Here is a 60,976-nt window from a genome sequence, read left to right as displayed (position 1 = left end):
ACAGGTTCTGAAAAGTTCCCGGCTCAAAATATTCAAATTTACATAAATAAAATTAAAAATAAATACAGAGCGGTATAACCTCAGAAGAGATTTTAGGCCGAGCTTCTCTTCTATTTTGTGTCGTGCTCCTCTAATTTTACATGTTTTCCGCTGACTCAGAACATCTGAAAGGCATATGAGTTTTAACTAAGAAGCTTTTCATAGCAGAAATATACTCGAAGTGTTTCCATGCTTCCACGACACCACGGCCTCAGTATCCAGTTTTTAAAAAGTACCCAGTACATAAAAGTACACGGCTAAAAAAATTAGCGGACTCAAAAAGTCAGAAGTTCTAAGAGTGTAGCCGTTTCTTAAAAAGTACAAGGTTCTGAAAAATTTGCTCCACCCTAATGTGGATAGAATATAAGGGGTGTCTTTATTCAATTTTTATATACAAAGTTTTAAACACCCAAAATAATTAAAAATAACATGCAGTACAATTGTTTACTTCTGAAGCTTGTCTGTATCTAAAAGAGGCTGAGGTCGCTTTTTGTAACCAGATAACAGTTGTTTTAACTTAATTATTGCTAAACCAGGATTCAGACCTTTCGGGCAGGTTCTAGTACAATTCAAAATTGTGTGACAACGATAAATGCTAAATGGATCTCGAATTTGATTCAAACGTTCTTCAGTATTGTTATCACGCGAATCTATAACCCAACGATAGACTTGCATTAGGACAGCTGGTCCTAAATATCTATCGCCATTCCACCAATACGATGGGCAAGCTGATGTGCAACAAGCACAAAGAATACATTCATATAAACCATCCAATTTCAAACGATCATCAACATGTTGTAAATACTGTGCTGTTTCCTTAGACTTCTTATTCGGATTCTTACGATGCAACCACGGCTCGATGGACTTGTATTGTTCATAGAAGTGACCCAAATCTGATACCAGATCACGTACAACATACATATGCGGAAGTGGATATATTTTAAGCTTTCTTGAAAGATTTGTATCTATTTTACATATGCAAGCCAAAGTATTAACACCGTCAATATTCATAGCACACGAACCACAGATTCCCTCTCGGCAAGAGCGTCGAAAAGTCAGTGTTTGATCCAATTCATTTTTGATTTTAAACAATGCATCCAACACCATTACACCGCATTGGTTTAGGTCTATTTGGTAATTCTGCACTCGTGGTGTTTCTCCGGGCTGCCAACGATAAACCTGCACTGTCTTCATAAGTGGGGCTTTTTTAGCTGGTGGTGCTGTTGCCACTGCTATTTCTTTGGACGTAGGTGGTTTGGTTTCTTTACATTTTGTTTCCTTTTCTACTGCTGGTTGTTTATATGTGACCTTTGCTTTGGATTCAGTTTTTTTCGGCTCCTCTTTTTTTGACTCTGCTTCCTTCGGTGGTTCTTTAGATGAGTCTTTTGCCAAGTAACGCGCACAAATTCTCTTTGTAAGCTTAAGTTGATTTTTTTCTAGTAATTGAAGCATTTCGCTGAGGAAGCCAGCAACCTTTTTTAAACAATATTTATGTTTTACAAAACAAAAAATATTAGTAGAAAAGAGAAGACGGCATAGTCAGGGCCCACCTAATCAACACAAATTTTTTTTTATTTTGTTAAGATCTTTTAAGAGTATTTCTTGTAATAGATTTTTCTCACAAAGACTCTGATTCAAGAGTCAGGTTGAAAGTGTTTGTGAAAATTCACACGAAAGTAGTTTGATTTGAACGGCGAGTCACGATGTACATGCATGTGGATCCCATAATGAGCCCCATAATGAGGTGATACGTTACAACAGAAAGTATCTCTGAGTAATCTAGTAAATCGGTTTGATGTGGTATAAGTATGCTCCCCCACTACACCGAAGTTTATGGGTTCAACTCCTGGGCAAAGTCCATCATAAATTTAGAAAAATGGGTTTTTAATAATAAACAAGTAAGGGCGGGACTATTTTCGGCTGTGTCAAAGACTTCATACCTTTAATGAATGGGGCTGAACAATAATCTTATCCCGTTCGTAATCTCCTAATAATAGGATGTATAAGATAGGAAATATATAGTGAACAGATGTATATACCTAAACGATTTTTAAGATAAATATAAAATAAAAATGGCAAAAAACCCCCTTATCTGAACGATCGGTTGTATGGGATATATATTATATATAGCTCCTATCGAAATGATTTTAGCAGAAAATTTTCTATGATATATAAGAATATATATCATCAAGTTTCACGTTTTTATATTGGAAACTAAGGGAGAAATGGCCAAAAATCTTTCTATCTGAACGATCGGTTGTATGCGATATATACTATATATAGCTTCGATCAAAGTGATTTTTTCAGAAAATCTTTTATGATATATTAAAATATATACCAACGAGTTTCACGTTTATACTTTCTAAATTAAGGGAGAAATGGCCAAAAATCTTTCTATCTGAACGATCGGTTGTATGGGATATAACTATATATAGCTCCGATCAAAGTGATTTTTTCAGGATATCTTCTAGGATATATTAGAATATATATCACCGAGTTTCACGTTTATACTTTCTAAATTGCGGCAGGAATGACCAAAATCGTCTTATCTGAACGATCGGTTGTATGGGACTTATATGTTATAGTGGTCCGATCCTACCGGATCTGACAAATGTCTAATATAACACAAAAATACATTCTTGTGCCAAATTTCATGAGATATCTCAAAATTTGAAGGACTAGTTTGCGTTCAAGCAGACAGACGGACGGACGGACAGACGGACATGGCTCTATCAACTCAGTTCGTAGCCCTGATCAATTCGGTATACTTAATGATGAGTCTATCTTCTATATTTCTCAACGTTATAAACATCGGACCAAAGTTAATATACCATTTCATGTTCATGAAAGGTATAACAAGTTTTTCTAATAGGGGTCGCCTCTCGGTAGTGATTTGGCAAACACTACGAGTATATTGTGCCATCGAAAGCTTTTCAGTGAAAATTCATCAGCGAGTTGGCATAAAGCATGCAGGTCCGTTCTGCCAGAGTGTAGGGAAAAATTATAAGGAGCACGACGCAAATTGGAAGAGAAGCTCGGACTTAATCTCCTTGGAGGTAAGTCGCGCCAAGTATTTATTACTTATTTTATAATATCGGTTTACTGAAGGAGAACAGGGTTACTTTAAGAAATAAAGAAGCACATTTTATCTAAGTGCAAGGGTACGAGTTACAGTCACAAATCAAAAATCGTTAAAATCGATTCATGAAAACCACTCTTATAACAACCAAAAATCGGTGGTATCTTAGCCGCCCACAACACCGAAGGTTTTAGGTTCACAGCCCGTAAAAAGCAACATTAAAGCTTTTAGAAAAAATAGAGAGATGACAACGTGTGTTGAGCGTAACTGAAACCTCTTTTAAGAGCGTTGAGCTCATCTCTGTTGTGCCAATGGATACAAGGTACGGTGAGTTTGTTTTGGCTTACTTAGACCCCTAGCGACAGTTGCAAAAAAAATATTGCGGTCACTTTCTTGACATTTAGCTTTTGGTATTTTCAAAACTTTTTGTCGTAGCTTACCTTATTGGGGTTTAAATAAGTAACTTTCCAAATATAAATCATGAATATACTGAGTTGATGCTAAAGGGTGCCTAATTATAAGGTAAGACATGATGCAATTACAAGGTGACTGAAGTTGGGAGCTTCTATTTCTAATCCGCCATCTTGAATTCCCACTCTGAAACTCAGCTTGCTTCTTTGCGAAACAACTTTTTCATTCAGAAGAAATAATTTATCAAAAACCATACATATCAATTTTCCTGGAAAAATATGCAACGGCATTACTTTTTTCTCCAATTCTATTTTGTGCTGACTTTTATATCATTCAAACTTGTGACAATTCTCAAAAAATAATTGTTTATTCAACAAAATTATTGAAATTTACCAATTTTTTGGCGTCAAACGATGGTAAGATGTTTTATAATTTTAATAATAGCGATATAAGTATATTGTTTTCAATATGTTTTTACAACTTTATTTACATGTTGGTGACGGCAATGCTTCAGACCAGACATCGTGCAAACAGGCGGGCACATATGTATGTAAACCCCATGATGTAATAATAAAGCATGATTCAAACCCGTAGTAATGGGTTTGTTCTACAATGATGACAGAGTTTTGACACTCCCAAGTTTAAAACCTGGACGAGTTGCTTTTACGAAGTAAGAAAAAAGGGGAATAATTCAGTCCCCTCAGCGAAAATATTAGTAGAAAAGTACCTTTAGTAGTATATTAGTAGTGATAATAAATTTGTAAATGCCAACAGGTTTTGGGGGAAATAATTCATTTTCTACTAAATATTTCGAGAATTGATATGGAGTTATGTTGGTTTGGTCATTCATTCAGAATTTGTTTTCTCAAATTTTGTTTATAAAACTCCCTATATGAGCATAAGTTCACTGCATTTTTACATAAGAGCGAGTTAAGGAAAATCATTCTGAGATAAGGCGTTCTTGAACCTTATTCTGATATAGAGCGTTTATATGGCATTTTTGTGATAAATCCTGCAAAGGGAAATTTTTGAATAGTATTTTAAGATAGGACTATTTGGCAGCAATGAACTGACAAAGAAATTAAAGAAAATGGCTTATTGACCTAGAACTTTATATTCCGGCCTTGGCTTTGGCAGAAGAGTTCAGATTTTGTGCGGTCCTGCTACATAGGGAGTATTTACCTTTTTATTCTGAAAATTTGGAAAGCTCTTTTCCGTTTAAGTGTTCATGCAAATATTCCGGATAAACCGTTAGCTTAGAATATTCGGGACACGTTCGTTTGATACTACCTCACGAAGTCCGAATAAATGCAGACGAATGTTCCGAACATAAGGAATGAATAAGTTAACATGCTCAATGAGTAAATTTCGTTATGCAGCTCAGTACTTATCGGGTATTTGTTAACTTATTGCTTCCTATTTCCACTACTAATGGTTTTCGAACAAATGCAAGAAACAACACAGTTAACGGATGTCAACTCGATTTGGGAGCAAAATGGCTGCAATTGTCAAAAAATTTGTCAGCCGAGCAAACTCCTTGTGATTGAATCATGATAATAAAGGTTATGTTAACAACATAACCTCACTTTTTCGGCAGCTCTAAATGCCAGTACTTACGTGTATTTCAAAAGTAATAAATTTGGATTGCTTAATTTTTCGTACAAGTTCTTCAAATAAATTAGTTTTCTGCAATATTTTGTCTATATTCTGTTAGGGAATACAAAGTTACGTTAATCTTTTTGGCTAAACAATTCTAGTAACAGCTTATATAGTTATAATATTTCTAAACGTATAGTAAAATCTACTACGATCGTAGTAGAACTCAAAGACAGTTCTGTACGATAGACAACCCTCAAAATTATGCATGCCGAACTTGTCAGAATAAGGGAAAACGTCAACATGATGAGAACACCTGAATACTTATTTCATCATGTATAAACCCAAACACAACGTGCCACCCATTCCTATCACCCCCACAGAGGTTGAAGAAGCCTTCAAAAAGGCCAAGCCCTCTAAATCAATAGGCCCAGACGATATAGCCATGTCAATACCAAAACAACTTTGCGCTGAGAGAGTAAGCTTCCTGACAGACGTTTCAATGCTTTTTTTGAAGTCTTTTGTCATCCCCAGCAGTGGAAAATGGCTAGTGTCATGCTATGCGACAGCGCGACTCTCTTAACCCTTTCGGTATGGAACTCTACGCGCGGTGGCATATTTCGTTTAATGCAAAGCAAGAGTTGTTTGGGCTACAAATAAAATTTCTATGGTATCAAAGGGGACGTGCGATAAGAGGCTGACTCGGGGGTGGTGGTAAATCATTGTATCATCTGGGATATGTAGTACATATGTGTACCAACCGTCCTACAAAACATACTAAGCCATATTTCCTCCTACAAGAATATAACGAAAATTTAAATTTTTGGTCCAAAGCGCGTCTTTTGACACCCCTCCCGATATTTAGTCTCAGCTGAGCAGATCTCACAGAGTATATTAATTTTGTTCGCATAACGGTACCCCGTAACGGCATAAACTAATCGAGATAGATATAGACTTCTATATATCAAAATGATCTGAGCGAATAAAGAAATTCATTTGGTCATGTCCGCCCGTCCGTCTGTCCGTAAACACGATAACTTGAGTAAATTTTAAGGTATATTAACGAAATTTCTGGGCACTCATCTCAGATCGCTATTTAAAATTAACTAAATCGGACTATAACCACGCCCACTTTTTCGATATCGAAAATTTCGAAAAACCGAAAAAGTGTGATGATTCATTACCAAAGACGGATAAAGCGGTGAAACTTGGTAGGTTGGTTGACCTTATGACGCAGAATAGAAAATTAGTAAAATTTTGGACAATAGGCTTGGTACCACCCACTTTTAAAAGAAGGTAATTTAAAAGTTTTGCAAGCTATAATTTGGCAGCTGTGTATGTAGTATTCGGTTACACCCGAACTTGGCCTTCCTTACTTGTTTTGCACTAAGAGTGTTCATTACAAAACCTAGGGAAGCCAGCTAACAAAGGTGAGTCATATCGATCGATATTATTCCTTTCGCCAGTTGCAAAGAGGAGAATCCATCCTGCCCCCTCAATTCACTACGAATCCTCCCTTTGCCACCCATTAGCATGGTTTCCGAAAAATGCATAGCACTACCGCGCTAAACGCCATAAACACCCAGATAAATAACGGACTGAACTATGAATAGCCCCATCAACCACACCATGCTATTCCAAGACATAGAAGATCCCCTCCTCCCCCTTGTCTTAAAAGATGGACCGCAAGTTATCTGAATGGTTGGAAAGCGTCGGTTCAATTTAGGGACGAAACTTCAATGTGGTGTCCTATCCCCCCTTCTGTTTAATTTCTTCGTATCAAAACTCCCATTTTCATACGCCGACGGCTGCACGATATCGGCAACAGGATCTGACAGTCCAACAGACGAATTAGTTTTTAAAGTTAACAACTGTCTCCCCAGTTAAGTTTCTTAACCTCGCGCGACCTGGTACTATCACCGCCCAAACCAACGGCCATCCTGTTTACTACTTTGAAGGAACAGAAAACAAAAATGTTGGACGTTCGCGCCGATGGAGTTACGCTACCGACTGTCAGTCACAGAAAGATCTTAAGCGTAATTTCGATTATACGATAATACTGTCACCGAAATTGTATCTCAAGTACAAAGCCACAACAAAATCCTCACGTCGCATGCTGACTAGACTCGGGGAAGAGATAAAGAAACGTTTCTAACCAGTGCAAAGCAATCGTGTGCTATGCGTCACCGGTTTGGTAGTTTGGTCTTAAAACACACACAAAGGTGATGAAAAATGAATTATGAATGGTTCATCAACTTATTAAAAGCTGGACGAGAGTACTGACACAAGCGTGGCGGCGAAGTATCTTACCACCAATCTGACTTAAAATCTGCGCTTTTCAATTGAATGGCTATTATGTCAGGTGTTCGCTTCGTGAAAACATTTACCAACCATGTTGTGGCACCATTCGAGATGATGGTCCGGATATTTTAGGTGTATGACCTGAAATCGTATGCGTTAAAATGATTTCCGCGGTCAGCTCCAAAACGAGTGGCATTCTCCTAGGCTTTGTTTCATTTCTCTGTCGCTTTATGAGACCCGTCATAAGCTCAGTAAGGGGAATTCTAAGTTGAAAGTATTTAGCGGAAAGAAAGATTAGACTTTTACACATGGTCCCAACCTCGTGTCGTCTGTTGGCCTATAAAATATACCCGACCACGGAAGCGCTACTTAGGAGTGACTACCAGATTTTAAGTTAATACATGCGTTATATAAAGTAGTACACGCATTATTATGCTCGTCAAATGCTCTTTACCCGCAGGACGATGTCCCGGTCAATCTATTGGGAAATTGTAGCAGCTAGCTTCATATCATCAACATAAGCGAAAGCTTGGTTAGATGTGTACTATGATGCCCGATGCTCTTGTTAGCTTTGGACCCCTGCCCACAGTTGGCCTATAAGCATATTGATTGGATGATAAGCAAATTACAAAATATTAGTTTCGCCACCATTTTGAATAAAGTGCTAAAAAAGTGCTAGATTTAATAATTTTTCAGAAAACGGCCTCTTCTGTTCTTCATCTTTCTCTCATCATTCATCGGCTTTGTATGGGAGTCTTCAAAATCAGATGTCACTTGTTTGTACGCTATTGGTATCAAATGAAAGGTTTTAATGAGTATTTTAAAAAAGGAGTGATCCTTAGTTCCATAGGTGGGCGCCGTTTCGAGATACGGACATGGCTCAATCAAATTTTTTTTCGATCCTGATGATTTTGATATATGGAAGTCTATATCTATCTCGATTCCTTTATACCTGTACAACCAACCGTTATCCAATCAAAGTTAATATACTCTGTGAGCTCTACTCAACTGAGTATAAAAAGAACAAATGGTAAAAAATGCTTTATACTAGTTGAGTATTTCAGGAAATACTACCAAAAGTTAGGAACCAAATTGTTAGAAAGTAATGCAACGTTGCCTTCGTCATGCCATGCCACGCCATGAGTTTTCTTCAAAATTACGAAAAAGGTAAGAAAATAAATGTTTTCTCACTTTCGCCTAGATATGTTTTCGTGCATCCTGAATAAAACCCATCTTTTGTTGGCTTTTAGTTGGATATGATGCATCGCGGATCGAATGTTTGTTAGCATAACAGTTCCATACAACAATTGGTAATAGCCTTACTTATACTTCGACAAAAACAAGTACTGTAGAAATGACTTCCTTTGAATATTTTGCGACTGTTTCTATATAAAAGTAGTTAGCGTTTTTTTCAAATAAAATAAAGTAAAAATATTGTAGATTGGTTTATGGAAAACCCACTTCTAGTTAGCTCTTAGCTAACGTCTTTTCCTGCTGAGCTATTTCTTGAGGGAGTATACTATGTTTCCAGGAGTAGTATAAAGTAATGACGGGAATCGGTTAGCACCTCGCTTGTTATGTCTAGTAATTACACTTCACAGTGCGTGTGATGCTGGTAATTGGTTAAGGTTTTCACTTCCCATTATCAGTGGAGCATTTAAATATATTTCACAACAATTTGTCGAAAATTTACAATCCAAACTTTTAAATTCGTATATTTTTGAAGATTTTCTTTAACGTGTAGAAATAATCTACTTAAAAGAAACTTAACCTCTATTGTGGCTAAATACACATAAAGCAAATTGATATAACGAAAGTAATAAAACTAAAGGCGATGTAAGTACATATGTTTTTGGAGATACAACCATTATTTGCTCTAAATTCATTGCACAATTTGACGCTTTTTATACTCAGCGTGCTTTGCACACAGAATATATTAACTTTGATTGGATAACGCTTGGTTGTACAAATATAAAGGAATGGAGATAGATATAGACTTCCATATATCAAAATCATCAGTATCGAAAAAAAATTTGATTGAACCATGCCCGTCCGTCCGTCCGTCCGTTAACACGACAACTTGAGTAAATATTGAGATATCTTCATCAAATTTGGTACACGGGCTTATCTGGACCCAGAATAGATTGGGGTTGAAAATGAGCCAAATCGGATGATAACCACGCCCACTTTATATATATACATATAACATTTTGGAAAACACAAAAAAACTGATTATTTAGTAAATAATACACCTAGAATGTTGAAATTTGACATGAGGACTGATATTGAGACTCTTGAAAAAAATTTTTAAAATAGGCGTGGCACCGCCCACTTGTGATAAAATCAATTTTACAAATATTACTAACCATAAATCAAAAATCGCAACACAATTCGGCAGAGAGGTTGCCTTTACTATAAGGAATGCTTTGAAGAAAAATTAACGAAATCGATTAAGGACCACGGCCACTTTAATATAAACGATTTCTAAAAGGGTCGTGGACGAATATTTCATTTCCCAAATGGATTTATAACAATAAATAGGAAAAACTTCAAATATTCAAAAATGGGCGTAGCCCCGCCCCTTTTTTGACTAAGCAATTGTCTATGTTTCGGGAGCCATAACTCGAAGAAAGATTAACATATTGTAATGAAACTGTGTACAAATATTTTCCTTATAGCAGAAAGTATTTCTAGTAAAAATGGACGGGATCGGTTAAAGACCACGGCAACTAAGATATAAAACAAGTTTAACCGTCCTGTGCATAGATGCGTACCCGGGTACCTTTTGCATATTCAAAAACCATTTTTAAATAATATACAAATAGAAACGAGTTAAAATTTTGTGGCATCGTATGGGAATAAGTTTTCTTCAAAAAGGAGAGACAATTTTTTATACTCAGTTGGGCAGAGCTCACAGAGTATATTAAGTTTGATTGGATAACGGTTGGTTGTACATATATAAAGGAATCGAGATAGATATAGACTTCCATATATCAAAATAATCAGGATCGAAAAAAAATTTGATTGAGCCATGTCCGTCCGTCCGTCCGTCCGTACGTTAACACGATAACTTGAGTAAATTTTGAGGTATCTTGATGAAATTTGGTATGTAGGTTCCTGGGTACTCATCTCAGATAGCTATTTAAAATGAACGATATCGGACTATAACCACGTCCACTTTTTCGATATCGAAAATTTCGAAAAACCGAAAAAGTGCGATAATTCATTACAAAAGACAGCTAATGCGATGAAACTAGGTAGATGAGTTGAACTTATGACACAGAATAGAAAATTAGTAAAACTTTGGACAATGGGCGTAGTACCGCCCACTTTTAAAAGAAGGTAATTTAAAACTTTGAAGATATCATGATGAAATTCGGCAGGAACGTTACTCCTATTACTATATGTACGCTTAAAAAAAATTAGCTAAATCGGAGAAGGACCACGCCCACTTTTAAAAAACAAAATTTGTTTTAGTAAAATTTTAACAAAAAATTTAATATCTTTACGGTATATAAGTAAATTATGTCAAAATTCAACTCCAGTAATAATATGGTGCAACAAAATATATACAAAAATAAAAGAAAATTTCAAAGTGGCCGTGGCTCCGCCCTTTTTCATTTAATTTGTCTAGGATACTTTTAACGCCATAAGTGGAACAAAAATTAATCAATCCTTTTGAAATTTGGTAGGGGCATAGATTTTATGACGATAACTGTTTTCTGTGAAAATGGGCGAAACACGGAACACAGAAGTCCGTCTGTCCTTCCGCATGGCCGTTAACATGATAACTTGAGCAAAAATCGACATATCTTTACTAAACTTAGCCCACGTACTTATCTGAACTCGCTTTATCTTGGTATAAAAAATGGCCGAAATCCGACTATAACCACGCCCACTTTATCGATATCGAAAATTACGAAAACTGAAAAAAATGCCATAATTCTATACCAAATACGAAAAAAGGGATGAAACATGGTAAGGCAATTGGATCGTTTTATTAACGCGAAATATAACTTTAGAAAAAACTTTATAAATAGGTTGTGACACCTACCATATTAAGTAGGAGAAAATGAAAAAGTTCTGCAGGGCGAAATAAAAAACCCTTAAAATCTTGGCAGGTATTACATATATAAATAAATTAGCGGTATCCAACAGATGATGTTCTGGGTCACCCTGGTCCACATTTTGGTCGATATCTGGAAAACGCCTTCACACCACTCCCTTTTAAAACTCTCATTAATACCTTTAATTTGATACCCATATCGTACAAACTCAGTCTAGAGTCTCCCCTGGTCCACCTTTATGGCGATATCTCGAAAAGGCGTCCACCTATAGAACTAAGCCCCACGCCCTTTTAAAATACTCATTAACGCCTTTCATTTGATACCCATATCGTACAAACTCTTTTTCATTGTTGTGATAAGAAGTGAGAAACTTATTTTATCTTAACGTAGTCATCGTCACTGGAATATATATCTAACAAAGCAACCATTTCTGAGCTATACGCATCTGTAAGATCTTTTTGTGTTCTTACATACCTCATAGATGATATGACTGGATCAGAAGAGATAGCTAACATGTTGAAAAGGTCTTCGTTTTTTCTAACTCCTGATACTTTGCAGGTGTTCATACATCTATATCTTTTGTAGTCCTTGTTTTTAGATTCATGAGCTTCTTCAGACAATTCTCCTAATGGTAAGCACTGGTACTCTATTAAATCTTTTCCATGTGCTAAAATTTTATGTACCGTTGGTGTAAGTTTCTTCTCAGGATACTTTTGATGCAGCAACTCTGTAATTTTAGATGCATATTCTCCAAATTTGGGTCCATTAACTGGTTCGTGGCAGTTTAAAATATTTAAATTACTCTCAATCTTTTCACAATATCTCTATCAACTCCTGTTATGCGAGCAGTCACTTCATCGTTTTCAAAAAATCTTCTTGAGGAGTTAGCATCATTTGTATTTCCGTATCCATACTTTGGACAGTCATTCTCGTATTGAAATAATATCGGGTGCCACAATATAGTTGATGACGGACGTGGATTTTTCCAATATTCTGAAGCTTCATCTTTTAGTCGTAATGGAACAATAGAAGCCATAAACATATTACTTTCTGTAATTGTTTCATCGTCTACATTTATTCTTTGTTTATAATTATATAAAATTTTGAATTGTTACGATAGACGTCCTTCAATTTTCTTTCTATCATAATGTGTTGTAAACTAATTTTTTCTTCCAGGCCTTCCTTTTCTTTAATGCTTGTTTCACTCGCTAATTCTCTCATAATAGCCTCAACGAAGTCTTGACTTTGTAGATTTAAGCACCGCAAATAGTTTCGAGTTTTCTAGATACATATTAGAATTGGCATCGAGTGTATCTGACTAAATATTAAACTGTGAACTATATTTAAAAATACTATTCACTTTATTTAAGTAAACAGAATACTTAGTTCCTTAATCTCCAAAAGACGAATGATAATGTGCATTGTATGATGGATAGCTTTATATACCTACTCAAATTATTAAAATTAATTTCAGGTATACAATTCGTAACTAAAAAAATTTATGTTGTTAACAAGTTCCAATAACAAAAACGACCTTACGGCCGGCCGTACTGAATTATATATACCTGCTCAGGCGCGTATTTCTGCCCAAGGTTGTTTAACTTTATTTGATATAAAAAGTGAAGTTGCAGCTGGACGCAGGTAGACTTTATTAATTGAGGTAACTGAATATTTCACAAATAACTACTGTTAATTTGACAGAGCAAATATTTTAACATTTTTTTTTTCCATCAAAGTTTTAAAAAGGGCCTAAAAATAGGCATTTCGAAAAACAGGTATATCCGCCAACTTTTACCAAAAAAAAAACAATTTTTTTTTCTTTGTTTCAATCCTAGATTAAATTATCTTTAATTGCTATACAAGAAAACGACAACCGGCCGCCTTATTTACGCACAAAACCATTTTAAATACAACGAAAAAGAAAAAAAATTTCAAATTTTCCCCAATGTTGAAAATTGGTAAACTTTGAGCGGCTCTACCTGGTAAACTATAATTTTCTGTGAAAAATTAGTTATATATTCTTTATCCCTGGAAAATTCTATTAGAAACATGTATTAGATTTAGCGAACGCTTTCATGATTTTTTTGATTTTGCCATGCTTTAACGGCAGAGGCGCCACTGTGCGGCGGTGCCACGTGTTATATAGAAAAGTAATTTATCTGAAATGAAATGTGCAATTGAAGCTCACGCTGAGTATATAATGTTCGGTTACACCCGAACTTAGACACCTTTACTTGTTTCTTTTTGTTTCATATTTTACATCGCGCAACATAAGAAAAACCAACAACTCGCAACACTCAACATATGGCCAATCAGTCCGATCAAATGTTCAAATACGATTACATTTGTACACACACACAAACAACCACATAAACACACACGTATGTTTGGAATTGTGTGTATACAAAAGCAAGCAACGACATAGCCACTTATAAGGACAAAGAAAATTTGTTGAATTTTTCACATAGCACATACTACAAGCAGATAGGCTAATATAGTCGATCATAGAAAAAACATCACAAGATATTAGCGTGTAATTCGCAACTGAAGTTTTATTATATGGTTTTTGTTTTTAAACGTGCCGGTTAGTGAATTACAGCGTAAGATATCAGTCCCGATATTATCATAAAGATTTAGGAAGTTTAAAAAAGTGCCGTGTTCATTCTAGAGTTTCAATTTGTGTATTTTTTTCGTGGTTTACAATGTAAAATTTATAGGCGACCATATGAATTCCACAAATAAAAAGTTCTTTAGACTTTAAGACTAATTATTTAGCCACCTTTCAATTTCAATGACATTAATTGCAAAACTAGAAGAGAATTTGTGTCAGAATTATATTGGAGGCAACATCATTGATAATAGTTCTCTTTAAAAAAGCAAATTAAGGTCAGGTCTACTTTTTCACGTCATTGACAATAATAACCTTTCCATAGCCGAATTAATGATAAAACTACGGTGTCGGTGGTGTTCACCACCAAACATTGGTATGAAAAGGCGCATAAGTCTTAATGGCAAATATTATTTGGAAGTCCTAATAGCATGCAATGTACAATTTAATGAAATCGCCGCAGTGTTCTGTTGTTGTTGTTGTTGATAGCAATAACGACACTCAACATCTACGCTTTCGCTATCACTATCACTTTCACTTTCCCTTTTTCTTTTCTTATGCCTTTCCCCACCTTGTCCTTTTAATTTCATTTTTCCTTTCTTTTTTCAAATTACCCTTTTACTTCGTGATCCATCTTTTCTCCAATATCCTTTCCCATTTGCCTTTCACTTTCAGTCACCTTTTCCAGTTCCATCTAATTTCACATATCCGGCATCTTCTCACCCGTCTTCCCGCTCTGTTTAAGTGTTCAACTATTCCCTTCCAGTACCTCTCCCGTTTTCTGTTTCACGCCTTTCCTCTCCTCTTACGTGTTCTCCCTATATTTTCCCCCACGTCCTCTCTCATTTCTTCTTCTATGATATTTCTTTCTTCCTCTCCTCTCTTACTACACTCTATATCCCTTTTAACCTAACTTCCCCTCCCTTTCTTCGTATTGTTGTTGTTGTTGTTGTAGCGTTAAGGATACTCCCCGAAGGCTTTTGGGAGTGTAATCGAATATTGTCCTTTGCCGGATGAAGATCCGGTACTTTCCGGTATTTTCCGGTACCAAGCGCGACCATCTCGGGAACGATTTGGTATTAACACATGATACCTTCTAGGCCATACCGTCCTCCCACCCCCTAGATCCATGAGCAACTTGGGGTCACCAGAGCCTCGGCTTTTAATGAAGCAGGATTCGCGGAGGTGGACAATAGGGTTGGAGAAGCTATATATTGCGCTGGCAACCCCTTGAATCAATTTGATATTTTCGTCGCCTCTTACGACAGGCATACCTGCCACGGGTATATTCTAAACCCCTCACCTCATATTACGAAACGATATAGATAATTTTTCTCTCAAATCCTTCCTTTCCCTAAATATTTTCCTTTAATGCTCGCTTGCTCTTTACCATTTCCTTCGCCCTTCATTTTTCATTCCCATTTCCTTTTGCCTTACTCTTTTGCTTCCCTTTCCTTTTCAATTTCCCTACGCTTTCGTTATCACATTCACTTTTTTCCTTTCCTGTTGCCTTTCGCCTTTTTGTCCTTTTAATTTAATTTCTCTTTTCCATTGCCCTTTTACTTCCTGATCCATCTCTTTTCTAATATCCCTTCCCATTTGCCTTTCACTTTCAGTCACCTCTTCCAGTTCCATCTAATTTCACTTCTCCGGCATCTTCTCTCCCGTTCTTCCTCTATCTGTTTATATGTTCAATTTGTCCCTTTAAGTACCTCTCCTCCTTTCTGTTTCACGGCTTTCCCTTTCCTCTCCTCTTATATGTCCTCCCCATGTTTTCCACTCTCCTTTTTTCTTCTATGATTTTTTTCTCTTCCTCTCCTCTGTCACTGCCTTTTATACTCCTTTCTGCCCAACTTCCTTTCCCTCTTTTCTTACACTTCCGGCTTTTTGTCTTCCCTCCAACTTTCTCTATGAGAGAGCAAAAAATAAAAATTCAGGCCAGTATAGTCAAGGATGAGTTGGAATGGAGCATGCGACCAGAGTCAGTTTTGATATATTTACATGGGTTGAACAGATCCTTTTTTTTAAGAATGTCCTTTGTAGAAACTAATTGTACCCCCCTGTTTACTGTAGGACACGTCCTCTTTCTTCAGCACAGTGCACTGTCGAATATGTTTTCTTGTTTCGTATGGTCCCTTTGGTCGGACTGGTCCTCTTTTTTACCTAGGGGGGATACTATATTATTCTCAAGGCTGAGTCAGCACAACTTTACTCATTAGTGTCTAGTGATCAATTAAATCCCATTATAGATGAAACAAATCAATAGCCCCACACACTCTTTAAACTTAAGTCGAGTAATTTTTTGTAGAGCACTCTCAACGGCAATATGGTTATAGACCCCCCAATAACTTTTAATTGTTTCACAGCCGTGATATATTTAATTCTCAAACCATTTATTGAAGTGGTTTTCTGTTTAGCCAATTAAGATATAGAACGGTTCTTTTCGAAATTCGGTTTAACGGTCGAGATAGAAGCGGTATGGTTGAACAACGGTTTGCAGGCCTGAAATACAATTTTTTTATTAGTTTCGTATTAAACTAACAAAAAAAATGTTGACCATCAAAATTTGTTAACATATTAAAAGCTTAACAGTCTCATTTTTACTCGCAGTAACTGTACAAGTATACTAGATAATCTATGAGCTTGGCTTTGTACTGTACTGTCTGCATATGTGTGCGGGTTTATCTAGGGCTGATACTGTTGCTGCTACTGAGGGCTACTTTGGGCAACCATAAGCCACTGATCATTGTTGGTTTTTATTCTTGTTGCCTTTAACACTCTCTTGTGTTGTTCGTATTGTTGGCATTTTGACTTATTGACTTTTCGTTCAGTTGGCTTCTGGGATGATGCTACATATTTTCTATGCACACATGCAAACATATGAGTATGTGTAAGTATGTACACTTATATGTGAACATATTTGTTTGTACCTTAGTACGAAAATATTGGCAGAGTTTGCTGTTGACCAAAAGTAGGTGGTTATTTTGTTCACATGTGTTGGTATCACATGTGTGTATGTGTGCATATATGTTAAATATAGTATGTATGTACTATGTATGAGGATTAATGATTTTGTTTGTCAATATGTTCTTTATGTTTTTTTAATGATTCCACATTTTGTCGTTTTAAGTTTGTTTGCTTGCGTGTGTGCTTTGTTTAAGTTTGCTTTTCTGGTGATTTTGTGTAAAGATAATGGTAACATCTGTTGATTATTTATGATTGACAAAAATGCACACACATGGACATACACATATAAATGAATATTTGAGTGGTCGATAGCCTTTTAATAGGTTTAGTAGTAGGTTGACAACTATAGTGGATTTGTTAAAGTTTATGTGGTCGTTCAATGTTAACTTGGCCTATACCACATATTTTGAATGCATCTTGACTGGCACTCCATCATGCCACACCCCTTACTATAATTTCTATGAGCCCTAGTTGGAAATGAACAAGAGTTGTCTACATATGTGCTAAAATTTTCCCAAAACGTCGCTTTTTTTAAATAAATAGAGGCAGCTCTTTCGTTTGCTGATCCAAAAATTACTATGCGTTGTTGTTGTTGTATTAACGATAAAGACACTCCCTGAAGGTTTTGGGGAGCGTTGCCGGATATAGATCCGGTACGTATCGGTAGTAAGCACCATTACGGTACTAGCCTGATCATTACTGGAATGATTAGTATGACCACATTAAGCCTTCTAGGCCAAAAAGACCTCTCCCTCGTCCCCTAGTTCCATGAGGAACTTGGGTTCGCCCGAGCCTCGCCTGCTTAAAATGTCTATAATACATTCATATTTGTAACAGGCTCCCGTCGCGTAGGTGACGTTGAGTTGAGTTGCGGAAGCTATAAAGATATAAAGCTTTGTATTGCGTTCATCAACCTATTGAATCCCTCGCTAGATGTTAGCATTCTTTAGTGCCTTCTAACTGTTCTCAAAATTTTGAAATCTACGTTGTAAAGGCCTCGTTGGAAAATAGCTGTTGTCCCTATTGACTGCGAATATTTTGAGAGAAAAAAACTGGGTCAGCGCGAAGATTCGAGAGGTCACGCAAAATGTTAACACGGAAGAAAGGCTAGTACCGGATTTGTATCCCAAAAACTCTGTTATTTTCCTTAACACTCCCTCAAATATTATCGAGACATAATAACAGCAGAAAACCACTTGTAATTTTAAGCATTTCCCTACTCATAGTGACAGTATGTAGTAAACCCTAGAGCTCTTTGCATACTTGGCAGCTTAGCTTATTTTTGTCAAAGGAATAATCATCACCAAACGGCGCCTGACTACCGGGCCTCTATTAGTCACATCGCAAAAAGGCTTCGCATATTATTCCTTCTCGAAGGAAGCTGAGTATTGTGGCTGTTTGGTTTTGTCGATTCGTTGGCGCCCCTCTAACTCCAATTCGTGGGAATTACACATTTTGATAGCACGCCTTGTAAATTAACCAACGAAAATTGTTTTAAAAAAACTAACGAATGTTTGCAGCTCCTCTGGCCTAATATTCTTCAGCTCAGGGAGGATCTTTAAAGGAAAAAGAAACTTAATTATGGAAAGTCGCACAGATAGATTGAAGCTGTGACATTGTTATCCAATCCCATCAGTAGCACATAAATTTCAACTGCCAAATGTCCGTTGACTACCACAACTTATGAGATCCCCAACTTACATATTCTTCCTTATACGAAAGAGGTGCCTATAGTTTATATCGAAGACTATCGTGAAATATATGCAGTAAATTGTAGTTGTGAAACAGGGGTCACTAACATTGGGACGACTACAAGTGACCCTACTCTCGAAGTCTTAGGTCACTTAGTAGAGATGAATATCAATTAGGAGAACATCATCCGGTGGTCCGTAAAATACCTTTTAAAGAAAATTACGGATATCCTATGGTTTTGAAGTCCTTAGGCTTTCCAAGATCCATACGTTTAAACCTATATCACCTATATCGATATTCTTTGTCGGTATCAGGTATGACCGTCGCTGTTTTGTGTGCATTTATTAACAGTTGCGTTTGTATTTTTATACAAATGAGCACAAATTAGCTGCTGTTATTTTCTATTTGTGGTTTTATTCCAACTAAACTCATTTAGGCGTAAATCACTTACCGCGTGATACTGCACCCAGATCTTCTCTTTTTAGTATAAATGTGTATGAAACTTAGTCTCCACGATGTAACATCTGCCAATAGGTTGAGGCTAGTTGACTTCGCCACGGCTCGTAATATGATACGTACACGCCCCTGTGCAGTGAAGAAAGTGCGAGCAGTGAGACAACCAAAGTTCGCCAACAAATAGTTGCTCGCGAAACAGACAACTGGTGACTACTCCACCTGACGATGTGACCGAGCAGTGGAAACATATTTCTCTCCCTTATCTACCGCCGCTGCTGGCACTATAGGTTTCCAGCGAACCCTAAAAAACAACTGCTACGAAGAGGTATGTCGTGCTGATTCATAAAAGCGCTGTTTATAGGGCCATGCTGTATACTGGCGCGGAAACGCTTATTTGGAAAGGAAGATATGTGGGCAAAATGGCATGAAGAGCATCTGATGTTGGCTAATAGTAACAATGGCCGGAAATTCTACCTAAAAATCCGTTTAAAGACGAGATGTTGAAGACCGTGCGGATTCCTGCAGTAACGATAATGGCGACCTGGTAACTCAGATTATGCTTAAGTTGTGAAGGGAGAACTTCTCTTTATTGCGAGCCAGCGAGAGAAAGGACGAACACGATACCTCAATCGCCGATGATGAAAAACACGTTCCAGCACCCGACACAAGGCACCAGGCAATGGCCGAACACCCGCCGAGTTGTTCAAGCACGGAGGCGAAGAGGTGGTAAAGAGCATGCATCAACTCCTATACAAAATATGGTCGGGTGAGCGCATGCCTCCAAATTGTAACTTAAATGTATTCTGACCAATTCACAAGAAAGGCGATCCCACAACTACTGTGGAATAAGCCTGCTTAATATCGCGTATAAAATTTTGTCCAGCCTGCTGTGTGAAAAAGACTGAAGCTCATAGTCAACAAACTGATTGGACCTTATCAGTGCGGTTTCAGACCTGGTAAATCTACTATCGAACAGATCTTCACCACGCGCCATACCCTTTAAAGCTAATAAGGCTCTGCCCATGACGCTGAGCAGCACCACTAGTTCCGTAAGTATTGGGAAGGACTTCTTGGAGCAATTCGAAACCAAACGGAGTTTAAGACAAGGCGACTCCCTTACATGCGATTTCTTTAACATAATGCGGGAGCAGAACTTAACCGTGATGGTATTTTATTGTTGATGATATTGATAGTATGGCCTTAATAAACGAGCTATTAGCTCTGCCTTAGATAAAGAAGCAAGAATTAGATAAAGAAGCAAGAATTAGATAAAAAAGCAAGAAAGTGAATCTTGCAGTAAACGAATACAAGGCGCAGTACTTTTTGTCATCCAAGGAAGAATCAGCGGATATAAATTCGAAACTAAGAAGCCCTCTCTATAGGAACAAAAATCACGTCCTACAAGTCGCTCGTCATACCTGTCCTGATGTATGACTCGGAATCATGGAAAGTGTCGAGAGAAGATGAAATTACTCGAGATAAAAGTTCTCCGAAAGATGTATGGTCCTGTCCGTGATGCCGACGGCGAGCAGCAAATAAAAACTCAAAGGCTACCTTGACTAGGTCATGTTATGCAAATGGATGAAGACGCAACAGCCAAGAAATTATTTCAATCAACACCGCAGTTTAGAATCATAAAAAGGGGAAGTTCTCCGCTGAGTTGGGAGAGGCTGGTGGAGGAAGGATCGACCTCCCTTGGTACTCTCAATGGGCGTCAGTTTTCGTGAAACAGGGATATCTGTCGTGACTTGTTATGAAACGGTCAAAATGGATAAGGCAGTTAAGCCCCAACTAATGATGATGATGAAAATTGTAAAACGTCTAAATTCTGCACTAACCCTGAAGACCTTTAAAATAATTTATTTCTCAAATATGAATACTTCTGTTCCCTGAGCCATTTACTTCCCCAACATTAAGGCAGCAAACAATTAATCACTTAGAAAGTTAAAAGGCTAAAGCCAACCCCATCCTTACTTGTATCTTATTAAAAATAAACTTCAATTTAATTAAAACAAAAAAATATTTAACAATTTCCATCTTTTTTTACAGTTCACCCATTGGTACAAGTTCCGAATCAATTGGTCGGTGCGCCCGTTCTAACCGATGTCACATTGGTTTGTAACGTAGAGGCATCACCGAAAGCCATCAACTATTGGCAAAGGGAAAATGGTAAGCATACAATAGAAATATAAAAAAGTTAAAATAAATTAAATTTTAAATCGAAATTACAAAGTAATACGAACAAAAGCAGAAGAATGAACTAAATCACAATCACAAAATTGTAAGCTAGAAAATTGTGAGGAAAAAAGGACAACTTGCAATCTGTCAACTTGACGCCAAAAAAACAATTTACAGCTTATTGACTTCGTGCTATGGAATAAATGAAGTTGCAACGCGCAATTTTTGTTACTCCAACACTTCAGCTCTTGAGTGAATGACTACTTTCATGAACTAACTGACTCTCCGACTTAACACGCTGATCCCTGGAGCCGAGTGTCATGTTATTTTATACGTGACAGTTCATCGTCAGTTCTGAGTGAGCTACAAAACAAACGAACAAACAAAAAACTAACTCACTCAAGTGGCCAACGACAATCGCATATAGCTATTGTACTCGTTTTCTATGCTTCTGGTGTTTTGTGTATTGAAGTGATTGGTTGTTTATATTTTGCTTTTATTATTTTTTTTGCAGAAACTAACTATTCGATTATTTATGCAATCATTTTCACTTTTATTTAAATTTATTTATTTATTTTTTTTCATTTTCAGGTGAAATGATTATTGCTGGTGATCGTTATGTACTCACCGAAAAAGAAGTTAATATGTATGCCATGGAAATGGTGTTGCACATAAGACGTTTGCAAACAAGTGACTTTGGTGGCTACAAATGCATATCGAAAAATAGTATTGGCGATACTGAAGGAACGATACGTTTATATGGTGAGTATATACTTGTACAATGCTCATATGTACACATCTATAAATAAAAAAAAATGTAAGGCGTGATAACCTCCGAAGAGATCTAAGTGGATGTGAACCCAGGGCATACGGTATGGTAGGCGGAGCACGCTACCATCACACCACGGTGGCCGCCATCTGTACACATCTATGTATATATAATTTAAATCGAGTTGCGTCCTAAACGAATCAACCGATCACAACAAAGTTTTAACGTCCTCCAGAGACCTTCCAATGATGGTCATAGGCTAATAATAGTTTCGATACATAAAAGGCGCGCGGAACCTCCATACAAACGGAATCTTTGATACTACATAACTCTGAAAATATTCATGCTACGACATTGAAATTCAGTAAAGTTATATGATATTTACAGCTGAATTCAGTAAGCCATCTCTAGTCACTATTAGAGACTATTTGGGGTGAAAATCACTTTTGAGACAATATGCCATTCTGTTAGCTGTCTCGCGTCTCCAGCCTCACAAAAGCAATCACTAATTTGTGAGCTGGGCCGTGGCAGATCACAAACGTGAAAATTTCATAATAAGTACAAAAATTATTTGCGAAAAACGCTTTAAATATATTGTTTTATTCCTCAAATTAAAATAAGCATAGAAGAAATTAAAAAAAAAATAAAATACTTAAAAAAAACATCGAACTATCTATTGTGGCGCCGCTGAGATTCGAATCTACACACTTTTGGGATTTTCTATAAAAATTGTGAACGGCGGCTTAGCAAGATCGGCCAGAATACCACCCAACGCTATGTTGACAAAATGCAATGCTATATTATTTGTTCAATGTATGAGTAAATTGTCATTTTGGTGAATTTCGTTGATATGGTGAATTGTTTTTGTGACTTTCATTTACTGAATACCGAAATCATCTCAAGTCACAAAAATTGTCTCTAAAGGAAAATCTCAAATTTAGAGACTTGAGATGAGACTGAATTATAGAATTCAGCCATTAGTCTGAATTAGACAGGTCCATAGAACATCCCACATTTTTTTTTTATTGGGCTGTTTATCAATGCTCACCACAAGAAATAAAAAGTTTCGTTACGTAGCTGTTGTGCCCTTAGAAATCGTAGAAGTGCCGCTACAGGGAAAAAATGTTCGTCGTTTTTTTTTTTCACCGTGAGTATAATTATTGGATCAATCTACACACAACCTTCGCCTTACTTTTATTCTGTTACGATCTTCTTAAAATATTTGATTCTCATTTATGAAAGTGCGGATTTTCTAACAGTGTGTGTTTTTCAATTGTGTGCAATATTTACAGGCGCGCTTCAAGAGCTTAGTGACATTGGACTAGCCGGACCCGTGCGCATCTTGCGCAACAAAATATAAAACATAGTTGCGAGTTATGAAAATATACAAATTTATTTTTCCCGTATACTCATATTATAGCTATTTACAAATTGATATTAAAGACTCTAGCTACATACATATTTAAATATTTTTACAATACTTTTTTGAATACAATATTAGTTAGACGTGAAAATGAAATCATCAGTTAAGAAACGCAGTTCGATAACGCTGAACATTATGAGTTTCATCTTTCTCAACTGTATCGCAACTTAGATACACTCTACTCTCACCTGTCAACAAATTAGATACAATAAACCATTCATGTTAAATTGCAATTAGAATTAGTAATTGGTGCAATTGGTGTATATTCTCCAATTCATTAAACAAGTAGAAATAGTCAACTAGTTCCCTTTATATAATTGAAATTTTTATTCTAATGGTAAATCTAATTGCAATTAGTTGCCACTAGCAAAAAAATTGGGTTACCTTTACAATTAGAAATGTAGTTGACTTCTGCTAATGCAATTAGATATTCAATTAGCTCGAATTAGAATCAATTATTTATATTTATTTACATCATTATTCGTTCACTTCAATCATTCTTTGAAAAAAATGTATCTTTATCAAAATAATTGATTCTAATTCGAGCTAATTGAATATATAATTGCATTAGCAGAAGTCAACTACATTTCTAATTGTAGAGGTAACCCAATTTTTATACTCAGTTGAGCAGAGCTCACAGAGTATATTAAGTTTGATTGGATAACGGTTGGTTGTACATATATAAAGGAATCGAGATAGATATAGACTTCCATATATCAAAATAATCAGGATCGAAAAAAAATTTGATTGAGCCATGTCCGTCCGTCCGTCCGTCCGTCCGTCCGTTAACACGATAACTTGAGTAAATTTTGAGGTATCTTGATGAAATTTGGTATGTAGGTTCCTGAGCACTCATCTCAGATCGCTATTTAAAATGAACTATATCGAACTATAACCACGCCCACTTTATCGATATCGAAAATTTCGAAAAACCGAAAAAGTGCGATAATTCATTACAAAAGACCGATAAAGCGACGAAACTTGGTAGATGAGTTGAACTTATGACGCAGAATAGAAAATTAGTAAAATTTTGGACAATGGGCGTGGCACCGCCCACTTTTAATAGAAGGTAATTTAAAACTTTTTCAAGCTGTAATTTGGCAGTCGTTGAAGATATCATGATGAAATTTGGCAGGAACGTCACTCCTATTACTATATGTATGCTTAACAAAAATTAGCAAAATCGGAGAAGGACCACGCCCACTTTAAAAAAAATTTTTTTAAAGTAAAATTTTAACAAAAAATTTAATATCTTTACAGTATATAAGTAAATTATGTCAACATTCAACTCCAGTAATGATATGGTGCAACCAAATACAAAAATAAAAGAAAATTTCAAAATGGGCGTGGCTCCGCCCTTTTTCGTTTAATTTGTCAAGGATACTTTTAACGCCATAAGACGAACAAAAATTAACCAATCCTTTTGAAATTTGATTTTATGACGTTAACTATTTTCTGTGAAAATGGGCGAAATCGGTTGGTGCCACGCCCAGTTTTTATACACAGTCGTCCGTCTGTCCTTCCGCATGGCCGTTAACATGATAACTTGAGCAAAAATCGACATATCTTTAATGAACTTAGTTCACGTGCTTACTTGAACTCACTTTATCTTGGTATGAAAAATGAAAGAAATCCGACTATGACCACGCCCATTTTTTCGATATCGAAAATGACGAAAAGTGAAAAAATGCCATAATTCTATACCAAATACGAAAAAAGGGATGAAACATGGTAAGGTAATTGGACTGTTTTATTGACGCGAAATATAACTTTAGAAACAACTTTATAAAATGGTTGTGACAACCACCATATTAAGTAGAAGAAAATGAAAACGTTCTGCAGGGCGAAATAAAAAACCCTTAAAATCTTGGCAGGTATTACATATACAAATAAATTAGCGGTATCCAACAGATGATGTTTTGGGTCAACCATGTCCATATTTTGGTCGATATCTGGAAAACGCCTTCACATATACAACTATTATCACTCCCTTTTAAAACTCTCATTAATACCTTTAATTTGATACCCATATCGTACAAACTCATTCTAGAGTCACCTCTGGTCCACCTTTATGGCGGTATCTCGAAAAGGCGTCCACCTATAGAACTAAGCCCCACGCCCTTTTAAAGTACTCATTAACACCTTTCATTTGATACCCATATCGTACAAACAAAGTCTAGAGTCACCCCTGGCCCACCTTTATTAAGATACCTCGAAAAGGCGTCCACCTATAGAAGTAAGGCCAACTCCCTTTTAAAATACTCATTAACTCCTTTCGTTTGATACCCATATTGCACAAACGAATTCTAGAGTCACCCCTGGCCCACCTTTATGGCGATATCTCGAAACGGCGTCCACCTATGGAACTAAGGATTACTCCCTTTTAAAATACTCATTAACACCTTTCATTTGATACCCATATCGTACAAACACATTCTAGAGTCACCCCTGGTCCACCTTTATGGCGATATTTCGAAACGGGGTCCACCTATAGAACTAAGGCCCACTCCCTTTTAAAATACTCACTAACACCTTTCGTTTGATGTCCATATTGTGCAAACAAATTCTAGGGTCACCCCTGGTCCACCTTTATGGCGATATCTCGAAACGGCGTCCACCTATGGAACTAAGGATTACTCCCTTTTAAAATACTCATTAACACCTTTCATTTGATACCCATATTGTACAAACAAATTCTAGGGTCACCCCTGGTCCACCTTTATGGCGATATCTCGAAACGGCGGCCACCTATGGAACTAGGGATTACTCCCTTTTAAAATACTCATTAACACCTTTCATTTGATACCCATAACGTACAAACGCATTCTAGAGTCACCCCTGGTCCACCTTTATGGCGATATCTCGAAAAGGCGACCACCTGTACAACAACCACCACTCCCTTTTAAAACCCTCATTAATATATTTAATTTGATACCCATATCGTACAAACACATTCTAGAGTCACCCCTGGTCCACATTTATGGCGATATTTCGAAACGGCATCCACCTATAGAACTAAGGCCCACTCCCTTTCAAAGTACTCATTAACACCATTCGTTTGATGCCCATATTGTACAAACAAATTCTAGGGTCGCCCCTGGTCCACCTTTGTGGCGATATCTCGAAACGGCGTCCACCTATGGAACTAAGGATTACTCCCTTTTAAAATACTCATTAACACCTTTCATTTGATACCCATATCGTACAAACAATTCTAGAGTCACCCCTGGTCCACCTTTATGGCTATATCTCGAAAAGGCGACCACCTATACAAGAACCACCACTCCCTTTTAAAACCCTCATTAATACCTTTAATTTGGCACCCATATTGTACAAACGCATTCTAGAGTCAACCCTGATCCACCTTTATGACTATATCCCTAAATGGCGTCCACCTATAGAACTATGGCCCACTCCCTCATAAAATACTCTTTAATGCCTTTCATTTGATACACATGTCATACAAGCACATTCCAGGGTTTCCCTCGGTTCATTTACCTACATGGTTATTTTCCCTTATGCTGTCACCATAGCTCTCAACTGAGTATGTAATGTTCGGTTACACCCGAACTTAACCTTCCTTACTTGTTTTCGGTTAACTTTCGTACATACAAATCGACCCAGGTTAATGTAGATATTAAATTTTTATTATATAACAAGGATCCTTACATGAATAAATATTTGTGATTATTTTATATTTTACTTACTATCTTTGTAGAAATGGAGAGGCCTGGAAAGAAAAACCAAAGAGAAGATGACAATGAGGTCACGGTGAGTATGTGTGTGATGAATGTATACAAAGTATATACATAGATACATGTATTTACATATACTCGTATGGCTGGTTCCACGAAAGTTCAGCCACAATAATCACAGACTTCTATGTTATCATATTTTCCAAGATTTTTGTTTTTTTTTTTTTTTCAAAAATAGTTCACACGTATTTTTTTTTTATTTTGGCAAAAAACAATGTTACCGCTTTCTTCGATTTTTTGAAATTGCGTGTCACGTACTCAGATACCACTAGTTTCAAGCGCAAATATCAAAAAAAAAAAAAAAAAAAAAACGGTTGATACCTGAAAAATTTGTGCAGAGCCTAAAACTTTGCATTTTTCAACAAAGCAAAAAGCTTTAACAATTTTTGTGATCATTGTGGTAAAAAGTGGAGTAAAAATGCTAAATTTTATGATCAGCAGGACTTATTCAGGGATCAGCTATTTGCTTTAGTTATTTTGCTCTTGAAACTGGAGTGGTCATGTAATTGAGTACGACATCCCTAATTTAAAAAATTCGAAGAAAGGGGGAAACATTTTTTTCCATAAAATTATAAATACATACGTGTCAACTACATTTTTACAAATTACTTGGAAAAAATGATAACTATGAAATTAGGGATTATGGTGGATGGGCTTTAGTGAAATCAGCCTAACATAAATAGTGTGGGCAAAAAAAATATTTGTTTTCTGTTGGCATGTCGAAATTATTACTTAAGGCATTCAAAAAGATAGCTTATAAAAATTTTAGCTTTCTTTTTTAATGCTTAGAGGCGTCTCATCGCGACTTAAGTTTTTCCATAAAAATCGTGTGGGGAATCACATACAATTTTAAGTTGAACTTTTAAACTCGAATAACTAATAAACACGTCAACTTAGCAAGAAATCTTGTGTGAACTTCTTTGTAGACTAGTAAATTTAATTTAAATAGAGTTCGCCCAGTGGTTGAAATTCAACCATAGGAAAGGAAAGGTAAGGAAAGGAAAAGGAAGGAAAGGAAAGGAAGGAAAATCAATGGAAGGGAAATGAAAATAAAAGAAATGAAAGAAAAGAAAAGTAGAGGAATGGAAAGGAAAGGAAAGAAAAGGAAAGGAAAAGAATGGAAGGAAAGGAAAGGAAGGAATATGAATGGAAGAGAAATGAAAGTAAGAGAAAGGAAATAAAAAGAAAATTAAAAGAAAGGAAAGGAAAATAAAGAAAAGGTAAGGAAAGGAAAGGAAACGAAACGAAACGAAACGAAACGAAAGGAAAGGAAAGCAAATGAAAGGACAGCAAAGAAAAGAAAACAAAGGAAAGGAAAATAAGAGAATAGAATTGAAAAGAAAGGAAAGCAAAGGAAGAAAAGAAATAGACTTGATGCATGATCAGCTATGTATTTTTGTTAAATTTTTATTGTGTACAAAGCAACTCCTCGGCCATGTTCACGATTCAGCATAGTACACAAAAAGCAAAAACACACACACAGCGTGTCTATAGTATGAATAAGTGCATGTGTAGTGGTGTGACTTTTATGTTAATTTTTTTATATTAAAATCATATTTATAATTTTTTTATTTATGGATAACAGTGCAGCTCAAAATTTCCTATCAATACATATATAATTTGTATACCTTAGAATTATAGTTTAGCAGAAAACGGTTCCACATTTTTTCATCTTGTCTATTTATATATAAGATAAAAATACTGTTATTTATTTGGGTGCTAAAACTTGGAGTCCCGATACACTTTTTATAAAAACTTGAAAATTTCCCAAACGATTTGCACACAAAAACTATAATCGCAATGAAATCAAATTATTTTCCAAAAGCAACGTATTCCACAATTCGTTTCAAAAACGTGCTATCCTGGATTTCGTTGAAGAACGATCTATCTCAACGCTTGTTGCAAAAATGCCCTATTTTAATACGTTTTGACTTTAGATAGAGCGTTTATGAAAAAAATTTTATGTTGGGCGTTTTTTACCGGAATTCTGAGATAAGATGTTTTTAAAAAAAGGTTCTGAAATACGGCATTTGGGGAAAATATTCAGCGATAGAGTGTTTTCGAACTGGCAACAAAGCGAGAGATATTCCACACAACAGTCGATATGTGATGTCTTTTATTAACCTTTATCCATTTTCTATCCAAAAGCGATTAACATCTATCAAAAATTTTGTTCTATTCTGAAATCTGGATTCCAGAAAAACGAAGCCTCATACAAAGAGAGCCGACAGGAAGATGGCTCACGAAATCAAAATGGCAGACTCTACAAAGAGCGGGGCAGCGATACGGAGCCAGGAAGTGGATGTCAGTCGCTTATCATTTATCATAATACAATATTAATGTTATTTATAACGCTACTCGTAACCTTTGCGACGTCGGCGCGAAGAGCAACAATTACAACTGCTACAACAACAACAACGGCAAGAACACATAGTCCAAGTAATTTATAGCTGGAGCATTCGCTGGTGTTCAAACAAAGCAAGAAAATCATATAATTAGAAAATACAAAATATAAGCAAATAAAAAAGCTATTGATTCAGTAAACAATTTAAATAAACGTAAACGAATTGGAGCATAACGGCATTAGCAAAAATAAAAAAATTTAAAAATAAAAACAAACAAAAAAAATTTAAATATGAAAAAATTAAATAATTAACTGAGTTAAATGTTACCTCTCTAGCGAAATGTGTTTCTATGACAATGACTGTTGACTGTATTTTTTAGCAGCTGACATAGTTAAGAGTTGCTTGGCGGCCTTTAAAGTTAATCAACCCAGCTAACTTTAAAGTTTAAATATGTCTAGATACTTACGTAAATATATACTAAAGTATAACAATATAAATATGATAACAATTAGAAATGAAAAATAAATAATAATAATGAAATGATTTGCAAAATTATAGGGTGATCCACAAGGTGGTACATTTTCAGAAGTTTAGCCATTGTTTTGATCTATTCCAATGAAAATACATTGCGATTACCGAGGGAACACAAATACACTGAAAGAAAAAGTCTGGTAAAATCAACCGAAATAAGGGTCAACTCAACCGAAATGTCTGTCAATTTTTATCCATCGCAACAAGATGTTGAATCGTTGATTCGTAATTGACCGTTTTAGTAGTCAAATGAACAAAAAAAGGTATTTTCGTTTTGTATTGAAAACTGAAAAACTAGTTTTTTATTGTTTTCCCATTTTGTGTGTTTTTTCGATTTGATGGTTTTCTTATTTTGATGTTTTCTTTTAACAAGTGGCACCATCGTCATAAGTACAAAGTAGAAAGCAGTGAGCGTAAAATTCTCTTTGAAATTTGCTCATGTATTGACAGTTGATCGCCGTTGAAATGACCTGTGAGATCAGTTGTGTTAACAGAAAAATCAGTTAGATTGATTAGGAATCTGTCAATTTTACAAAATTTTGTTAACTTAATAGCGACAATTTCTCTTCTGTTGAAATGACTAAACTAATTTGTTCGCTTGACGAAGGACTCGGTCGAATTAACCATAATTCGATCAATTTCAGGATACGAGGTTGAACCGGTCTACCTGTTAATGAGGGTGCATTTTTCCCGTTTTAAATGTCAACAACGAGGGTCGCTTTAAAAAACTATTTTCTGTTTTTATTCTACACTTGAGTCAGTTTTTTGATTTCTTATTTGTTGGGTTTTGAGATTTTCGGCCTATAAATATAAGGCGAAAATATTAAATATTTCCTCTATCGCCCTACGCGTTTCGATGTTATAGCGAATTCTTCAGTGAGATCTGTTTTATTAAGTTTAAAAATATTAAATCAATAAAACTTTTCGTTTGTGATATTTCTTGTCTTTCAGTCAACAATAGTTTGCAAATATTTAGATATGTCACCAAATAATTTAACAGGTATTTCTCGCAAAAGTATTGTGAGGTGGTGTTTGTCTATATCTGGTGTATTTGAGTCGAGGAATTACTTAATTTAATACTAACAATTTTAAATATTGGAATTGTTTGGGTCAGCCTCGCCTCGTCGACAATTGTAACTAGTAGAGTAATGACTAAATCGGTTGTTCGGGGATACTCTAAAATTACTGGTAGGATCGGTGGATAGCGACCAATATATCGGTGTGCAGTTTGCTGCTTTCGGTGGGGTTAAGTGATGTTTAATACTTAGGTGGCGCGTCGGTAATACTGAGCAATTCAAATAGTGAATGGTAAATGGTGGTTGCCACTAGATGTGGCAGGATGAGCTTTTGGCTGCTTGATGGTGAATGGTGGCCGCTCTAGTGCAACCAGCTGATGCTCAGCACCTAGGCGATGAGTGGTGAACCGTAAGTTAAAAGTAGGTGTGGAACGCTGGAACGGGCGAACGATAATCTGGGATGCAAAGGGTCGCCAGAGCAACTAATAGCTACTTAAACCCAATTATAAAACTCACCAGCATGTAGCAAATACTGTTTATTTAGCAGGCGAAGCTCTAGCGACCTGAAGTTTCTCAATATATTAGGTGGTTGCGTGACCTTGTATGTTTAACGTTTTCATATCAATTGAATAGAACATCGATAAAACACCGCAAAACCTTCGGTGAGTCTCCTTATCGACTCAAGAAGAGGAAGAAGATTATCCTGCGGAATTAGGGTGTTAAAAGATGAATAGTAGATGATTAAAAGTGAATGGTGAAAAATCAGCCTGGTGGGCATGGAAAAACGGCGATGGCTGAATGCTGCCAAAATTATTGGTGTATGGTGAGACGATGTAAACAAACCGGTGTATCGGTTAACTTAAATCCCAAATTTATTTGTTGATCTAGCCCATATGTACACTGGAAGCGTCTCGTAGATGATAAGTTTGCGAGACTTAAGGTTATATCCCATCTAAGCACCATATAACCGAGAAACCAGTGTGTTAGAAATTCCTAGAGATAATCGAGATAAGGAGAAATATATATTTGGTCCACGGGCATATGAGAATAGACGGAAATGAAAAAGCGGATGAGCTAGCTAAAAAGGGAGAACTTCTCCTAGCTTGTACCGTAAAAAGCGAGAGTTGCACATGGACGATCAAGCGCTGTAAAGTGTCAAATAACATGAGGAAGCTCCCTCAGCAGTTTAGTGGGTCATAATATACCCGCGGTAGGTATACTAAAATACCAGATTCAATGGGTTGTGTAGCGTAACCCTTTCAGGTTGCCAGCGCAATATATAGCTTCTCCAAACCCAATTGTAAACCTCACCTATCCGTGGCGAATCCTGTTTCATTAACAGCCGAGGCTCTGGCGACCCCGAACCCCTCATGGATCTAAGGGGTGGGAGGGCGTTATGGCCAAGAAGGTCGCATGTGGTCATAACAAATCGTTCCCTAGATGGTTGGGCTTGGTACCGGAAAGTGACGGATCTGCATCCGACAAAGGACCATCAACATCGATAACACTCCCAAGGCCTTCGGGGAGTATCCTTATCGCTACAACAACAACAACACGAGGAAGTCTTACAACCAAAGTTGCTCTTGTCACTGAAAAGAGAGGACTGTAGGTTCATGAAGGGTGTTCTGACTGAAAACTACCAATTGGAGTTACATGGTCTTAAATTAAGCTTCGTCGTCCATATGATATATTAAGTTTGGGTTTCAGAAGGAAGGGACCGAGCACGTATGCTTTTAGGGTTGAAAAAAAAATACGGCCATTATGTGGATTACCCTTTACTCAAAATAATAATATTAATGATTAGATGGCTAGAAGGTGTATAAAATGAACATGAATATGAACTAATATTGGATAGTACCCTGTGCGGATGTTATAGCGATGAATGTTTAAATGCATATGTACGACTTATGAATAACGCTTATAAGTATTGAATTATGTAAATAATTAAGACAAAAACAAACTGTACTGTAAATATGCTTGCACAATTAACCTTGTTGAATTAATGCTTAGCAATGGTAGTACATAAATCTACTTACATTCACGTGTACATATAAAATTCAAACTACAGAGAATATTTTTAATGAAATTTTTTTTCCAAACTACATCAAAGCTTTTCAGCCGTGGTAAAATATTTTGCTTCTTACATAACATATTCAATAAAACGTTTTTATATTTATACTCAGTTGAGCAGAGCTCACAGAGTATATTAACTTTGATTGGATAACGGTTGGTTGTACAGGTATAAAGGAATCGAGATAGATACAGACTTCCATATATCAAAATCATCAGTATCGAAAAAAAATTCGATTAAGCCATGTCCGTCCGTCCGTCTGTCCGTTAACACGATAACTTGAGTAAATTTTGAGGTATCTTGACGAAATTTGGTGCGTAGGTTCCTGGACACTCATCTCAGATCGCTATTTAAAATGAACGATATCGGACTATAACCACGCCCACTTTTTCGATATCGAAAATTTCGAAAAATCGAAAAAGTGCGATAATTCATTACCAAAGACGGAAAAAGCAATGAAACTTGGTAGGTGGGTTGAACTTATGACGCAGAATAGAAAATAAGTAAAATTTTGGACAACGGGCGTGGCACCGCCCACTTTTAAAAGAAGGTAATTTAGAAGTTTTGCAAGCTGTAATTTGGCAGTCGTTGAAGATATCATGATGAAATTTGACAGAAACGTTACTTGTATTACTATATGTATAAAAATAAAAAATAAATGTAAGGCGCGATAACCTCCGAAGAGATCTAAGGCCGACCTTCTCTTCCAATTTGCGTCGTGCTCCTCTTGATTTTTCCCTACAAATTGGCCGGACGGGACCTACATGTTTTATGCCGACTCCGAACGGCATCTGCAAGGCAGATGAGTTTTCACTGAGAGCTTTTCATGGCAGAAATACAAACGGAGCGCTTGCCAGACACTGCCGAGGGGCGACCCCGCTTAGAAAAATTTTCTTCTAATTGAAAAATCTTATTTCTAAAATTTTGATGTTGCTTTGCCCGGGAGTTGAACCCAGCGCATACGGTGTGATAGGCGGAGCACGCTACCATCACACCACGGTGGCCGTGTATGCTTTTTAAAAATTAGCAAAATCGGAGAACGACCACGCCCACTTTAAAAAAAAATTTTTTAAGTGAAATTTTTACAAAAAATTTAATATCTCTACAGTATATAAGTAAATGATGTCAACATTCAACTCCAGTAATGATATGGTACAACAAAATACAAAAACAAAAGAAAATTCCAAAATGGGCGTGCATTTAATGCCATAAGTCGAACAAATATTTACCAATCCTTGTGAAATTTGGTGGACGCTTAGATTCTGGGACGATAACTGTTTTCTGTGAAAAGGGCCGAAATCGGTTGAAGCCACGCCCAGGTTTTATACACAGTAGATCGTCTGTCCTTCCGCTCGGCCATTAACACGATAACTTGAGCAAAAATCGATATATCTTTACTAAACTCAGTTCACATAATTATCTGAACACACTTTGTATTGGTATAAAAATGGGCGAAATCCGACTATGACCACGCCCACTTTTTCGATTTCGAAAATTACGAAAAATAAAAAAAATGCCATAATTCATACCAAATACGAAAAAAGGGATGAAACATGGTAATTTCATTGGTTTATTGACGCAAAATATAACTTTAGAAAAAAATTTGTAAAATGGGTGTGACACCTACCATATTAAGTAGAAGAAAATGAAAAAGTTCTGCAGGGCGAAATCGAAAGCCATTAGAATCATGACAGGAATACTGTTCGTGGTATTACATATATAAATAAATTAGCGGTACCCGACAGATGATGTTCTGGGTCACCCTGGTCCACAGTTTGGTCGAAATCTCGAAAACGCCTTCACATATACAACTACCACCACTCCCTTTTAAAATCGTTACTAATACCTTTAATTTGACACCCATATTGTACAAACACATTATAGAGTCACCCCTGGTCCACCCTTATGGCGATATATCGAAAAGGCGTCCACCTATAGAACTAAGGCCCACTCCCTTTTAAAATACTCATTAACACCTTTCATTTGATACCCATATAGTACAAGCAAATTCTAGAGTCCCCCTGGCCCACCTTTATATCGATATTTCGAAAAGGCGTGCACCCATAGAACTAAGGCCCACTCCCTTTTAAAATACTCATTCTCACCTTTCATTTGATACCCATATAGTACAAACAAATTCTAGAGTCACCCCTGGTCCACCTTTATATCGATATTTCGAAAAGGCGTCCACCCATAGAACTAAGGCCCACCTAAAATACTCATTATCACCTTTCGTTTGATACTCATAATGTACAAACGCATTCTAGAGTCAACCCTGGTCCACCTTTATAACGACATCCCGAAAAGGCGTCCATCTATAGAACTAAGCCCCACTCCCTTTTAAAATACTCATTAACACCTTTCATTTGATACCCATATAGTACATACAACACATTCCAGGGTTACCCTAGGTTCATTTTCCTACATGGTGATTTTCCCTTATTTTGTCTCCATAGCTCTCAACTGAGTATGTAATGTTCGGTTACACCCGAAATTAGCCTTCCTTACTTTTTTTTCTCTAAACTCAATAACAGGGGTTAGCAGCTTTAGCCACGTAGGCGAGAAAGATTTAAAATTGTTCCGCCAACCAGAGTCTCACGCCCTCTGGTAAGTTACTTTTGCCTACTTTCTTAGTCGTTTTGTGGCTCTATCACGCCAGAACGGCTGAACAGATATAAATGACATTTGGCATAGAGATAGACAATGGTGTGTAGGAATTTTTTTATATTCATATGTATATACACATTTTTTTTTACACCATTTGGGAACATTAACTTTTTAATTATATTAGACGTTATAACTTTGAGTATATTGACATTGTAAACTGATTTTAAGTCTACGGGCTTTTCTGAGGTATACCTATTTTGAGCAGTTTGCTTATACCCTCCTGCCACCCCTCTCTGGAGTGGTATCTTTAAATTGCTATAGCTCTACCTTTATTTGTCATATATCAATAATAGGGCCATATACTTAGATGGAGCAAAGCAACCCCGAGCGGTGGCGCAGTCGCCTCTCCTTTTTAACGGTTTTTATAAATCTTAAAACCCTACTTCTATTTGACCTCGACCAATAATATTTGCTATATGGGTCATACGGATAGAGTTCAGAGCAATTTTGGAAAAATTAGCAGTGTGGGTGACAATAAGTCGTGGGCTAACAATTTGGGAGAACCAACAAGTTTCACAACTCTTTTCCACACTCCTTTGAACTATAAACTTTCTTACTTCAAGGTCAACTTGTCCCAAGCAAATGATATTTATTTATGATCCATATAAAAGTCGACTCAATATCTTAGGATATCTTTCTTTTTCTCCTCATACCCCCTCGCACTGGTACTATTTGGGAACATTTGTGTACCATTTCGGGATTATCGGAATGTCTTTGAAAACTTTTGGGGACCATTTCGTAACTGTTTCGGAGTGATTTTCGGTCTGAAATTAGAACTATTTAGACCAGTTCGGGAGTGTTTTGGGAATCACTTTGGGACAGCTCCTAAATTATCTCAGGACTATTTCGGCGCCGTTTCGTGATTTTGTTCGAAATCGCTTCGGAGCTATTTCAAGCCTTTGTAAGACTATTTTGGGATCGATTAGGGATTATGGTCGAGATCTTCACGGACCGTTCGCATCAGTTTCGTGGTTGTTCTCATAATAATAGCTGTTGTTTTTATGTATACACATATGCACTTAAGATTTACATGGACTGCTAGAGCATAATTTTATCTACACTTATAAAATTGTTGCGCAGATAATTAGAACTGACAAATTTTAGTTCGCATTAGTGAAAAGTATGTGTCCACGATTCATCGCAACTGATTCAGCAATAGGTTATACACTATGACCAACAGAGGTGTGTGTCTCCGCTATTAAGCACAGCACGCTTTTTAGCGAGTGATTTTATCACTGCAGCGAGTCTTAAAAAATTACTGCTAAATGGCTCTCCTAACCATTTTTTGGTTATGATTAGCGTTTCTTTTTTTCACAAATATAGATGTATATGGGGTATTCCATCCCATTTCGACCAATTTTGAACCCGACCCCTTTTGAATTGGCTGAAAGTTTGTCTTCTTTTTATAGCTTACGAAAGATGTTTTTCAGAAGTTTTTCAAATTTTTTCATCCAACTCAAAAAAAGTTATGAATTTTTAAAAAAAACACCGTTTTTGTTTTCAAAATGCTATAACTTTTTCAAAAATTGACCGTTTGGGATCTTTTTTTTTTTAATATGTTTTTAAATTTACTTTTCGGAAAAAATTCAAAAAAATTTTTAAAGTTTTTTTTTGTTTGTAATTTTTCAGTTTTTCGAGATTTTTCGAATTTCGCCCTTTTTTTCTCATAAAAAACTTCAATCAATTCTGCAATCATCCCCACTAAACCCAGAGTGGGCCGAGAATTTCTTATTTTTTTTATTTAGTTGAAAAAAAAACTTTATAATTTTTTTTGTATTTTTTCCGAAAAGTACATTTAAAAACATATTTAAAAAAAAACGATCCCAAACGGTAAATTTTTGAAAAATTTATAGCATTTTGAAAAAAACACCGTTTTCCAACTCAAAATAAGTTTTAAATATTTTGAAAAAAAAACAAAATTTTAAAGTTTTTTTTTTCTTTAATAATTTGGGAAAAATTTAAACAACGTGACATCAGGACGGACAAGGCGACAGCTGTTTCGATTATACCTTGTAAATCTCTTCAAAGCCTTTTCTCCCGGGAGTGGGAGTCGAACTCGCACCCCTACGATAGTTGAAATGGTTGTAAACGCATTCAGCTACGTCATGCCTGTTGTGAAGTCTTTCCCAATTGCCTTCTTTATGCATATTTTAATCTTTTACACATTGCATACTTCGTATGCAATTATGTGTTAAAGCTATGCTTGGTACGGCGGTTTTCAAAGAAACTTTGGTTTTTGTTGTTGTTTTCGTTCTATTTATAGAACTACAACGAATTAACCAATTTTGTCTGTTTGTATGATTTTTAATAATCGGGGATTGCCCATATTGCTTTTTTTTTTTTTTTTTTTTTTTTTTTTTTTTTTTTTTTTAAATGTATTTTTTTTTCAATTAAATAAAATACAATTCTCGGCCCACTCCGGGATTAGTTGGGATGATTGCAGAACTGATTGAAGTTTTTTATGAGAAAAAAAAGGCGAAATTCGAAAAATCTCGAAAAACTGAAAAATTGCAAAAAAAAAACTTTAAAAATTTTTTTGAATTTTTTCGGAAAAGTACATTTAAAAACATATTTTTAAAAAAAAAAGATCTCAAACGGTCAATTTTTGAAAAAAGTTATAGCATTTTGAAGAAAAAAACGGTGTTTTTTTTTTTAAATTCATAACTTTTTTTGAGTTGGATGAAAAAATTTGAAAAACTTCTGAAAAGCGTCTTTCGTAAGCTAGAAAAAGAAGAAAAACTTTCAGCCAATTCTAAAGGGGTCGTGTTCAAAATTGGTCGAAATGGGATGGAATACCCCATATACATTAAAAACAAAAAAAGGAAAAAAAACAGCCAATATCGCCAAACTCTCGTGACTACATAAGTCGGGATAATCTTCGTTTAGTTCCAGGATTGTTTTCGAGCTAATTTCTGGACTATTTCAGACTATTCTGGGAATGTTTTCAAGAATCGTATGGAAAGGATTGCTTTGACGTATTTTCGAACTATCGCCATTTAGACCTTGTTTCGTTTCGTAAAAATGTATTGCAGTGTAATATTTGTTCCCCTCTTTTAAAAAAAGTACAGTATATTCGTCTTTTTTCGATTGTTTCGTGGTTATCTTCGGACTAAGTGTTTCGTGATTGTGTGAGCTGTACTTTCGGGAGTATTTGGAACTATTTCCAGATAATTTTCTGTGCTGTATCGGAACGGTATTTAGCATAATATCTTTATAATTTTCTTCATGTGGGCTAGGCCGCGGATATAGGCTGTTATAAATCAATCCAAAATTTTGTGATCATATGCATAATAAAACAGAGTTTTAAAATCGATCCCCTCTTTAACCTTATAATTATATCTTTCTGTAAGGTGACTTTTACTTCGAAATAAGCGAAAGACCCCTACTAAGATAGTTGATTTTCCGGCAGGTATCAACGTTTTCATGCAAATCCATAACGGCGCTTTTTAAAACCCACTCTGAATTTTAAAAAAGATTCTATGATGCTATAACCAAAAGGTCTTAATCCTTTTAAAATATCACAGAAAGTTTCTTTAATTGTGCGGAATTAATATGGAACGTACTACTACACACTAAATATTTTTTAACACCATATGACAACTAAGCAGTGACCAATTTGTTTGTTAAGAAAAACATTTAAGGGAAGAACTATTTTCTTTATTTGTCATTTAGGCTACTTTGTGCCCTCAAGGACCCACATGCATATACTTTAAGAAGTCATATAACAAATTGCTACAATATGTGCCAAATAAGGAATAGAATAAGTAAAGTAATAATTCTGCAAATACTTAAGTATGGCAAAAATATGTATAAATGTAGATGTAAATGTATAAACACGTAAATAGTATATGGTTTAGTGAGTAGTAGATAGCATTGATATACATATTACTCAATATAATATTTAAGTAAGAGCTTAAAAGTAAATTCATAAACAATTTAATATGACTCGAAGATGTATTCCGCTTTCGCTGTTTTCATTTATATATTTATATATATTTGTATTTGTTGTTTTTGTTTCAACTGGATGAAAGTTAGTTATTTTCAGTCTGCAGATTTCAAGGTTTGTTTCCACTTACGATCCCAGTATGCAAAGATACACAAACTTCCTTCGGGTTTCATGATAAAAGAGATCGTATCCAAGTTAACCAAGTTGTTGTTGTTGTAGAGATACAGACACTCCCCGAAGGTTTTGGGGAGTGATATTGATGTTGAGGGTCCTTTCCCAGATAAATATCCAGTAGATTCCGGTAACAGGCATCATTAAGTTACTAGCCTGCCCATCTATGGAACGATTTATTATTACCAAATTGAACCTTCTAGGGCATACCGCTCCCACTGCCTAGTTCGATGAGGAACTTGTGGCCACCAGAGCCTCGCCTACTTAATATGTGTATGATACATTCATATTTGTAGCAGGATTCGCCTTGCGTAGGTTTGGTTGACAATTTACCCCTTTAATTCCGTCATTATCGATGGATGGACGAATGAAATCTAGATAGCGACTAGCCAGTGAGGAAAATTTAAAAAATGAAGTAAAACAAAATGCCTGATTAGAAACTGCTACCAGAACGAAAAGCTGAAATTTCTTCTCTTGGATCTTTTTCAAGCTCTCACATTAAAAGCTAGAAAAGTAAGGATTTGATGGAGGGCGCGCATCAACTCCTACGTAAAATATTCAGATTTCCAAAAAAAGCTCATGTCACAAGATTATAATTTAAATAAGCCCACTTGCCTGCTAATATCAACCAGATGCATTTGCTCTTTCAATTATTGCTTAGCGATAACTGGCGTCAATAGAATGTACATATAGAGGTAAAGTTCTGTTGCAAATGTTTTATCCACACAAGAAAAAATATCTTCTGCGCCGAAGCTTTTTTAACCGCTTAGGCGATTTTCGATGTTGCACTGCACGTTATGCCAAAAATTTCTGTTTCGCTGTTATTGACGCTAGTACAAAGCTTCAAGGGCGATTAATAATCCTTTTTCGTCCTTTTTTCTTAACTGAAAGTCTTTGCCTGTTATGCTACCAATTAATTTATTCCAACATGTTGATATAAATATTAAACTCGTACAACCTTTCCTGATGGACGCTGAGGTATCATTAGTCTTCATAAGAACTTTCCTCTCGAAAGCTCCAAAACCATCTAATCTTTTTTCGAGACCATCCTTCATATAATTTTTTGTAATTTAAGTTATGATTTATTTTAAATTTACATGTTTTTCATGCAGACATAAAAAAGGCAAAAATTTTCGTCTCAAAATTATGTAAACATTTTGGGCCGATTTTACCAACTCGACTTAAATTAGTTAAGTCATATTTTTGAATTTTTCTATTTCACCACTAATGCTTAGCGAGCCACAAATTAGCCTACCTGTCAGCTGGCTTATTCTCGACTTTCAACAGTGTTGCTGTAGTACACATTTCGAGTCGAATTAAATGGCAGTATTAATACTTATTTCATTATGCAAATATAGCAACCCCGCTATTGTGTGAATTCACTGGGTGACGTGTAATTAAAACATAGCCAAAAATACTACTATGTATAAAACAGCTGATAGGGTTTTTGTATGTCAAATGGGTTTAGTAGCTAAGTTGCTGAAACCGAAACAATACTTTGCCTCAAATCTGTGCTAACTTAAGTTGAAACTAAGTTTTAGCCTAAGTCGAGTTGGTGAAATCGGCTCTTTAAGTTGAATGCTTAATTGGAATATACAGCAGCGAACAAAAAAATAGCAGCGGCAATTTTTATCAAATTTCGTCAATTGGACTCCTCTTTTATTTATATTCTATATCTTAAGAAGGCCCACTTGCAGAACGGCATTTTATCATTTTAACTCAAAGTAAACTTGTCGCAAGGGTTAAGCGCATAAATTAAAAACAAATGTTTTAAATTAACTCTGAGCTTGTAACGGGAACTATAAAACGACTTCAGAAGAAGTTTTCAAAAAGACAATTCTAGAAAATTTACGTAAATTTCGACCTTTTTATTTGGAATTCTCTGATTTCTTGAGTCCCAACAATTTCAGTCTACCAAAGTGCAAGTTATATGTCTTTCAATCTTCGTATTGATTTTTGATGTTTTTTCCGAATAGTGTTATAAATTTTCTTGCATACAAAGGGCGCATATATGGAAGAAAACCTGAAGCGCCCTTTGAAAAAAAAAATGCGAATTTTGAGAGGCATAAATTTTTGTATTTTACTAGTCTTAAGTTAATTGGACTACTGCATATTCAAACAAATTTAGAAAAGTTGAAATAAAAATTTTGAAATTTTGGAATACTTTTTTGGGTTGGGTCAGCTCCAGTTACAAATGTCATAGAATTTTTTTTTAAATTACCCAAAATAAAAAAAAAAACATTATGCAATAAAATCAGACAAGTAACGTCAGTAGTACAACAATAAAAATTTGACGGCCCTCATAATCCGGATATGAATTTTAAAGTAGTAGGCAAGGAAAATTGTTGGTACTATTGAGCTACATTTTCTTCCTTAGTAATGTTATGTGCGGAAAAGAGCCCAACTCCATATATGTTCACATTGGCAAATGGGGACATAAAATAAAATAGAAGAGAAAACTAAGGAAACGGAAAGAAAAAGTAGAGGAAGCCAGAGGGAAATCGGAAAAGTAAAGCGAAGAAGAGGACGATAGAGAGTGACAATAAAAGTAAGAAAAAGGATAATGGCTTGAGACAAAGTAGTAAAAAGTGGTTAACAAGAAGATAAATAATGAGGATAAGATAAGCAGTAAAAGTGAGAGTTGGACTTGGATAAGAGAAAGAGAAGAAAGAGTAAGAGGAAAAGCGGAAGATTTACCGGAGAATGAAGCGATAGGGAAATTTAATTAAGTTAACAGAAAATGCACAAGGGGATAGGAAATAAGAGAGGATTGGACAGTGGACAGAGGAGAGACAGGTGGATAGATAGAGAACGTCAGAACATTATCTATTTGGTTTCAACATACGGCTGGATATATTTCATGTTTGCTTAAACGTTTCTAGGGGTTGCGAGAGCTGTTTAAAATAAAATTCAAGTCTAAAGTTTAAGGCAAAGTTTTTTATTTGCCAAGAAAGCAAAAGCTCTGATTTGTTGAAGCATTGCAGTTGTAAATCCTCCGCTGGTATATATTTGTACACCACTTCTATCTGCTCAATGAGCCTACCCCAATGCTTAAATTACATAGATAAATGTTGGGTATTGGGACTGTATACCGTCAATCCCGAGTTTTCGTATTACAAGCCACCCAGATACTCATCCGCAAATTCATGATATTTATCTAAATTTTCAATAACACATTGAAGTCAGCGGTATGCTTCCATGTGCTTTGGATGTAGGCAATGGGATATTCTGAAGAATCATCCATTCAGTTCGGGTCACTTAAACTTGTCCGTTTTCTTTCAGGAAAAGGAAATAAACTCTCGCAAAAGATACTACAGACCGCTGGCGGTATTTTCCTGCGACATCAAAGTCGCACTTTTTTAAAAAAATAAAAAAAGTATTTTTTTATGATACTTAAAAAAATCAACTCCGTTTTGTAATATTGACCTCACCTGTCTGGTTTATTTTATCATGATAAAAAAAAGAAGAATTTTATTAATAAAATTTAACAGAAAATATTACTGCTATTTTTTTGAGCGCAGCTATATGTGCTAAGTCAAAAATAAAAATCATAAAAACCTTAATGTGAAATATAATATTGAACTCGTTTCCACAAAATAACAGACCAATTCCAAAATCAACCCCTAGCCTTAAATCGAAACTTTATGCAAAGTAGGCAATGTACTGACTTAAAATAAACGTTTGTTAGAATAATAAACATGTAATTACTAAAAAAAATGTGAATATTAACAAATTAATATTGATTGTGACATGTTTACGATACGCGGCATATTATAAAGAGCATAAATAATATGGAAAAATTAGTAGAGCCATATAAGTATGTGTCTATGCTAAAGATATTACAAATTACAAACACACAAACCAAAATAAAATGCTCAAAATATTATTACAACAGAAAAAATATTTGCATAAAATATGCATGGAAATTTCATTGCTGACTAAAAGCCAACGAAAGTGAAATGCATTTCATTTTCATGCAAACGAGAAAAATGACACACAAAAAAAATAAAAATAAATATATGAAATTTGACATAAAAAATCATTCATGCAGTGCATAAAACAATATATATGTGTGGTAACATGATGCAACCCAGCAGTGAAAATAAAGATATGTACTCAAAGCAAATGATAACTGGAGCGCTGAAGGAATAAAAGCAAAATTCAAAGCTCAAGAAATATTTAGCTCGAGTAAATTATTTTGAATAATTTTCTTAAACTGAACTAAATACAGCCTCTTTCTTATATATTACACTGCATGGTTCGAACATCGTTACATACAAATAAGCATACAAGGACGCCTAAGCTACATACATACATAAAATACTGTGCATAAAAAGTAAAAATGTTTGTAAATAAGTCATAAGAATAAATCATTTAATTATTATATAAATACGTACAAATAGATGTGTATCATACATATATATAAACACATAAACGTATGTATCATTTATATATTAGGTACATATGGGCATATGTATGTGTACAAATTTATTAAACTTTTTTTCTTATTTTGACGCCACATATGCAAGTCATATAAATAATAATATGCAACCAAATACAAATATACTTGCTAATAGATATGCATATGTCTATGCGTGTATGTAAGTAAATATATATACATATATATTCAATATTTAGGCAAAGTTTTAGTTATTGTAAATAATGTTTGTATTTATAAAGAAAGGGAAAAGTATTAATATTAAATAAAAAGTTGTAAGAGATAAATAAATTTATAAAAAAATATATATAACACAATAAATTAACATACAGTATGCATAAACAAATGTGCGATATGGAATAAAAGAATATGAATAAAAAACTAAAAAAAAAAACAAATATTATAAAATAACGCATGTTTATTTAGTTCGCCACTAGTAAAAAGGTAAGTATTTCAGGAAGGACAGCTAAGAGATTTTTGGCTAAAAAGTGAGAAGTGAACGTTTTTCAAATTAAATGGAACTACTTTCAGCAGAAATTAAGTTTTTTCAAGTCAAATAAAAGTTTTTTCAAGTTAATGAATTTTTTTTTTTTACAAATCAAATGAAGATTTTTTCTAGTCAAAAGAAAAGTAAAAACATTTTTCATAACAAATAAAACTTTTTTCAAATGAAATTAATATTTTCCTTCTCAAATAAAACTTTTTTCAAATCAAATTATATTTTTTCAGGCCAAATGAGATTTTTTTTTATATGAAATGGAACTTTTTTAAATCAAATGAAAACTTTTTTCAAGTAGAACTATTTTCAAACCAAATGAAGCTTTTTTCAAGTCAAACAAAAATTTTTTCAAATTAAATGAAACCACTTTTAAAGAAACGAAGGTTTTTCAATTTAGATGAAACTTTTTTTAAGTGAAATGAATTTTTTTTTTTTTCATTTCAAGTGAAACTATTTTCAAATCAAATGGACCGTTTCTCAAGCCAAATGAAACTTTTTCAAGTCAAAAACAAGTTTTCAAGTTAAATGTGCCTGTTCTGATGTCAAATGAAATTTATTTCAAGTCAGATAAACCGTTTTTAAATCAAATTAAAATTTATTCAAGTCAAATGCAACTTCTTTCAGTTCAAATTAAAACTAAAAACTTTTTTCGAATCAAATAAAACTTTTTTCAAATAAAATTGAACTTTTTCATGTATAAAAAAACTCTTTTCGAATCAAATTAAATTTTTTCAGGCTAAATGAAACTTTTTATACTCAGCTGAGCAGAGCTCACAGAGTATATTAATTTTGTTCGCATAACAGCACCCCGTAACGGCATAAACTAATCAAGATAGATATAGACTTCTATATATCAAAATTATCTGGGCGAAAAAATAAATTCATTTAGCCATGTCCGTCCGCCCGTCTGTCCGTAAACACGATAACTTGAGTAAATTTTGAGGTATCTTAATGAAATTTGGTATGTAAGTTCCTTGGCATCATCTTAGATCGCTATTTAAAATCAATGCAATCGGACTATAACCACGCCCACTTTTCCGATATCGAAAATTTCGAAAAACTGAAAAAGTGCGATAATTTATTACCAAAGACGGATAAATCGATGAAATTTAGAAGGTGGGTTGACCTTATGACGCAGAATAGAAAACCAGTAAAATTTTATACAATGGGCGCGGCACCGCCCACTTTTAAAAGAAGGTAATTTAAAAGTTTTGCAAGCTGTAATTAGGTAGCTGAGTATGTAGTGTTCGGTTACACCTGAACTTGGCCATCGTTACATGTTTTTTTTAGTCAAATCAACCTTTTTTCAAAGCAAATGGAACTTTTTCAATGTAAATAAAATCTTTTTCGTATCAAATTAAACTTTTTCAGGGCAAATGAAACTTTCTTCAAATTAAATTTTCAAGTAAAACTAATTACAAATCAAATGAAGCTTTTTTCAAATCAAATAAAACTTTTTTCAAATTAAATGAAACTACTTGTAAATGAAACGAAGCTTTTCCAAGTCAGGAAAAATGCAACATTTTTCAATTCAAATAAAACTTTTTCAAATCAAATGAAACTTTTTTCATGTCAAATGAAATTTCTTTTAAGTCAAATGAAAACTTTTTAATTTAAATAATTTTTATTTTAATTCAAAGAAACATTTTCCTGTTAAATTTTTCCAAATCAAACTAAATTTTGTCAGGTCCAATGAGACTTTTTTAAGTCATATGAAACTTTTTTCAAATCAAGTGAAACCTTTTTCAAGTAAAATTAAACTTATTCAAGTCAAATGAAACTTTTTAACTTTAAATAAAACTTTTTCAAATTAAACAAAATTTTTTCATGGCAAACGAAAACATTTTTCAAATCAAATGAAACTTTTCCAAATTAAATGAAATTACTTGCAAATGAAATGAAGCTTTTTCAAGCCAAATGCAACTTTTTTAAGTCAAAGGAAAAGGGTCCATCTTTTTCAAGTCAAATGGAAATGTTTGTAATCTAATTAAAAATTTTAAGGCACATGAGCCCTTTTTCATGTCGATTGTAACTTTTTTCAAATCAAATGAAATTTTTTTTAAATTAAATGATACATCTTTAATCGTAAACTTATTTTTTTGAAGTCCAAGAAAACTTTTTCAAGACAAATGAGTTTTTTATTGAAATCAAATGAAACTTTTTCAAAATCAAATGAATTTTTTTCAAATCAATTAAATTTTTTTTTATTTCTAATAATTTACAATACAAATCAACCTCAAAACTATTTTCGTAATTTCCGGTCATTTTTTTTTTTTGTATTTTTTGAGTATGTAGCTTTGCAGTGCAATGAGTTTACGCCTAACAAATCACAAGTTATAGGTCTCGCAAAATTTGCATTTATTTTTAAATTTTTATTTTTTTTCTTCGAATGGTGTTTCAGATTTTCTTCCATATAAAAGATAAAACTAAACATTTTGAAGCTTGCACATCATTAAAATTGAGTTTTGAAAATCTATATATATAAAAATAAGTGCAGATTTTGATTGTCACTCCATAACTCGAGAACGGCTCGACAGATTGCCATGAAATTTTTAGGAAAGATACAGGAAGGAGAGATGATGGTTAGTTGATTTTGAAATCCCAAATCGGTTTAGCCATATATATATACAAATCAAATTCTGTGTGTGTCTGTGTTCGCTATGGAAACGTATTTCCCACACATCAATCATCACCAAATTTTGGTTATGGGTTCCTTCGATCAACGGGAAGGTTTTAGGCTAAAACTAATTTCGATATATAAAAGGGGCGTGCAATATATTATACTGCATATATCTGGATGTCGTAATGGTAGGATAATTAAAATTGGTAAGGAGCTATGTGACGTTAAGTCCTAAAACCTCCAGTAAAATGTGGAATGGGGAAAAACTATGGCTGCCGTACAAACTTAAGTTATTTTAACACCTAAAGTTTGACTGCATTGTTGAGTTTAGCTGTTATGCCTTTTGGACGTTTAGTAATCTGCCGCTGTTAAAAAAATTGTTTAGCTTCAGTCTATCTACATCTTCTTTAAAAATCAAATTCTGTGTGTGTGTTCCCTATGAAAACGTGTTTGCTATACTTCGATCATCACCAAATTTTGGCTAGAGGTTCCTTCGATCAAGACGAAAGCTTTTCATATTTCAGAATTAAGAATTTTAAATTTAAATGTTTTTGTTTTTTGGCTATGGGAAAGAACTCTCTTAGCTCCCAAAAATGATCATGTTAACAAAACCAATGATCGTTTTCAAAATCAATTTCCTGGTGAAATGACGAAATATAAATCGATCGACACAGTTACAGATGAAGATAAAATTGTGAATTATCCAAATGAATTTCTATACTCCTTAGAACCAAAAGGAATGCCTGCGCATATATCAAATTTGAAAATTGGCTCACCAGTCATGCTTCTTCGGAATGTAATCAAAGCAACAATCATCAGCGGTAAAAGCAATACAATAATATAAAATAAGATACAATAAGATATAAGAATAAAATGGTTTAACAGAAAATTTCACCAAATATGCGTACAAAATTTACTTCAATTTACAGAACAATAAATTAAATTATCAACAAACAAAACAGAAAAAATAACGCAACATCCATTCGATCTCGGGCGTTACAACGTGCGCCTGGTAAAGCTAGTTCCTAATAAAATGCTAAACATTTTTTAATTCGTTGAATTGGTGTTTATTTTGTCTTAAGTGCAAGGCGTATCATGAGAATATAGTCTACAAAAATTATACTAATCAGGATTGGAACTTTATATATGATTCCGCGATAGTGGTCGCTGTTGAGAGTACTTATAAATTGAGCAGATCATCGACAAGGTCTCATCTACAGGCTCACTCTCGACGGCATTTACTTTACAATGGTCTTGAAGCATGCATCTAAACACCTCTGCACGTCATAGCCGTTCCTACATTGCTTTAAGCGGGTTGTGGATTCTAGTTTTCTTTGTCAGCGATTGAGGTTTGCCATAAAACCAATTGACTTCATGATCTATTTAATTGTGACTTAATGCCATTAAAGAAATTTTGGTTTGACCTTTTGACCATTTCGAGAAAAATAGCATAAACATAGCACTAAAATAAACAAGTAAGAACGGGACTGTCTTCGGCTGTGCCGAAGACTTCATACCTTTCATGAATGGGGCTGAACAATAATCTTATCCCGTTCGTAATCTCCGAATAATCGCATGTATAAGATAAGAAATATATAGTGAACAGATATACATACCTTAACGATTTTTAAGATAAATATAAAATAAAAAAAACGGGTAGGTACTTTGTGTGAGGATGCAAAGTTTCAGGTTTTTTGTGGTCTGCGTGTAAAAACTATGACTACGAATCACGTATTTCAAAAATATATGACGAAAACGTAACTATTTGATGAAATTTGATGAATTTTGAAGATTCTAGCCGTAAAAAAGGGGTCAAAATGACAGTTTATATGAAGTATATAATATATATACGACCGATCTCTATGATTTTTTCAGACAACAATATATGCTATATACGTAAGCATTTTGTGAAATTTGAAGCTTCTAACTGTTAAAACGGGGCAGAAATTGCGCAAAGTTTCTTATCTGAACAATCGGTTGTATGAGATATATACTATGTGTACCACCGATCTCAATGATTTTTTCAGACATCAATATATGCTATACACGTAAGCAGTTGGTGAAATTTGAAGCTTCTAGCTGTTAAAATGGGGCTGAAATTGTAAAAAAAATATTTATATACTATATATATATACTATATATACCATCATATATATATTATATATATCACCGATCTCTATGATTTTTTGACACAACAATACATACTATATACGTAAGCAATCGGTGAAATTTGAAGCTTATAACTGTTAAAATGGGGAAGAAATTGCGCAAAGTTTCTTATCTGAACAATCGGTTGTATGGGATATATACTATATATACCACCGGTATCTATGATTTTCTCAGACAACAATATATGCTATACACGTAAGCATTTGGTGAAATTTGAACATATCTAAACGATTTTAAGATAAATATAAAATAAAAAATAGGTAGGTAATCTGTGTGAGGATGCAAAGCTTCACGTTTTTTGTGGTCTGCATGTAAAAACTATGGCTACGAATCACGTATTTCAAAAATATATGACGTAAACGTAATTATTTGATGAAATTTGATGAATCTTGAAGCTTCTAGCCGTAAAAAAGGGGTCAATATGACAGTTTATATGAAGTATATAATATATATACGACCGATCTCTATGATTTTTTCAGACAACAATATATGCTATATACGAAAGCATTTTGTGAAATTTGAAGCTTCTAACTGTTAAAACGGGGCAGAAATTGCGCAAAGTTTCTTATCTGAACAATCTGTTGTATGAGATATATACTATGTATATCACCGATCTCAATGATTTTTTCAGACATCAATATATGCTATACACGTAAGCAGTTGGTAAAATTTGAAGCTTCTAGCTGTTAAAATGGGGTAGAAATTGAGAAAAGTTTCTTATCTGAACAATCGGTTGTATGAGATATATACTATATATAGAACCGATCTCTATGATTTTTTCAGACAACAATATATGCTATATACGTAAGCAATCAGTGAAATTTGAAGCTTATAGCTGTTAAAATGGGGTAGAAATTGCGAAAAGTTTCTTATCTGAACAATCGGTTGTATGAGATATATACTATATATACAACCGATCTCTATGATTTTTTCAGACAACAATATATGCTATATACGTAAGCAATCGGTGAAATTTGAAGCTTATAGCTGTTAAAATGGGGTAGAAATTGCGAAAAGTTTCTTATCTGAACAATCGGTTGTATGAGATATACTATATATACAACCGATCTCTATGATTTTTTCAGACAACAGTATATGCTATATAAGTAAATATTCGGTGAAATTTGAAGCTTCTAGCTGTTAAAATGGGGCTAAAATTTGCGAAAATATATATATATATACTATATATATATACTATATATACCACCATATATATACTATATATACCACCGATCTTTATGATTTTTTCAGGCAACAATATATGCTATATACGTAAGCATTCGCTGAAATTTGAAGCCTCTAGCTCTTAAAATAGGGCAGTAATTACGAAAAGTTCCTTATCTGAACAATCGGTTGTGGGGGATATATACTATATATACGACCGATCTCATAAATTTTTTCAGGCAACAATATGTTCAATATACGAAAGTATATGGTGAAGTTTGAAGCTTCAATCTGTTAAATTGGGTAAGATATTACAAAAATCCTCTTTTTCTGAAAAATCGGTTGTATGGAGGATATATGCTATAGTGGTCCGATCCGGTCGGTTCCGACAAATGTCTAATCGGACACCCAAATACACCTGCTCACCAAATTTTATCAAGATATCTCAAAAATTGAGGGACTAGTTTGCATACAAACAGACAGACGGACAGACGGACAGACGGACATGGCTAAAACAACTCAGCTCTTCAACCTGATTATTTCGGTATACTTAGTGGTGGGTCTATCTATTTTCCTTTAAGGACTTACAATTTTCGGTTTCGTGACGAAATTAATATACCATTTCATTTTCATGAAAGGTATAAAAAGCTCCGCAGGATGGCTAAGGCGTTTAGTAAAAATATGTGGTCTTATTTCAAATAAAGCGCGACCGGAACGGTTTGTTGCTGAAAAACGTGGTTCATACTAATTCTTCGGAACAAGAATTATGTATTGTATTGTTTGTTCTAATTTTAAATTTTGTAGTTTGAACATTATATTCAATTCAGTTTTGACCATTTGAAGTGGTCATAAGTTCAATTGATATTATGCTGTTGACCTTGTGGCGCCTGCACATAAGTGATTGCTTGGATAATTTTGTTAGGAATTGATTTTAACAGGACCAGCACAAGATCCCATAAGGGACTCGTCAGCCATATATTGCATGTGCGTTATTTTTTTTAAGCTCCTACAAAAACGAAGCGTCCCGCGACAAAAGACCAATAACTTCAGAAAAATTATTTTTGAGTAGGAGCAACAACAACTGACAATGATAGTTGGTAGCAATTGCAAAGCAATCTTTTAAGTTTTTGTTTTATAAAAAGTTTGGGAAAAAATTAAACAAACGCGACATCAAGACGGACAAGGCGCCAGTTGTTTGGATTACACTTTGTAAATCTCTTCAAAGATTTTTTTTCGGGCTGTGGGATTAGAACACGTGCTCCTGTGATTATTAGAATGTTGACAAACGCATCCGACCAAAGATGCATGAACCGAAGACGTGGAGAAGAAGCGCGATGATCAGGGTCTATATTAGTACTTCGATGATTTTACGAATCCATCATGTTTGATCTATGTACGTCTGGCATCAATAACGACACTTTTAGGGTGTTGTGTACACCCTTTTTCAATTTATTTCCATTTTTTAAAATGTCGCTTTAATAAGAAAATTAATTGGTAATAAAAGACGGTGCCAATATATATTTGTATAAGGAAGTGGAGCTTCTGAGTACATTTAAATTGCTCTTTAGATATTTCAAAATTTTTATTTAGGGTATGTATGTATATGCATTCATCTTTTACAGATGTATATTTCGTTTTCGTCAAAGAAAATTAGTTTAAAACAAGGAAGTAAATAACTGCATTAAATCATTAACAGAGCATAAAGCATTTGTTCTGTCATAGCAATTTGTAAGTACGACAGCTACATGCAAAACATTTAAGTAGCTTCCTGCCAGCTTTGGAATCAACAGACTGGCAACAAACTTATTCTGCTCTTCCAGCTGCATGTACGACAATGCTTGTCGTTGCTTTTTCCCAGCAGGCTATCCGCCTATTTGTAAACCACATCGCAATTGCTAGGAACATGAAGCTGGACTAGACAGGCACTGTGTTTTTGCAATGAAAACTTCTTTGGAGGCTGGAGTGCCGTGAGACTCGGTGTGATAAAACACTTTACAGCAACTGTAAAACAAGTGTTTATGTTTGATGCTGCTGAGAAATGATTCTGTGTTATGTGAGCTTATGTAGAAAAGAAAAGTGTGATTATGAAAAATTGTATGCTCAACTTTCCATGTACCACGTTTGCTACCTAAGATAATGATTAAAATATATTGCAAAATGTTTCTGATGTTGAACTATCTTTGCTCACTATTTGGGGAAGTCCAGAATGTAAGCGTAAGTTATATGTAAGTCTACGCGCCATTTGTTTCCCTTTTATTTTCGGTTTGTTATCGGCTTATTGTCGACGAGATATAGACTAGTTATTGATTTGTTATAAATTTCGTATCGATAACAGACGTGCTCTCCTCGTACATCTGTATGTCTACGTATCGATCTTTCCGCGTCCCTGAAACTCACGCCATTATTTTTGCGTATTTTTGCTAAAAATTTTTATGTTTGACCTAACCTTTAAATCTTGACTTTAGCTTAATAATACAGTTTTATTTTAAGCTAAAGAGAGTGAGAACTTTATTATTTTTTATAGGAACGCGTCTTGTGCTATGTACGCAGGAAGTATCTCATTCTTAGTTCACTCTCAAATTCGCCAATTGCCTCCATTCGATGTTATCCCATATAAACCCATTAGCAAACCAAGGTAGAATCGATTACTTCCTCCAAAAAGCTAACGCCATCACACAAACATATAAACCCGAAGAGATAAAATTGAAGCAGTAATTAAAATTGTTTAAAAATTGTAATAAAACTACCAAATGCGGCAGACGTGGTTCTACCCTAACTTCGGTGTAGCTGCATAACTTTTAGAAAGTTTTTACCTCTTACTCTCCTTCCTCTTCTCTTTCCCTTTCCTTTGTTCTTTATTCATTCCTCTCTCTGCCGCTCTTTCTTCCTCTCCCTCTTTTCCATCCCTTTTTTTATCTAGCTCACTCCCTTTTTCCCTCCACCGCTCTCTCTGTCCCTATATCTCTATCTTCGTCTAACTCGATCTCTTTCTGAGTCTTTTTTCTCTTTCCCTCGCTTTTCTCCTATCTAGTTCATTTTATTATTTTCTATCCCTTATACCTAGTCCCAGTCCCAGAGGCCTGTATATATTTTCGAATGTAAAAACAAACAACTATTTCAAAAAGATAAAACAGAAAATAATAGGTGGAGCCCCTTACTATTTTGGGGTAGAAAAAATTGATAAGATCCGGTTCTAAGACCTACTCAGTATGCTCCCAGAATTTCATGAGAATCAGTCTACCTCTTTCGACGGAGTCCAACCACAAAAACTGTGAGACGAAAATTTTATATATAAGATTGCTGCTCACTTGAACACTTTTACAGCCCATTGTACTGGCGACACTGATGATAAACTTCCGGATTAGGCAAACATCGTGCTTTGACATTCTCTGCACAGTTTCTCTTAAATACATTCCCATCGAGACATTCAAATCTTCTTGCACAAGCCAGGCAGGCATGCATGAAGTGATTAGATGACTCAATCCCGTCTTCCTGAATACTGAACTGCACCGCATATGTTCCCTTAAGGAAGTGCCCTGCCAGAGCTGCAATCACTATTGAGGCCTTAGTGAGCTGTAGTAATGTAGCACTTGCTTAGCTGACAAGAGATCCGTCTTTTGGGGATGACAGCAAGTGTCGAGTCGTGTACCTAGGTCCCTGTTGGTATTCACCTCTAGGTAACCCGTACGTTTCTAGGTAACCCGTACGTTACGGACATCCAAATAACTTTTATTGAAAAGTAGCTCGCTGCTTCTGCGAGTGCTTTCAAACACTCGGCGAATACGCTTAACCGCTCAACTTTGGAGCTCAGTAATCTACGAACTGAATAGTGGGGTATTTTGAGCCTCAATTAGGTGCAGTGTGGAGAGGCTTAAAAATGCCCCATGTAGTGTGAGCGTTAATATTCTGCTTCTTTATGAATGCGTCTGCAAGATACGCTTGTTGTTGTTGTTTAGATTGCATGCAAGGTATTACAGTCATTAGCTTGAATAGCGCTTAGAGAGCACATCATTATTTTACGAGTCGCGCATACATCCTCGATTACAGTCACGGGCTCGAAAAAACTAAGCAAACTAGTTGAGGCACTTGTCCTATCGAAGGGAGGTATTGGCACAGCAATCGATAATCTATGGATATGATGCCTTGTACCTCGTAACTGTTGGAGTCTTGCTTTTTCTCCAAGCTGGGTTACGTATTAAAGTCTAAAGCAACCACTGTTTAAAAGAATAACCCTCTTAGCCGTTCGACAAGCTCGACGACGCTGGCCGAATCCTGTTTCAATAACTTCTTTCATAGATTTCAGAGAGATCAAAATGTTAAACTTCCATAACTCAACGTGTTGATAAATGCAATTCACAGTCTGCGCAAACCCAATTGTCAACCGCATCTAGGCAAGGCGACGCCTGCTACAAATTTGAATGGGCCATAAACATATTTAGCCGGCGTGGCTCTGGCGGCCAAAAGTTTCTCACGGGAGGGTGGAGGTATGGTCAGAAGGTTAAATGTGGTCATATTAAATCGTTCTGGAGACGTTCGGGAACTTTCCTGCTCAACACTCTTTGGAAAAGAACGATGAAGTTGTTTAGCAAATTCTCAATCAAGAGCCTCGCAGAAGAATGTTAAGCTGCTAAGGAACAAGATCATCGCCTCTGCTCTCAAATTTTTGCACTTCTTTCTTCAATAGATATCATTAAACAAATCAAGAAGTTCGATATCCCACCGTCCAACCTACTAGCACTGGTAACTTCTTTAAAACGTGGAGCGCTTAAATTACAGTCTGATCGTGTTGCTTGCTTATCGGTGACTTGTATAAATTTGAATTTAAGTGACTTTTTTTTTACATCTCTTCACACAAAAAAATTCCCTCTTTAGCTGTTTAATCACTGATGCGCTTTTCGCGTGCATGAAAGAATAGTTTAGTAACTTGTTATGCATCATTCGTGCTAATCTCGAACCTATTTGAAGTTCATACTTAACAGTCCTACGTATGTATCTACATAAATACATTTACACGTATAACATCAACGTATCTGTTCCACCACAGCCATTAATCTTAAAGTGCTTTCATACCAATTTGTACCAAGAATAAAGTAAAAAAAAATATTGAAAAAATACAACAAGGTGGTCTTTAACCTATGCGCAAAAACCAAGTATTGCAGATTCACTTGCAGTTGTAACTCTCTTAAGGTTTTGTTGCTCCAGAAGGAACATATGTATATTAGGTTGGGGCAGTTCAAATTAATTTCCAGTGGGGCCTGTGTTTATCTATACATATAAAGAAGGATGAGTGATTGTATGCATCTTATGGACGCCGACACAACCCTACCGATCATATTTAAATTTCCCAGGATAGCTTTGCAGCAACCCGGTGAGTGCTCCTGTGAAGTTTCTTTCCAGGAAGTGGACTAGGGACCGACTTATTCATTTCGATTTATGACTCGATTTGCCCTATATTTGGTATACTATATGTAGGTAGCCCTTGTCTATATTAGTATTTACGACGCTTTTTCTTCCGGTAAACGGACCAGGCACCAACTGGGACAAGGACTGGGTCTGGGATTGGGACTGGGACTGGGACTGGGACTGGGACTGGGACTGGGACTGGGCCTGGGACTGGGACTGGGACTGGGACTGGGACTGGGACTGGGACTGGGACTGGGACTGAGACTGAGATAGAATAAGAGGAAGACGTAGAGATTGGGATAGATACTTGCTTACTTACTGGCGCCAATTGGTAACACCACGGTGGGTGGAGCCGTGTGTAGAAATCCACGCAAGTGGGGAAAGCTTCTGACCAACATTCATCTGGGAACGGTCAGAGCGATTCTTTCGCGTGTGGTTCAGTAGCTCACAACTTCCGGCCACTTGCGGCCAAGTATCCTCTTTATGGTGAGAATTTGTGTGCCACTCTGACATACTCGGTTTAAAGGCAAGCTGATAGATTTTCATCGGCAGCGTTTGTCTACCTCTGGGCGCGGCTGAAAGCGGGCGTCTGTCTTGGATCAAGCGGCTTGCTATATAAACGTGCAAAAAATATTTTAATTCCCGCTGAGCAGGTTGTACGCTGGGCTTGGGACACGCCACATCAAAAAGAAAAAAGTAAGGGAAAAATGGAGACGGAGAGAGAGACACATATAAATAGAAGGCAGAGGAAGAAGGGAATAAAACGACTAGTAAAAACTTCTTAGAGGTTATGCAAAAATACAAAGGTAAGTAAAGTACAACGTCCGTCGTGTCTGCTAGTAACCGGATACAGAACGAACCGAGGTTTACAGCATCTGTAACATAAAATCTGCTTTCAATCAAAAATAGAGCAAAGCTATGGGGACAGGTTCTCAGAATACACGGCCCTTTTCAAGAAAAAGTATAGGCGATGGGCTAGTTGATGTCCATATGAGACTAGATGTGGGTATTCAAAAACTCAAATAGACTTAATAAGGCAGTAGCATGCGAAATATATCACAGTGACCGGGAGGAAGCAAGAAAAAACATCAGGAATGTATCAAGATCTGGTTTGGGTTAATTGTGTTAAAGCGACTTCGCATACAAGCACAGTATCAAGGAGATGTTTCTAAGTATAACATTTGTCTGGGTTCAAGCGTTAAAATGTATCAAAATTAGGAAGCTATAGCGCTGTTTCTTAATCAAAAGACACGAAAGAAAATATATCACATCGTAAACGTTAGAAATCATTCAACCAGTGTCATGGATCTACGCACCCTACGTAGTACAAATATCGATGAAAGTGTTCGCAGCTGTTCATTGCTCCGATCGGCTCCCACACGTGCTTACTAAAAATATAACTAAGCAAAAGGGTCATTTGTTGCCTAAAAAACTAAGGACTCTGCCTAGAGTCAACGAAAAAGAATGGAAAATAATAAACGTGAGGGCGAATAACGGACATACGAGAAGCTTCAGGAATATCATTGAAGGATTCTACCAAAATGCAGTTAAGCTGATTCCTTTGTTCAAAGTCTATATTTATCACAAACTTAGCTGTTTCCAAAAGTCGGAAAGAAGCTATTTCAAACCAGCACGGAGACTATAAATTTTCCACCTTATAACCTAGGACATTATGCGACCGGGCTTTGTGTATGATTTGGAGCTTGGCAGTATTTTCGGATGTACTTCACGGAGATTTTACGACACCCGGCGGCTCCGGGAAATAAAGATTAATTTATAGCATCAAATAATGCGGCTGCGTCGGACGGGTTTTCATCCCCATTTTTAACACTAGACCGAAGAGTAAGTTCCTAGTATTGAAAGGCCGTGCAGAAAGGTTGCTATGCAGAAAGTGTACGGCAACACCTTTACAATAACAAAAGACAAAAAGGTTAATAAGCTCGAGGAAGGTAAAGATAAGACCCCAGTTTCTCGGCGATACTAAAGCGAGCTAACGCTGACACTCCGGCTTTCACCGAAAAAAGGATGAACGAAGTTGTGAAGCAGTCCCTCACTATAGCAAATGGCAATACCGCAGGTGTCTTCTAAACGGTGGAGATCTCAAGAAGGAGACCAGATTAGTATCATGATCGAAATGATGCGTAATTATCAAGTGAATCGCGGAGTTAAACTGTGAACTGCGCCAATAACACGACTTTATAATGGTTGCAAAGAGTTGCCCCATACCTTCAACGTCAAAGAAGGTGCAAGATTGAAGGTCGTACATCGAGCACTGATGCCCGCGATAACAAAGGCCAAGGTATGGATAAAATGTGTGAAGACGGAGGACACGTTTGACACTTTGCATCGTCATAGCCTGAATACACCAACGCGGTATTGGGAGGTAATTCGATTTTTTAGACTCACGGAGGGGGCAAGCAAGCATCTTCCAAATAAATAAAGATTCGGAGAATGTGCTGCACCGACAGCTTGGGAAAATATCGTGGGACACGGGCAGTATTTATATGTGTCTTATATAGAGGAGTACTAAGGAAAGAGATAGTGGAAGTAGAAATATGACTTAATGATAAGGCACTACGGGCAGGGGTGTTAGAAACTGACCTCCAAGGCTTAAAATCAGCGGCGAAGAAATATGGCGTCAGCGCGGTGTTGAAGCATTTGGAGAGAAAAAACAGCCCAATAGTGCTACGGTTCTCACAGATAAACCTGCAGCACAGTAAAATGGCATCAAACGCGCTCCTTCTGATTCTTGAGGAGGGTTCGTTTGTTGTGGTGCTGATGTCGGAACCATAGCTCACATATGAAGGATAGGTTTATTACGCAAAGACGGAATTATTTTTCAACTATTTCAACTTAATCTTATCCAATTGCATGGCTGCTTGTAAAGGTTGGTATCTAAAAACCGTGTGCAGTTTTGGGTTTTTAGTGTGAATTTAACGTTATGGGAGTTTATAAACGTGTGTAGTTTTATAGTTTAATGTAGTACCCAAATTTTTTGTAAACGCAATAAAAATATAAAGACCCTAATGTAATATATATATTAAGCATAAGTGTCAGCGCACGTAACATGAAAAGGTAGTTCTTATATTTGTAGCAATATAAGGTGCATATGTAAACATAAACGAGCAATAATACCACTCAAACACATTTAGTAGTGTTGCACTTTTCGTTGCTATTCAACGCCTTTGAGTAATGTGCACAAATTACTTACTACTTCGACTTCCGTTACAGCTAGTTACATACATATATACATACATACATTTCCAACTTAATAGCTAACTAACTAGTCTAACTTGAAATGGCGTGTGGCGAAATGATACAACATTTGGTATTTCCGTTTTCACTTTGTACTTGTGAATTATTTGTTCATGCATACATGCATACACATATACATGTACATATATGCTTGTTATTGAGTGGGGAGTAAATTTCGTCTAAGTACTGTTGGTAGTCTACTATCGCACAAGAAATGCATTTAGTTAATCGCAAATCAGTGAGAAACTAAACATATTTGTTGCTTACTAAGTGGCAAACAAAAAGTGAACTCGCTTACCTTTGTGTAAATCAAAACAGCTTGAAGCTTTTAAAGTGGTTACAGTGCGTATACGTAACATTTTTCTCGTGAAGGTAATTGTAGATGTGCATTCCTTGCAGTCAAAAGCCAAAGTCGTCAGCAAAGACATACTCGCTTTTTTTGTCCTTTTCAATTCGCACACAATTAGTAATAACTAGCGATAAATATTTAATTGCAATTGAATTATTCAAAAGCCAAACAGCATGTAAATATTCTAATTAAAAGAAATGTATTTGTTTACGTTGTATAATCGGATTACATAAACGCAGCAGTTGTGCTAGAAGGTTAAATGAAGAAAAAAATTAATTGTTTTTTAATTCCACTGCTCTAGTTTTTGTGAATTTGTGTTCCGCAGATGGGTATAATAATAGAATTCAGAATTTCCGTTTTATTTTAAATAACGCTTGATTTCGTAAAGACGAGTTTTAAGCCTTTATTTGACTATCAATATTTTACCGGTTAAAACCAACCACTTAATACCAACCCTGCGCTAAAACCAACTAATTGTGCACAAGAAGAATACTAGTTTGCCAAAAATCCCAACTAGTATGAGTTCTGCAATTTTTCCATATTAGCAACGGGTATTTTTCACACGGCGATGTCCAAAAAATATCAATTATCAGTCTCTGCATCAGCATCATACCAAGTGACAAACTAGTAATTATATATGTACATCAACATCGTACCAGATGCCATACTAGTCACCATACCCATCAGGGTCATACCAATTAACACATTAGTCAGCCTTTGCGACAGTTTTATACCAGATGGCATACTAGTTATTATATATACATGGTCGCAGTGCAATCCTCAATAAATTATCTTTCTATCTAACGGAGAAGGAACGAGCCAGTCGTGGTTGACTGTGTTAAAACATGCCAAGCTGTACTAGCACCGTCCTATGATGAGTGTTACTGGAGTTCAGAACGTTGGTAGTGCTATGCACTTTACGGATGTCATGCTGATAGCTGGATAGCCGAAGAATTTCGTTTAAATGATGGAATGATTACGGCTTTAAACG

The 60,976-nt window shown here is 35.5% G+C and overlaps 2 protein-coding genes across 2 annotated transcripts; one reads left to right on the top strand and one right to left on the bottom strand.

The window, feature by feature from the left end:
• Window positions 1-483: 483 nt before the first annotated feature.
• On the bottom strand, window positions 484-1,491 carry LOC137248765 (succinate dehydrogenase [ubiquinone] iron-sulfur subunit-like). Its single transcript, XM_067779670.1, has one exon. The coding sequence runs from the start codon at window positions 1,489-1,491 to the stop codon at window positions 484-486; it is 1,008 nt and encodes a 335-aa protein (XP_067635771.1).
• A 1,938-nt stretch (window positions 1,492-3,429) lies between these two features.
• Window positions 3,430-30,208, top strand: DIP-beta (Dpr-interacting protein beta). Its single transcript, XM_067779669.1, has 5 exons — window positions 3,430-3,445; window positions 21,266-21,385; window positions 21,986-22,156; window positions 27,305-27,357; window positions 29,540-30,208. The coding sequence occupies exons 1-5, from the start codon at window positions 3,430-3,432 to the stop codon at window positions 29,789-29,791; spliced, it is 612 nt and encodes a 203-aa protein (XP_067635770.1). The 3' UTR covers window positions 29,792-30,208.
• The last annotated feature ends 30,768 nt before the right edge of the window (window positions 30,209-60,976 follow it).

The sequence above is a fragment of the Eurosta solidaginis genome, chromosome 4, assembly GCF_040869045.1.
Source record: "Eurosta solidaginis isolate ZX-2024a chromosome 4, ASM4086904v1, whole genome shotgun sequence".
Classification (NCBI taxonomy): domain Eukaryota; kingdom Metazoa; phylum Arthropoda; class Insecta; order Diptera; family Tephritidae; genus Eurosta; species Eurosta solidaginis.
Note: the sequence above shows the minus strand (reverse complement) of the source record. Positions and strands in the feature narration are given on the sequence as shown.

What these genes read in the sequence shown, in the direction of transcription:
- LOC137248765 (XM_067779670.1), bottom strand. Translation starts at nt 1,491, where the DNA reads ATGCTTCAATTACTAGAAAAAAATCAACTTAAGCTTACAAAGAGAATT.
- DIP-beta (XM_067779669.1), top strand. An exon ending in CTATTGGCAAAGGGAAAATG is followed by an intron (nt 21,386 to 21,985) that starts GTAAGCATACAA and finishes TTTCATTTTCAG; the next exon opens with GTGAAATGATTATTGCTGGT. An exon ending in AAGATGACAATGAGGTCACG is followed by an intron (nt 27,358 to 29,539) that starts GTGAGTATGTGT and finishes TCTGGATTCCAG; the next exon opens with AAAAACGAAGCCTCATACAA.